At 28.3% G+C, this 60,948-nt stretch overlaps 1 protein-coding gene and 1 long non-coding RNA gene across 2 annotated transcripts; both read left to right on the top strand.

Moving 5' to 3' along the window:
• Positions 1 to 701: 701 nt before the first annotated feature.
• On the top strand, positions 702 to 8,080 carry LOC136092168 (uncharacterized). The gene is made up of 2 exons (XR_010644250.1): positions 702 to 896; positions 5,630 to 8,080. It is a non-coding gene; the product is annotated as an uncharacterized LOC136092168 (long non-coding RNA).
• Positions 8,081 to 24,620: 16,540 nt separating this feature from the next.
• On the top strand, positions 24,621 to 59,968 carry LOC136092221 (RNA-binding protein 28-like). The gene is made up of 8 exons (XM_065819982.1): positions 24,621 to 24,892; positions 40,598 to 40,777; positions 51,001 to 51,774; positions 57,209 to 57,367; positions 57,619 to 57,717; positions 57,797 to 57,844; positions 57,937 to 58,402; positions 59,040 to 59,968. Exons 1-8 carry the CDS (start codon positions 24,751 to 24,753, stop codon positions 59,917 to 59,919), a joined length of 2,748 nt encoding a protein of 915 aa, XP_065676054.1. The 5' UTR covers positions 24,621 to 24,750; the 3' UTR covers positions 59,920 to 59,968.
• Positions 59,969 to 60,948: the final 980 nt, after the last annotated feature.

Below are 60,948 nucleotides of genomic sequence, written 5' to 3'. Positions count from 1 at the left end.
TGATTTTTTTCGCGATTTTTTAAATTCGCTTTTGCACTTTAATTGAAAGTGCAATTGTTATAAATGTTTACAACTACCTTTACAACTACAACGACAAAACTGACATTAGGCTATCCCGCTGGATGTGGTTACGGCGCTCAATAACCTAATGGCTACGCTAACACTCACGCACACGTTCATTCGGAAGCTCCACAATGCACGTCGGATCAGCGCTCGCTGACTATGTGCTCGGATCTAAAATCTCACTCCATAGCACATCATTCCACACCAGCACGGGGCAGTAGCTCTTTTGACTAAGAGCGATGGCTTGTGGCCTATGGTGTATCAATGGTGATCCCCCTCCTCAGGAATGCACTGCGATCACCAAAAAATCATTTTATCAAATATTTGTTCTTTATTATATACTTTTGTTCGTAATCGTTTTTTGACCTTATCCTTGTATATTTTCTTCAGATTTGTGTTATTACGTGTGAATGAGACCGCATATTTGTGAGTAGCAAAAGAGCGCGAAAAATTTTTTTTTTTTTTTTTTTTACAAAATTACGTATTAGCGTATTTTTATAACAAATGTATTCTTGTTTTGTATGTACTGAACTATACCACTAGATAAGTTTAGACATATCACAATCTCATAAGGTTTTTTGGTTTCTTTTTTGTTTCTATCTAGTTTTCTTGATCTGACGTCGCTAAGTTAGTTCGTTGTGGTTTGCACTATACAGTGTTCACTAACGTTCGTTAGGTCGTTTTGTCAACAATATTGTTTTTAAACGTTACGTTTTCTACCATATTTTCAACTAACTACTTTTATACTAACGACAAACATTCTGAGTTTCGATGATTATGAGTGATATTAACTTATTGTATTTATAAGACACATTTCAGCCATAAAAGACACGGTAAGTTACTCATAATTATTAATTTCTATTTTCTATTTGCTTTGTGTTATTTCTATACATTAAATTGTTTATTTTTATACATACGCATACATGCATGTGTACATGCTTGTCTTTTCTTATGTAAGTGTACATGATATTTATATGTATTTACATATTTGCTTATATTCACACCACGCGCATCCCTTACCACCCTCATGAGATCTCTAAGAATGTTGGAGCTGTATTAAAAACTGGGATAGGGATTGGGATTTTCGGCTTTTGTAGTGTAGTCCTGTTATATTGCAATATTGACTAGCATGACGTAGAGTGCAGGCGGTGAGATCTGTTGCAAGGACACGCCCCTGACGAGTGGCGTTAGTGCAGGTCTCGGGCTCTCCGAAACGTCATTGGTGGTCGCAGTGCATTCCTGAGGAGGGGGATCACCATTATGCACTACTTAACTCTGATTGGTTACCATGGCACCAACATTTTTTTACCTCTTACACCCACGTATTATAGCGCTTTGTGAGCTTTATATTATGAATTTGTTACATTAATGACATTTATATACTTTTATCTCACACAGGTGATTATCAGTTTTCAGTTGGTTATCTAGAGTTTAGACCATATATAGTAGCACATTTACTAGCCTATTTTTTCTTTTTATATTGCTCGTACTTATATTTTTTATCATTTTACTTTATATTTTGTTATCTACTTATTTTATTGTTTTTGCATGGTGCGATAATTTTAGCCATGGTTGCCTTTAATGAACCAGCGGATCGATATTGACTTGTTTACTCATAGACCATCGTTTTATCATTTGTTTAGTATGACTAGAGCGTGAGTTATTGTTCACCTAGTCCCTGAGTCCTAAAATTTTCTTCCTCCTACAAAATAGTCTTTACATTCATTTATGATTCTCACCCAATGACATCATCTACAATCTACTTCTATTTTCACATCTCCCAGATCTACGTGACTGGACGGCTCCGTTGGTCACTTTTTGCGACCATTGTGTCGCATAAACAAACAAATTTATTCTTTGTGGCTGGTGAGCCCCGACTTCTTCCAATGTACACTACAACGACAAAACGGACATTAGGCTATCCCGCTGGATGTGGTTACGGCGCTCAATAACCTAATGGCTACGCTAGCACTCACGCACACGTTCATTCGGAAGCTCCACAATGCACGTCGGATCAGCGCTCGCTGACTATGTGCTCGGATCTAAAATCTCACTCCATAGCACATCATTCCACACCAGCACGGGGCAGTAGCTCTTTTGACTAAGAGCGATGGCTTGTGGCCTATGGTGACTAATGTGTGCATTTGATCAATTGAAATCCATTCTGTAGGTCTTACGTCTGGCTCTGATGTGCTAGCCCATAAGCGCAAGGAGTGAGTGTGTTTAGCTTTCTATTCACCCGATTTGAAAGTGAACGAAAACATAACGAGACCATACAAGACGACCAAACGGTACATACTAATGCACTACACCATCACACCTGTAGACATCAACAGTCTCTAAAATCAGTATATCAAATATTTGTTCTTTGTTGCATATGTTCAACACTCAGAGTGACTAGAGCGTTAGTTGTTCCTCCCCATGCCTCCTTATCATATATTCTTCGTTTTTCTACTTCACAAAAGTCTTGCCACACATTTTATATTTTCTTATGATTTTTATTTTTTATTCAATGACACCATCTACAATCTGTTTTTATTTTCACATCTCCCAGGTCTACGTAACTGGACGGCTCCGTTGGTCACTTTTTGCGACCATTGTGTCGCATAAACAAACAAAGTTTTTAACAAATTTTAAATTAAAAAGAGCTCATTTTAGTAGAAATTGTATAAGGATTCTGTGTTTGGATTGTATTTTGGTATTTTTTTCTTTATAAAAAGGCGGATAAAAAAAACAACTGATACTAAAATAAAACTACTTAGGAGGAGGAGCTATGTTTAAAGTTTGTTTTTTTGTTTTTTTTGATGTTTAAAACAAAAGTACTTACGAAAAAAGTGTTAGAGACCCAGTAAACATTGAACAGTTGGTAAAAAGTTGGCCCGACCCTAATAACCAACTATTAGCTACAGTTGGCTATTTAGTTGGTACCGTGAAAAAAACGTTACGCTTTTACCAACACTTAGCCAACTATTTAATAAACTGTTGGTACCATTAACGGCCCAACAGTAATAAAACAGTTGGCTAACAGTTGGTACCATTACTGGCCCAACTATATGATTTTTTTCGCGATTTTTTAAATTCGCTTTTGCACTTTAATTGAAAGTGCAATTGTTATAAATGTTTACAACTACCTTTACAACTTGACGTGATGGTGAAAAATGAGTTGCATATTTGAAATCAAAATGACAAATTGTTTACTCAGCAGCAGAAAAAAATTTTTTTTGTTGACCTGTGTAATAATACAGAAATAATCATTGTAATAATAACAGTAGTAATAACAATAACAACTACAATTATAATAATAACAGTAGAAATTTACAACAGTAGCAATAATAAAACTACCAGTAAGCAACCCTATATAGGGGTTATGAGTAGTTAAATCCTTAATAACAAAAACACATTAATAACTTGATACATTATTTAAAAAATTAAATACAAATTTATCTATAAATAATATTTTAACTTTGACTCCCTATCAGTAATATGATTGCTTATAGTTTACTTATAGTAACGACATAAAGACCGCATTAACATCAGTTAAGTTCTTTTTAAAATCTGTCACAACACAGGTACCAGAAAATGAAAGTCAAGTAAAGCCTGCAAAAACCTAAAAAAAGAAATAAAAAAAAACTTCCAATTTTTAATTAAAAAAGTATTATTTGCATTTCATTGTTAGTAAAATTAGGATAATAATATAACAGAAAAAATAAAGAAAAAAAAAATAGCTATAACAGCCTAGGTCTATCAACACAAAATACAGCAACAATAGCGCATAGCATATAATATTTGTAAGCACACATTACTGTGTCTCCAGAATAATTAAAAAAGTTTTATTAATTCTCCCTCTCATCTAAGAGACAGAGAGAGAGAGAGAGAGAGAGAGAGAGAGAGAGAGAGAGAGAGAGAGAGAGAGAGAGAGAGAGAGAGAGAGAGAGAGAGAGAGAGAGAGAGAGAGAGAGAGAGAGAGAGAGAGAGAGAGAGAGAGAGAGAGAGAGAGAGAGGGAGAGAAAGAATGTGTTTCCAAAGCAGCATGTTAAAAAAAGTAAAAAAACACGCGATAAATAGTAGTAACTGGTTTTATTATGTTACCAGTAAACAAAATTATTTTTACCATTGTTTTAATTTCCAGCATTTCTTAATTAAGCTCCAGCTTCTCTCTAACTGTTGACTAATGATTAATAGAGTAAATTTCACATCAAATTAAATTTACAAAATTAAAACCATGTTTCAACAGTAAGCAAACTAATCAAGTGATGACAAAGGCAACTAAAAAAAAAAAGAACATGATTATGTTTGAAATTGTAAAAAAATCTAAAATCATTTAAATTATTATTAATTGTTACTATAAATAGTAACAATTAATAATAATTCAAATGATTAAAAAAAACTATTATTAATTGTTACTATAAATAGTAAAATTTATATTTTACTTTGTTCTAAATTGTCTAAAGTAAAATCAAATTAACAGACATAAACACTTCTTGACACTTAACTCTTGCAAGTAAGTTTTCTGCTTGCTGAGCATCATTTCTTACATTTCCACAACGATTAATTTTATCTTGCTTAGACCTATCTCTTTGACTTGAATACAACTATTTTCAAGTTGCCTATTAATATCTACATTATTAATTTCTTTGAGTCTAATATTATCCACTTCAACTTCACTATTATCATTAAACATATTGCCAGTAACCAAATACGCCATGGCCTAGGGGCCCCACAAAAAAAGGGGCCCCAAAATAGAATTGCAACAAAATTAAATTTTAATTCTCGGAAAGTGCATACATTTTCATTAGAAAGTAATTGTGTAAAAAATTTTACTTTTTTATTTTTCTAAATATTTTTGTGATTAACAAAAATAAAATATTTTTAGGCAAAAATTAAACAATAAGCATTTTGAAACATTTTGTTCATTAGTATAAATAATAACTTTAAGGAACAATCAACTCAACGATTTTATTTAACATTTGACGTTTTTTAAATAACATTACGTTTTTTTTATTAAAAGATCAACCAAGAACCTTCTTAAATATTATTTTCTAGAATTACTTGGTTCAACTTATCAAACCAAGAAAATAACTATAATTAGAGCTGTTTTACTAATTAATTAAGGTTTATAATAGTAGTAAACATTATTTATTTGCATGACAGCCTGATTTTCCAGATTGATATTAAAAACGGTAGTTAATAAATTTGTTTTTTTATTATTTGTGCATAATGTTTTAAAATATTCGATTTAAAATAAAATGAATGTGTTTTTTTTAAGAAAAATTTTGCACGCTTTTAAGTAAAATATCTTAGTAATTGAAGAAAGTAATTGTTTTAAATTTTAAATTGCATTAAACTTTAAGCGATATTTTGGACGCTTTTAAGTAAAGTAAATGCATTGGGAAAAAAGTAATCATAAATTTTTAATGTTTGTTTTCCTGTTTATTTTTAACAAACTTTCGCTTATTTATGTAGGCTATTTTACTTAACTTTAATAATAAAAAATAGTGGAGTGTTATCTATTAGTAAAATCAGTGTAACAATAGTAATTAAATTAATTAAATGTGTTCATTTTCAGAACCTTTTAACAGATATGGGAAGAAGCTATGAAAGTGGAGCTGCAAAAAGAAAGAAAAAAATAATAATAGAAGAAAACATAAAGAAGCATCGAAAACTTGATAGCTTTTTATTAAAAGCAGAATGTCATGGTAATTCACCAACTTCAGCTAATCTTGCAAACTGTGGCATAAGTAAAGAGGCAAAAATATTGGATTTTGTAGAGGACTCAATTAATGAAACTCAAACTTTAAACGAGCAATCGGAACTCAATAAGGAGAGAGTATGTTCCCCTATCGATTTGCCATTGACAAGGAAAAGTGATCCAGGACTTTGGGAAACTCTTTCAGCTGAGGATATACAATTTTGGATAGAGAACCATCCATTAAAATGTCAAAATGCAGATTATGATTTTAAATCCTTTAAAATTTGTATCAAGATCCCAATCGATATTGCTCAAAAAGCTTATTTATGGGGGAAAAAGTAAATAGTGAAACGTTTAATAGAGAATGGCTCATATATTCCCCAGCATTAGGTTGTGTATTCTGTTTTGTCTGCAAGCTTTTTGAACCCTCAAAATGTGCTTTAGCTTCAACGGGATATAAAGATTGGAAAAATTCAGGGGCATGAACACTCATTAGACCACAGAAAAGCTTTATTAGCATACTTTCACAGAAAAAATAACAAGGTTTTTTTAAATAATCAACTTCTTAACGAAATTTGCAAAGAAAAAAAACTACTGGAGAGAGGTTCTAAGAAAAGTTACAGCTGTAATTTGCACATTGATCGAAAGAAACTTAGCTTTTAGAGGTTCAAATGAAAAATTTGGGTCTGAGAGCAACAGGAATTTTATTGGTCTGCTTGAGTTGATTGCTCCGTTTGATCCTTTATAGGCCAAACACATAAAAAATTATGGTGACAGTGTTTCTGGAAAAACAAACTACCTCTCAAAGAATACATGTAATGAATTAACTGTTTTGATGCAAGAAAAGTTTTGCTATCAATCAGCGACAATGTTTTAAAATTTAAGTATTATGGATTATCAGTAGATTCAACACCTGATGTGAGTCACAAAGATCAACTATGTGTGATCTTGAGGTACATTGATCAAATTTCTAATGAGCCTATCGAAAGATTTATCAACTTCATTCACATCGATAATCATACGGGGAAAATTTAGCAAATGCAACCGTGGACTTTTTAAACGTAAAATTGAACTTGGAAATCAGCAACTGTAGAAGCTTATCTTATGATAACTCAAGTAATATGACAGGAAAATATAAAGGAATGAAAACTAGAATTTTGGAGTTCAATAAGCTGGCAAAATTCTTGCCATGTTCAGGTCATTCTCTTAACTTGGTAAGAGAGGCTGCTGTAGATTGCTGCATCGAGGGAATCAATTTTTTTGGTATTGTTCAAGAACTGTGCAATTTTTTCTCTGCTTCTACAAAGTTGTGGAGTATTTTGGAACAGTTTGCAAGTAGTTCCTTGAAATCACTATCAAATACTCGGTGGAGCGCTCATGCTGACTCGGTCAAAACCATTCACCAGAACTACAATAAATTAATGGAAGGATTGGTCAAAATCAATGAGTGTGAAGGTTTTGAAATAAAAAACAAATTTTGCAACGAATGAATGGTGTTTCCAAATCATTGCAAAGTGCAACTATTACTCTAGATACATGTGCTGAACTTTCTTCATCTCTTGGAGATTATCTTCTTGGATTAACTAACACATTCGATTTAATAGAACAAGATGCAAATTACTGTTTTATTACTGTTACCAGACATAGATTATTTACAAAAGTGACGCCGTAATAAGAAAGCGCTACTAGGTGAAAACCGATCAGAAGAACCTTACTTAAGTCCACGTAAAGAGTTTGACAAACATTTTTTTAAAAACTATCAATAATCTTACTACAAATTTAAAAGAAATAGCTCAATGCTATCAGGAATTGAATGACAAATTTGTATTCTTAATAAACACAAGATTTAACAAAGATAAGCTGAAGACATGCGTTAATCGTCTGGTGGAAGACTACACGGAAGATATTGATGATAATTTATATGCAGAAATTGAACATCTACATCTGTATTTGAAAGAACATTTTAATACTCAAGCTCCTAAATTGTCCCATTTGGTTTTGTACAAACTTATAAAGGAAAAACAAATGGAGGCTACATTTCTAAATACTGAAATCATTCTTAGGATTTTCATATGTTTCATGATATCGAACTGCTCTGGAGAAAGGTCATTTTCAAAATTAAAATTAACAAAAAATGATTTGCGATCAACTGTCACAAAAAACATTAAACAATTTTGCATTATTATCAAGCAACGCAGACAAAATGAAGTCAATTATTATAGATTCATTGATTAAAGATTTAGTTAATGAAAAATACAGAAAAAAGATTATGTAAATTTTAAATAAATATTAAAAAAAAATTGAAATAAAACTTTTAGTTACGTTAAACTAAGATTATATTTTTTTAAACTAACATATTACTTCTAAATACGGGGCCACAGGCTTTTTTTTGGCCTAGGGCCCCTAAAACTGCCAGTAACATACTATTGTTAAAGCTGAATAATAAAAAAATGTAATATAATCGTACAAACTGTGATCTTTTCTAATCTAAGACTACATTTAAACTTAAGATTTATTGAAATCCATTTCTTTTTATGTTTATATACATAAGTCGTTTATTAGAAACATTAAACAATATTTATTTACATCAATTTAACTTAATTTACATCAATTTACATTAATTTAACAAAGAATTTAGACTACAATGCACAAAATTATTCAAGTAAGTAATCAACAAATTACTGACTGTAATTTGATGATCACTTTCATGTCAACAAATTACAGTCAGTTTTCTATGTTAAATACATAAAATATATATCTAATATAAAATAAATCCAATATAAAATAAATAAAAAAATAGTAAACTTAATCAAATCAGTACCAGTTATACTGTGTGAAGTGACTAAAAAACACTTCAGTTCTTTCCAATTGCACTAAAAAATAGCTTTCAGCTCTATCCAATTGCACTAAAAAATAAAACAAAACTTGCTTGGCTAAGTTGCCTAGTTCTTCAGAACCTGAAAAAAAAATAAGTCAAAAACCAAGAACAAACAAACATTTATTTATTAAAACTACTATATTTAAACAAATTAAATTACACAATTAGCAAAATCAATTCTCCTTAGAGGCTAAGAAAATTTTTCAGCTCAAATTTGCTTGCAGACCTTGCTTGTAAAACCATGTAAATAAGAAACACATTTAGAAAAGCCTAGAAACTACTTAAAAATGACATATGCAACATTGAAATTTAGACGTCGACTAGACTAATTATTAGTAGATGTTTTTAAAAAATTCATACAAATTTACAATACTTTGTTCTTCTATATTGCATAAATCCATCATATGATAAATATGAAATGAAAAATGTAACGAATAAGTAAACACAAAGAAAAAGTCATCATATATGAATCGAAAATCAATGCATTGATAGATTATTGTCAATAGCAATAAGGGCATAGAACTTCTATGCCGTTATTGCTATTGACAATAATCTATCAATGCATTGATTTTTGATTCATATATGAATCGAAAATCAATGCATTGATAGATTATTGTCAATAGCAATAAGGGCATATAAGTTCTATGCCCTTATTGCTAATACTGTATATGTTACTGTATATATTATTGCTATTGACATACTTGTATATATTACATATATACAAGTATGAAGAAAATTTAAATAAATGTAGTAGAGATTTCGAAGCTATTCTTGGTTTTCCCCAATGCGTTAGAGCTGTTGATCCCTATTTCAGCCCCTAAAAATCAAGCCATTTCTTATTATAATTATAAAGGGTGGTATTCCATTGTACTTTTTGCCGTTGTAGACTGTAGATGCCGTTTCATTTATACAAGTGTTGGATTGCCTGGTAGAAATAATGACAGCTATATTTTGCAGAATTCTTCTTTGAAAACAATTTTAGAATCAAATCTTTTTGATAAATGTTACAAAGAGCTGGGCGGTTCTCTTGCTCCACTATTTTTGATAAGTGATTCAGCATTTCCTTTAACGCGTCATTTGTTAAAACCGTATCCTGAAAATTTAGAACTTAGTGAAGTTCAAAAAACTACAATAAAATACTTTGCAGAGCTAGAAGAGTAGTTAAAAATGCTTTTGGACGCGTTAAAGCTCGATTCCGTGTCATTTGCAAACGTATGGAATGCGATATTAACTTTGCTACAAGAATTGTTAATGCTTGCGCAACTCTTCACAACATTTGTGAATATTATGACGACATCACGGTGGTTTAGTAATGGACATTTATAATGCGCATGCGTTATATTCTGCTCAAATGTTGGTAAACAATGATGTCCGCAAGTAAACAAAGAATTACTAATAAAGTTGCTAAACTTCAAATTAGATTTATTTGTAGATATTTCTAAATAGTCTATAAGAAATGATATCAAAACAATATTTTAGGTATGGTATGTGTCATCAAAGCTATCATTTAAATAATTTTACAAAGAGAATAGAAGTGGGACTAAAGTGAAACAAAGCTGTTTTTAAGGCGAAGTTTTACTTGTGCTTACATTGTAGTCTATATTCTAAAGTTTTAAATTTTTTAGTGACTACCTTGATTTTTTTTTTTAAATATAAAAGTTCGTGAATTGTTTAAAGCAAAAATCAAAAACCGGTTACTTTTTTTTGTAATAATATAATGCTTTTAAAGATTGGTAAGTTTTCTTTTTATTTGAAGGGTTAAAAATACTGACAGAAATATTATATAGGCTTTAATACTGCCATTTATTTTCTTTAAACCATTTTGCAGTATTGTATCGTATTATTTTTAGTATCTACAATTTTTCTTTTTCTTGGCTGAGCTTTTTTTTGGTATTTTTTTACAGTTGGGTTGTTTTTTATGAAATGCTCATTCATTATGCTTTTTAATCTACGCACTCCTTTCATATAGCAGTAGGTACTCTTCATGCGGTTGATTTCAGCATGAAGACTTTCTCCACCTTGCTCTCCATAAGTACCTAGTCCTACTCCCCATTTTCTAATGAAAGGTAATGCATGGTACTCCAGCAAATGAAGCTTGGGTGTGATTGAAGCGTTTGGCCAGTTTTCACGGAAGTACTTCATGAAATCTTTGATTCGATTTTCTATAACCAATAATATGTATATATATATATATATATATATATATATATATATATATAATATATATATATATATATATATATATATATATATATATATATATATATATATATAACACAATGATTTAAAAAAACAAAGATAAAGATCAAATAACAAAAATAATTTTCTCTATTTATTGTGTTCTGCCAAATTATAACATATGACATACCAAGGTCCTGTTTGTTATCTTCATTGAACTGATTGCAGGAGTTAATAAGCTTGTGACATATTCCAAATTTAGAGAAAAGTACCTTGAAGTTTGTACAAACTTTAATAGTTTCTCTATGTATATCAGTGTCGTTGAACCCAAGTTCAACTACAAGGTTCGGTATAGAGTTGTAAAGTTCAAGGATACTTATCTCCTAATTTAATATATGAAATAATTGTGAAATATGTATTATATGTAGTAACTGTTGTTAATTATGTATCTAGTTATGTCTAATGATGTTAGTATTAGCTATCTATTCCACTTAAACACAGACACACACACATATATACTTATACTGTATTATACATTTAAATTTAAGTAAACTTTGTTTTTGGTAAAGAGTAGATTTTATAAATTTAGGAAATATATATTAGATATTATTTTACCTTTAACATTTTGTTAACATGTTTGAGACATTTTTTGTTTTATTACATGTAGAGCAGCATCTTCAATATTTCTTGGTATAACGCTTGTTGAATCCAATGCAAATATATCTGAAAAGTTTATTTGTGAAGTTGATGACGATGATATTGATAATGTTGTTAAACTTGATATCGGAGTTGTCTGACAAGTTTTTTGATGTTTCTTTTGTTCTGACAGTTGTTTGACTTTAAACAATCTACCACAACCTTGCTTGCATACTTCTTGCAAATTTTCTATCATTTCAATGACATTGGTTGATGAAATTAACCCATCACTTGGAATTGAAAAGGAACATTTAGGGCATTTTGTTTTTGATATTAGTTTGCCAATGATAAGTGGTAATAGACATGGTGCACAGAATGAATGAAGACAGTTTTTTATAATAATTGGTTTATGCATAATTTCGTTGCAAATAGTACACACACAAAGATGCACATGAGGGTTTAAAGTGAAGTTAATATCTTGCAGTTTAAGATTAAATTTTGTTTGAGGTAAAAGTTTAGATTGTATGTTATTTATTTTGTGTCTGGTCCAAATATTTTCACTATAACTAATACTTAAAGGTCTTCCACTTATCTTTTTCTTTTTTTTTTCTTCCTTTATTGGCTTTAAAGCAAACACATTCAGTTACATTGCAATTTTCAGGCCAAGATCGTAATTTTAGTTCAGTGTTTGAACCTTTTTCAATATTTCTTAATATTGAAAAGCATCTATAACACATTTTTTGAGGATGCTTATTTGGGTGGTCCTTATCAATTCGGATAAAAAAACAAAATTCTATCTAACAATATGTTTTGTTAAAAGAACACTATCATTATCTAGACTTTCTCCACATATTCTGCATGATGTTTTTAGTTTTGTTTCATGTGACTCATTTTTACGTGTTTTTTTATTGCTAAAATATAAGATTTGATGTACAAAATTTTTAAACTTAAAAAAGTAACCGGACACTAATTTTTTTTTTATTATAAAGTTAAAACCATCTTTTTTTTAAAAATATATAGCTTTAAATCATAAAAATTCTAATAAATGCTTAATTATTATGTTTTAGTAGTAAGGTTGACCATAAAATTATTTTCGACTTTCCTGCGTATTTTGTCACATAAAAATTAATAAGTTAAGTATTTCAAATAAAATATGTTTTCCTTGGCCACACATTTTATCAGTTTATAGTTTATATCTGATTAATACATCTTCAAAGCAACGATATGACCTTTTTTTATTAGGTTAGGGTAAAAGACCATTACAAAAAAAAAAAATCAAAATTACGATGTTGTTGTTTTTAAAGTAACGCATGCGCATAATAAATGTCCGCAAATGCCTTAAATTAAACCACCGTGACATAATTATAATAGAATGGCTTACGCATGATCATGATGACAGTGTGGCTCAACCCAATACATTTTCTACTGCTGGGAACAATGGACCAGGAAAAAATGTTTGTGACTCAGTTGCTAAATACCTTTATGAAAGGGACAAATAAAGTAGTAATGTTTTTTTATTATTTAAAGCTTTAGTTGTAATATGGTTATGTATTTATTTGAACTAAACTTTCTTTACTTGAGTTTATCAAATGTGTCTAAATAAATAAATTTTAAATATGTATGAACACAAAATGAGAATAGTTTTAAATGGTCGTGGATAGCTTATTAATGTATAATATGTTTATTCAGCACTATACCACTGACGGACTACTATTCTGTGTCATCAAAAGCGACTAAAGGAGATATGACCTATCCATAAAAGCCAAGCTTTATAAGAAACGGGATAACAAAATTCCAACGTCACCTTTTGTATGGCGGGTGTTTTGGGTTGGGTTTCTATTGTCGAAACTTGAGCTAGCTGGATCCTCAGCGTTATTTGCATTTAGTTTTACCTCTCGTAAAATAATAAAGATTAAAAATTAATAAATTATATAAAAAATGTTTATATACAAAACTGTCACTGATTTTTATTCGAGTTTTAGTTAACGTTTGTTTTTCTTTTATGTACCGTCAAGCCAATTTTATATGTGAACGCTACAAGGAACATTATGTAGAACATTTTATTTAAATGTTCTACATAATGTTCCTTGTAGTGAACTTCTTATTTAAATGCACTTCAGTGGTGCTCTGTGTCAAGACCGTTAGGTCTTCTTGGGGCACCTAAATAGCAAAATTATAGAAATAAAATCTACCGTATTTCAAAATGCTTTTAAATTTAATACTTTTTAAATTATGATAATTACGCGTTATTTATCACGCAACCAAAAAAGTTCGTGCGGTTTTGCAGATCCATAAATAAATACACATAAAAACAGTTTTAATAAAGTTTATTCTGAAAAATAGTCTCCTTCAGCAAGAATAACTTTCTCCCATCGTGAAACAAGCTGGTATATTCCATTTTTATAAAAGTCTTGAGTTTGGTAGCTCAAAAATTGAATTAACTCATTTTCGAGATCTCCTTTATTTCGAAACTGTCGATTCCTCGTATGATTATCCAGGGCCAAAAATAGGTGATAGTCGCTTGGCGCAAAGTCTGGTAAATACGGAGGGTGATGTAGAATCTCCCATTGTAAACGTGCTAGTCAACATCCGGTCAAAAAATGGCACTAAATTGTGGCGGGAAAGCATTGAAGAACAAATGGTTAAGCGCTGTAGCTTGTTTGTTTCACTGAATTCATAAGGTACCCATTTGCTCAACTTCCAACGTTTTCCAAGTTGGTGCAAATGTAAACGAATAGTTTCATCATTCACATTAAATCTTTAGGCAAGGTCCTGACATGTTTGACTGGAGTCCTGCTCGATTGTCAGCTTGATATCCTCGTTGTTTACGATGGATGGTCTTCCAGATCTTGGTTCATCTTCAAGGTTTTCATTTCCAGAAGAAAATTTTTTAAACCACTTTTGACCCGTCCGTTCTGCTATGGTACCTTTTCCAAAAGCAGCGCATATCTTACGACAAGTTTCTGCAGCTTTGGTCCAAAGTTTGAACTCATAAAGTAAACAGGCGTGAATTATCGCATCTGACACAGCCATACTCCACTTAAGACTTTTAAATTTAAAACGCACTAATAAAACTTATGAAACACACTGATTGATTCTCCTTAAAACAAGCTTTAATTTATATGCAAAATCATCCCCCTACCACAACCAGAAATCTTAATACATTTCTTAGAAATAGGCAATTAGGATAAACCGCACGAACTTTTTTGGTTGCCTGATATTTGAACATTATATTACACAAAGTAAGGTTGTTCTCCCAAATACATGACTTTTTTCACTTTTTTTTTTCTCGAAAATATCTTTATTAAAGATGTGATATTTTCGTAAGTCTTGTATTTAATTTGATTATCATTATACACTCCATTAAAGCTATTTGAACTCGGGTTGTTCGTCGTAAACAAAAACTTACGAAAATTTCGCGTTTTTATTTTTCCGTATTTCAAGTTGGTATTGCGGAAGTTGTATTTGCGCAAGTTCACCTTCCGTAACGCATTATACGAAAAAAATAGATAATAATTATTCCATAATAACCCTTTACAAAAAAAAACTTGCGAAACAAATCATTTCAGAAAATTTTTTTTTTTTTTAAACATCTTTGCTTCCAACAAGGCTGCAAGCAACCACTAATTAAAGTTGGAAGTTACTGGAGGAGAAAAGATGAAGATTGTAGAGCAAGATAACGATTGACGGACGACTTAAAGGATTACAAGTTATATGAATCAGGAAAGCATGATGAAGGAAGCGAATTCCAAAGAACTGATGTTCGAGGATAAAAGCTAGACGAAGAAGCGTTTTTGGAGCACTTAGGAACAGTCACAGAAAAAGGGTGAGACTTAATTGAATGACGAGTAACACGAGAATAAAATTTAGTAGATGGTAAAAGAGACGCTAGCTCTTTAGAGCAGTGCCCATTATAGTATTTGTAGAAAAGAAAAAGAGAACAACATTATGACATTGTGATAATGGTTGGAGGTTGGCTGCAAGAGCAGCTCCAACAATGTTTACAATGCGTTTTTGCACCTTGTCTAAAAGAGAAAGGGTATCATCCGCCCCAGATATGGCAACAGTATTCCATACAAGGCCGGATTTGAGATTTTTAGAGATAGAGAATAGAATCCAAAATAAAAAAATGTCGAGCTCTATAAAGTGATACAACCTTAGCAGATGCTAATTTTGCAACTGATTTGATATATGGTTTCCAAGAAAGATTTATAAATATAGAAAGATCTAAACTATTGCGATAACGATTGGCTGAAAAAAAATTGAGTCTTATCTGTATTGAAGTTCACCAGCCACTGTGAGCCCCATGCTGTAGCAGAAGTGAGATCCTTTTCAAGGTCAAATGCCCCCTCCAAACAATCAGAGGGTGTTGGTTTCTTATCATGACAAGAATAAATGGTTGAATAATCAGCAAACAATGCCACCTTAGATGTGAGAATATCTGGAAGATCGTTAATGTAAATTAAAAAGAGTATAGGGCCAATACACCATAAGAAGAATGCTTATTGAGAATACCAGCATGCCAAACTTTCAAAAGCTTTTAAAATGTCAAGAGCGATGGTCTTAACCTCTCCACCTTTATCCAATGCACGATAAAACCTATCGGTTATTACTGTTAGCAAATCAGCTGTAGAACGAGAAGCTCGAAATATATATTGATGGTCAGAAAGTAAGTTATTAGATTCAAGATGAGAAATTAAGTGTTTGTTAATTAAAGATTCAAAAACTTTGCTTATAATAGGAAGAAGACTAATGGGACGGTCGCTAGACGAATCAGATCGCTCTCCAGAATTTTTGAAGATAGGGATAACAAATGCTACTTTCCAGCAGGCTGGAAAAAAAAAGACTCTGATAAACACTACTGCAAGGTTATAACAGGAATGTTGTCAGGGCCACAAGCTGTAGAAGAGTCTTGGCAGAAAATCGCTTTAGATACATTTTTAAATTTGTTGAAGAACTTGACTCAAAGTATAGATAGTACTCAGAACACTGTTTAATAGCCTAAGCAATTGCTTCATTACTTTTAATAAACCCTTAGTAATACTTAAAATAATGCCTTAAGAATACTTGCGAAACAGATCCTTACGGAAGGAGCGTTTCGAAATGTGCGCTTACGGAATAGACTCGAAAGCATTCATTAAATTGTTATACAAAAAAATGTTATTATTTATTATTTAAATAAAATAATGTTGTTGAATAATTCTTCAATAGTTTTTACGTATCTATCTATCTATCTATCTATCTATATATATATATATATATATTTATATATATATATATATATATATATATATATATATATATATATATATATATATATATACACAGTATTGGACAAAACATTTGCAACCAACATCGAACTATGCAAAAAAGTGTTCCTAATTTTGCATGTCTTAAAAACAAAACGAACTATACTACTACTGCAAACAGTTCAGGAGTCTGGAGTCATAGCATGCCATGACATGAGCAATCAGCTGACAGGTGAGAGCACACAGGCAGAATTTCGTTGACAAGTGCCATTTTGCAGCGGACAAAACAGGTGCAACTTTTTTGGTTTGTTTCATTTTCTTAAGTCTGGTCCGTTTTAATGTCACGGAAGTTTTTTAATAATTAAAGGAAGTATTCAGAAGTTTCCAGAAGTTTCCAGAAGTATGCAGAAGCTTTCAGAAGTTTCCAGAAGAAGCATCTGGAAGCATCCAGTAGCATCCAGATATATCCAGAAACATTCAGAAGCTTCCGGACGCATCCAGAAGCTTCCAGAAGCATCGAAAAGAAGCATCTAGAATCTTCCAGAACAGGTTCACACAGGTTCATTTTACTATATAAGAGACATGTAAATCGACATGTAATTCAGTCAGAATATGGAAGTCAATCAGTCAGTATTTTCAAGACAGTTTATCGAAGTGAGTTTTATCAAAGTGTTTTATCAAAGAACATCAATACAAGAAGTGAAATACAACAAGTGTTTCATTACATCAATACAGTCCACATCCAACCAAGACGTTGTGTTCCACAGAGCATTATTGTATCATCACAAGGTCAATGTAACACGGTAAGCCTTGAGACGCGTGATTATTTATTTTTATTATTTTTATGACTTCAAGTGCAAAAATGGCTCCCGACAGTCTTGGATTGGAACTAAGAAAGAAAATTATTGGCGATTACGTAAGTGGAATGTCACAAGAAAGTGTTTGTGATAAATATCGCGTGAAAAAATGGACCGTATCAAGACTATGTTCCAAATATTGTTCTACGGGGAAGTTGGCAGCAGATAACAAAGGTGGAAGACCGCGTTCCACCACTTCTAGAGAGGATTCTATGATCGTCAGATCCGTCAAGAAGGATCCCTGGATATCATCAGTTGAGATACAAAAGCAATTAGAGCTGCCTGTATCGGACCGAACAATCAGACGACGTGCTGTTGATCTCGACGCCCAGCAAAGAAACCGCTGATTTCACTAAAAAACCAGAAGAAAAGACTCCTGTTTGCTACATCTCATATTGACTGGAATGTCCAGAAATGGTGAACTGTCCTGTTCAGTGATGAATCGAAGTTCAACATCATTGGGAGCGATGGCATTTGCCGTGTACGTCGACCGGCCCAAAAACGCCTCGATTTACGTTACTGCCATAAGACCGTGAAGCATGGTGGAGGCAATGTAATGGTCTGCGGGTGTTTTTCTGCTAACAGTCTAGGTCCAATACATCGAAACGATGGAATAATGGACCGTTACATGTATAAAAATATCCTGAAAGATGTTATGTTACCTCATGCTGAATGGAATATGCCAATAAAATGGATTTTTCAGCAAGACAACGATCCGAAACACACTGCAAAAGTAGTCAAGCAGTGGTTTCAAGACAACCACCTATCGGTGATGGATTGGTCGTCTTAATCTCCGGATCTCAAACCTATCGAGAACCTGTGGGAGATCGTCAACCGCAGAATTAATCGTGAAGGTGTTCGTAATAAGGATCAACTGTTTGAACAAATCCAAAAGGCCTGGGCAGCGATTCCACAAAGTTTCATTGATCGAATCTATGCCTCGAAGATGCAAGGCTGTGATTGACAACAAGGGATTCGCCACGAAATATTGATAGCGAAATACAGCTTGGTCAACATTTTGTCGAGTTGCACTTGTTTTGTCCAGAAGGAAATCAACTTTTTTAAATACTTTTGATTAATTTATTATTTTTCGTGTACAAATAATGAACTTTGTGATGAATAAAACTTGAAGAACTTTGTCTCAAAACAGTTACATAGTTATTTCTCTAAATTGAAAAAATGCAGCACTTTTATATAAAGAAACTAAATTAGCATTACTTGGTTGCACTCGTTTTGGCCGATACTGTATATATATATATATATACATATATATATATATATATATTTATATATATATATATGTATATATATATATATATATATATATATATATATATATATATATATATATATATGTATATATATATGTATATATATGTGCATATATATTCATATATATATGTATATATATATTTATATATGTATATATATATATATTTATATATATATATATATATATATATATATATATATATATATATATATATATATATATATATATATATATATATATATACAGTGACCTAGAAAGGTTAAGAAAGTGAAGACGGGGGAGACGGTGCTGAAACAGAAATTAAGGGGGTCTAACGCAGCTAAAATTTAAATAGAAAAAACTGAAACTTTGAGTAACTAACTACAGCTCTTACACTTTCAGCGCTTGTATAGTCCTGATGAGCTTCTATGCTAAAATTGTTTCCATGGATAAAGACCCGGGGAAGGGTTGCATTGTACGTGCCCGTATTTTGCTGCGAAACCTTGCAACTAAATTTTTATTGCTCTCCAAAATAGCTAAAGATTTAACACTTTTCAGCAGTTGTATAGTCCCAGTAACGTCGGGATGTTGAAAATTAAAACATTATCAGGGCCAACGACACAAGGGGCAACAAATACCCTTCCCACCCTAACTTTTTTTTTTTTTATATAAAGGAAAATATTTTAGAAAAAATTATTGAAAAGAATGTCTTTAAAGTTTTTTTAAATTTAATTGTTGTTATTGAGGTAATAAAAAGCGAAAACGCATATAACAGAGCACCTCAAAAATAAAAAAATTGAAACTGACTAAACATAAAATTATTCTATTTGAAAACAAGTGAGAGCTATTTTTAAGCATTTTATTACATAATTAAGTTTTAGCATTCATCACTTAAATTAGGTCTTTTTTTTGATTTCAACATAGGCATTGTTTCCCGATTACGCAAATGCATTCGTATGTTAACGTTGTTCAAGCTATCTTCTTGATTTAATTTTTATTCATTAGATGACACTCTAAAAAGTATATTTTATGAAAGTCTTAATTTTTTTATTAAAAGTTTAAAACTGAAACTTATCAATATCATAAAAATAATTAGTATTTTAATTACTTAGTTAATTATACGTATTTGATTCATAAAACGTAATTAAATATATTTATTATGCCGCGTTTCGTTTTTTCCATTAAGAACTGTTTCACAAGTTGCGGTGCGAAAGAGTTTCGTTTCGAAAGAAATTTGGTTTCTTATCATTATTTTTAAAAATAATACCTTAAAATGTTTATATGTTGCAATACTGAAAATAAAATTTCATTTCAAACGTTTTGGTACAAAAAAACTTTATTTTTTACAATTGAAGGGCTTATTGTGAAGCAATGACAATCCACACTTTTTAAAAAAATGAGTTATAATCATTTTTATAACCATAAATAGTATAACGCAATTTTTATTTACTTTTTTTGTCCAATATATAATATCCATTAGTATTTTTATGATGTATAAATTTGAGAGAATGATGGGTAAGCACTGATTTTATAGATTTAAATAAAAGTCATTTTTCTCAAATATTTGTTTTTGTGGCTTGTCATGGTTTCACAATAAGCTCTTCAATTATATCCGTTTGGCCAACAAAATTTTTTTATAGACTTCAAAACGTCGTTTAGCGAAAGAGCTCATTTCGCAAGTGCGACTTCCGTAAGCGCTCCTTTTGTATGTAGCAAAGTAGTTTTATTTCGTAATTCAACTTGCGAAAGGCTACATTTCGTAAGTAGCATTTGCGAAATGAACATCGACGGTTTTTTTGTTTCGTAAAATTTGGTACGAAAAAAAAAATTTCTGATTCTCAATATCCTTCCGAAAGAATTTTATTTTTCCGGAATTGTACGAAATCTTACGGTTAACAACTTTAATTTGAACTATCTTTTTTTCAATATTCTTCTGAATGTATTTCTTAGGAAGAAATCCGAGCTTTATATATATATATATATATATATATATATATATATATATATATATATATATATATATATATATATATATATATATATATATATATATATATATATATATATATATATATATATATATATATATATATATATATATATATATATATATATATAAATTTTTTTTTTTTGCTTTTAGCATATTGAAGATGATTTACGACAGTTTTTAAAACTAGGTTTTTTCATCAACAGTCTTGGAAAAGTTACAGATAATTCGAACCAATTTAAACTCTCATAACTGATTACAGCTAATCTCTACCAAATTATAAGAAATTACTGCAGAATCATATTATACCAATTTGGTTACTTTTGATAAGATTATGTTTTTAGGACAGCGAGTCTGTAAAATTGAATGAAATGTTTCGTTTGGGTGTGACCGTGAAAACATTTTTATAACAAATCATCATCAACTAAACCTCTTAAGGTATCTTTAAAAGAAAAGGAATAAAATAAATTTTTGAGCAAAAATTTATTTAAACCTTTTAGTTTATCTAGTCACCACTCGTACCAGGAATCCCTTGGACATATAAATGACAAATATTATTACAAAATTTGCGCTGTGCCACGATTCTGCCCCTCCAGCATTTTTCGTTGCATAAATGTTGTTGGTATTATTTCTTATTTCAATGCCATTTAATTCTGCATGTAGTAAATTGCGTTATTCATTAAATTTCCATATAAAGAGTTTATCATTCCTTTACAAATTTATACTAGTTTATCGCAAACGTGTACCAAGTCGCTTCTGCACATGCCCAATGCGTTCCAATTTATTGGTTGAATGGTATATTTTTCGTATGAATTAGCTTCTTCAACTGCTATAAAGGATAAAATTACACCGTGCACTTGGTATCGTGATAAATTAAATTGCATTTTTTAATTAATATTTACGCTATAAAAGAAAAACCACATAAACATCTCAAACTTTAATTTTTGTGGAGACAAGGCATCAACACTGATGGATTTATATACAGTATTTCGTAAGGGTTATCTGAAGCCTGTATTAAAATACATTTTATTGACAAAAATATTTCAAAAATTGTATTAAAATAGCTTGAAGGCGGTATAAAAACAATTGTATAAAGAAACTCCAAATAGTCTTAAAGCGTTTAAAAAATCCAGTACTAACCTTCAAAATTAAGTAAGGCAAAATATTTAATAATGATAAGAAATATGTAAAAAATAAACGCGTGAAGGATAATGACGATATATTGTTCTTATTTAGTGATTTCTATCCATCTCAAGAAGCCGCAACACATTAAATAAAGCCAGAAAATTGAAGAGATAATCTCAATTTTTACGTAACAGAGTTTTAAAGTTTAGCACCAACATTGTTTAGAGTTTTACATATAATTCCTTTAATAAGCTCTTTGCATATTTTATATATACTGTACCACAAGACTTTGGCGTTCGGCTGTTGTACTATTAAAATTAGCAAATTCTTTCTTAGTCCATTAAAGACTAAAATTTTAAGATAACTCTTAAAACAATTAAAAAGTGTATGATTTTTTCTTGCAATGGGTTTATAAATTGGTCATACCATTTAGATCTGCGACGGTTTGTATAGGATAGAAAGAGGGTAACTATTATATCATAGATATGTATGTAAGGCTAGTTTCAGAAATCAGGTTTAACTAAGTCCAATTTCAAAGCCATCTCAAAGTCTATGCAACTTTATAACACTATTTTTATCTTGTTGGCTTTACGACTTCTACATTAGATACTAATCAAGTTTGAAACATGCTTAAAAATAATACAAGCCTAAAAGATTATGATGGTGACGTCACACACTATCAGACAGTTCTCTTAAACACCAACTCTAGTTTGAATTTGCTTTAGCTCTTGACCAATGAATAATGTACCTTATGTCTATTATTTTTGCCTTAAATACTAATCCATTACAAGAGTACAGCTTCTAAAAGTTATAACGTTTACTTTAGTTATTGCAGGTAATGGAGTGAAGCAGAGAGGTACAGATAACAAGAAAGCAGGTACAACAAATGGCACTAGAACAAGAGCAACAATAAACAAAATGACAGGCATAATAAAAAACGAAACAACAATTACAGACGCAACGGACAACCACAGAAATAAGCTGAGCGTGGTAGTAATAACCAAAGGAGTTCCTGATGTTGTCTAGCTTGCTTCTAGGTATGCTTATTCTTTGACAGTTGCTAGACCACACAAAAAATACAAAACATGAATCATTAGGCTCATATAGTTTCCTACACTTAGAGCGTACTGACAGAAACCCTAAAAAATCTATAGTAGCATTACGTTGATGTTGAAATTAGGAGCAAACGTGTTCACAATTCTATGTGTTAAATGTTTCAGCTATTGCCAAACTCTAAAACATATTAGGTTCACCTAAACTATGTACTTAAGACTTAATTAATAAGCTGGAGTCTAGCTGTGGTATCTCACTAATTTATTTTCTTTTGTTTTTTAAACCTCTTAGGGTTTACTTGGCATGAATCTTTCACGCAAAGCGAGACCGGAATCATCAGCACCAATTATTTTGGATGCGTGATCTTTATAGCAATATCAAACGGTCTAATCGTAGATGCAGTTTAAATATTTTTGCAGACAAATTATAAATAAAAACAAAAAACAAAAGTTTGATGCTTAAAATAGGGGTTTCTGAATATAACAAAGTAGGCCAAATTCGTTTTACCTCAATTATTAGCGGTAAGCCTTAAATGGTTTAGCGGCTTTTATTTTAAATCTAGAAGTGCTTACAAAGTTCTGCAAAAAGATATCAGACGCAATATTCGCTAAAGCTTCAGCTTCTTTCGAAGAAGAAATAAGCTGGGCTTTGATTAATTATAGCTTCTCAGCCAACATGTTCTAGAATCTCGGTAACAAGTTTCAAATATTTCTCTACATTGTTAACGCAGAAGTCTATAAGACTGTAGTCAACAAATTTGGCAATCATCATATGTTACTCATAGATATAAGGCAATACCTTACTACGGTATATCCTAATATCCAATGCCGGAGCAAAGAGGGTGTGTGTAGGAGGAAGGGGGGGGAATGGAAGGGGAGGAGGGGTTGAGACAGCCTCTCCTCTCCATTAATGAATTTTTCTTTCATTTAATCGGCAAATGTAGACCTTTTAGACAAGTCAGTTGGTGAATGTAGATAGTCAGTCGGCAAGTTTCAAAAAACGAGGATCTTTCTTTTTTTTTTCAGTCAGCAAAAAATGTATTGACACTCCCCTAATGTGAGACATTACACCTACTCACGCCGGCCCTGCTTATATCTGTGACATAGTCTGATATGAGCTAATAGACTTTAGCAGATTATGCTTCAGCATTTATTTTAGGTTTTAAATGAAACAGTAGGCTTATCCCTGCAGTATTGATTTAAGGCTTAAAGGTTTTGAATCGGAGCAAGTAAATAGTTTTTATTTTGATGAAAGCTCTGTAATGAATCTTTATCTTGCCAGTGTTTTTGTAGTCAATATTTATACAAAATAAATTCTTGTATATTAGTTTTACTTGCTACTTATTTCTTATTTAATAATAATTTTTCTTTTGTTTTAAATATCTTATTGCACCAATGCATTTTAAAGTTATTTAAAAATACCTAAAAACTATAAGTTATCAAAAACCCTATAAACTACTTCTTATTTCATCTTAATACTATATTAAAAAGAAAAAAAAAAAAAATTAAACACAAAACGTCTTAAGTTTTTGTACTGGAATATAAAAAAATCAAGACACAATATGTCTTAGGGGTCGTACATAAAATGCGGTGATAATCCGTGAAATAATTTGTGCCAGTGAAAATCCATGATCAAAATTGTGACTGGCAGCCACAATGTTTTTTACGGATTTAATACTGTCTAAGATGACTTCCGGTCTCATGTTCCCGGCATTTTCTGTTACCGTTCACTTATACCTTTTGAAGTATCGCTAGTATGGTATATTAGGAATCGAGATACAAATATGACTGATCGTGATGAAAACGCTCCTCCAAGGACAACGTTATTTGTAAGAAATCTACCATTTGATATAAATGCTCAAAAACTAGAAGAGGAGTTTTCGAAGTTTGGACCTATTAAGAAAGCTTTTGTTGTTAAGGATAAAGGTAGAAAGAATTTAAAATTATATTAGTAAATTTATTTTTCAATACTCAACCTACACAAACAAATTATTTACAATATAGAAAAAAAAAATTATAATGCTATTTTTGCGAATGAAAAATGCAAATAGTATAAAACTAATTCAAAGCTGAGATCTTGAAGCTACTCACCTCTTTTTTTATTGTTTCTAATGGTGAGACAATGGAATTAGGGCAAAATATTGTTAAGCTGAGAAACAAAAAAGTCTCTTTTTTAAATAATTTTATTCCAGTGGATTATTTATAAATAAATTTCTTGAATGTCTGATTCAGATGTTTTTAATTTGAAAAAAAAAATTGCTTTCTTGGATAAAAATATTGTTTGATCAACAAACGGTAAAGGACTCTTTACGTTTTAACTTCTTATGATGACCTGGTTATTTTGCATAAAGCTATAGAAACATACAGCTGCTGCAATGTTATGTATTGATGTATGCTTTTTACATTTGACTGCTTAATCAAAGTTAATTTATCTGGTAAGAATAAAAGAGCAGTAAAATGTTTAACTATTAGAATAATTTTATTTTATTAATAAAATTTTTAATATGTTTCAATAAAAGTTGAATAAGTCAGTATTATTTGCAAATAACTTGACGCCTCTCAAGTTTGTTCTTCGTGAATCCAAGGTTCTTTAAAACCAACCAATTCATGTCTCCTATAAATGATGACAGATTAGAAGTAATTGGATTTTTGTATTGCTTTTGAATATTTGGCTTGCTAATATTTTGTTTAGTGTCAGAGTTAAACATCTTATTAGCAACACTTTCTCTAACTTCTAGCAACAGTTCTTCCTCAGCAATGAAGAAAATAACTGTTCTCTGGTCATGGTAGTATCACGTCAATGCATGCTTGGTCTTTTAATTTTATAATTTTCTATATATCTGATTGGTTGTAAATCTCAGTAGCTGTACATGCAAAAGAAGCTTTTAAAATCCTAAAACTATAAATAACACCAACAAACTCAGAAAAAAACATTAAAAGATAACATTTTTAGAATCAGAATATGTCAACATACCCATAAGTTGCTATCTGTATGTTTGTGTTCTGTCTAAATCTCTGGCGTGGTGTTCATTCACCTGTAAGTTGCTATCTGTATGTTTGTGTCCTGTCTGTTTATGTTTATTTGTATGTCTGAACCTCTGGCACGGTGTTAACTCACTCGTAAGTTACTTCATGTATGTATGTGTTCTGTATAAATGCTTAAATGTTCTGTTTAATTGGTTAAGTATGTTTTGATGCAGTGTGAGCTCATTAACTAACTTAACACTCAAATTATTAAACCTATGCTCACCCTTATCTCTAGTATTTTGTTGGGTGTAATATTTTTCCTAAAGCATTTTTAAAATATCATGCCCGATTTTTTAAGGTGCAGGAAGTAGTTAATTACTCCAAGGCAGCTCAGGTTCAGGATCATCACGATCACCCTGCTACTAGTATTATGTAACCCAGTACTACCTGCCCCAAGCCCTGCTGCCTTATAATGTTTGCTTATTTAGGCAAAGGCTAAGAGAAACAAACTCTGCTTGTAAATCTTCTGCCAGCTACTGTCTTGTAGGAGGCCTCCTAAGCAAAGACTTTAGGGGTAAGCAGAATAATTCAGTTGACCAACCTTGAATTCCTTCTTCATCTATTAGGCTGGCATAGATGTAAACCTGTGTTGCATTGTTTTCTGCCTGGGATGATGAATGCTGGATCTTCTTGACACTTCTCATAGGTTTTTGCCTGTGCCTCCTTGATAGTGGCTATGCAACTCTTCTTGTTATCTCCTAATGAGGGTACAGCTCTAAAACTCAATTTAATGGTTCCGAGACAGGCTAGTAGTAAGGTTTCCCAAACTCTATAGTTGCTCTCAGACAGGCTGATTCCATTAACAGCTACAAAATACCTTAAGGGGTATACATATGCATCAATTCACCTATTTGTCATAAATCAGGTTCCAATCTTTTGACCATTCTTTTATGTGCTTCTGCTTAGCACCTCTTCACTCTATCACCTTTCTCTTTTTTCTTTATTGTTCTCCTTCTTTCTAAGACTAAACTCTTTTAGATACAATTTTTGATCAAATTGACCATGCCCTCTCTCTTTACCCCTCTGCCAATATTTTTGTTACTGGTGACTTAAATGCTCATCACACTGAATGACTTCGCTCTAATGCCACTGACCCTTCTGGCACTAAAGCCATAACTTCTGCATTTCTCAATCTCTTACTCAAATAGTTAACTTTGTGACTCGTTTCCCTGATAACCCTAATCTTTTACCTTCACTCCTTGATTTATGTTTTGTCTCTGATCCTACCTTGTTTTCAGTTTTGTGTTCAGTTTCTCCTTTTCCTCCCTTAAGTGGTTCTGACCATGCAATGATCTCTTTAAATCTTTCATCTCGTCCTTTTCGGACTCACCGTATCATTGCACTACTTACTACTACCCTAAAGCTGATTGGGATTCTTTTCGTGATTTTTTTCATGATGGTCATTGGGCTGATGTCTTTTTGAAAAGAAAAATGTGCCTCCTACATAACCTCCTAGATTCAAGCAGGAATGGAAGCTTATATTCCTTTTTGACGGTTCCAAATAAGCCTCATTCTACTCCTTGGTTTTCACACTCTTGTGCAGCTGCGATCTAATTGTAATCATTTTTTTCATATTTTTCAAAAGAACAACTCTCTAGAGAACAAACATCTCTTTATTATTGCAAGAAATTGATGTAAAAAGGTGCTGTCAGATGCTAAACTACATTATTCTCAGTTCACTAAATCTTGTATTTTATATTAGAAGTTAGGCTCTAAAGACTTTCTGAAAATCTTCAAACGCGTTAATAGTAAAGGTAGGTCTAACATTACATCTCTCATTCATAGGACTGATTTTATAACTTCTCCCAAAGTTTAGGCAGAACTATTTGCAAAGAACTTTTCTTCTAACTCAACTCTTGTATCTTATGGCCATTCTCTTCCTTTCATTCTAATTAAACAGGTTAATCCATTGTTAGACATTCAAATTCCAGTTTTGCTATATTTTAGTTTTTTTAAAAAAGATTGTCTTAGACCTCTGTAAAAAATCGCTTTTTTTTGAAACCCAGGCTGACATACTTTTAAAGAAGTATTTTTATTGACAATATTAGGGATTTTACCCTAAATATTTGGGATTTAAACCCTAATACCTTTAAAAATTAGCGTAATAGAAAAAAAAAGGATTGCATATTTGAAATCAGAGTGAGCAATACTATAAGAAAAACGTTTTGTATGCAAAAAAGCAACAACAAATAAATAAATAGAATTGTTGGCCTGTGTTATTTATAATAAGTAATAACAAGCAAAGACATACATTGAAACACATGGACTGCAAACAAATAGAATAAAGCAGTTAAAACATACATTAAAAATAAACATTTTGAAATCATAATTTGCAGGTTATAATAATAATAAAAAGAAAAAAATAAACAAACAAAAAGTATTGATAATAAATGTAGTAATAACGAAAAGAAAATTAAAAAGAGTATTTTAATAGTAAGGATAGTAATGTCTATATGTTAGAATAAAATAGTTTTCAGAATTTTTTAAAGTTTATTTTGTTTAAAATGGAGTAAAGGATGTAGATTTTTGGACTCATTCAAAATGCATACAAGGCTCCTGTTCTACTCACAGACGCACTGATAACAATAGAATGTTTACCATACTTCTGGGTTTTAAAAGATGGTACACTTAGTTTTCCATTATATATATTTCCAGTAGAGCAGGAATGTTCTAGTGTATTTTCTGTGAACAAGTTTGTAATGGAAGGCAGTAAGTTTTTATTTAAGAAGTCAAAAACAAAATCAAGATTAGCATACTTTACTAGCACCGGAAATGTTGGAATGTTAAGTTTTTTGAAGTCTTTCAAAAAACTTAACATGGAAGTTTATTCGTCTAATAGATTGACTGAGCTGAGACGATAGCAACTTGTTAATGTGATAATGTTTGATAATGATAATGTTTCAATAATTTCAATAATTGATAATGTTTCAACTTGACAACAATAGTTAAGATGAGATGACAGGTGTTTTAAATAAAAAGCGGCTTAGCTCATTAGCTCGTCTTGATTTTAACGTCATAAAATTGTTTTTATTTATTTAAGGACATTAACTTTTTTAACTACCGCTTCATTAGTAAAATAAAACATGTTTATTTTACTAATGAAGAAAAATAAATCTAGAAGTGTTATTTTCTAAATGTACATATTGTGGAATGTCTATTTTGTTTCAATTATTTTTTTGTTTTTTAATATTAAATAATTAAATTTAATATTATACTTTTTATAATCATTTAACATAAATTAATTGCTTTCTTTTTTCTAGATTTGTATAAATGAGTTAAAATAACTTAATATTTTTTTTTATTATTTCTTAAAACTGCAACTTTGCAAATAATGATTTTTTACTTCTAAAAAGTTATTAACAAACAAAAACTATTACTTGTTGCAAAGAAAATAAACTCAAGTTAATTACTTTATCAGCGCTTTTTTTTGTGACAAACAAAGATTTAATTTTCCAAGTACCATTTATTAAAAAATACTGTTGGGCTTTCACTTGCCTTAAGAAAAAAAGTTAAATTTACGCTTTATTAATATTTTTAATGTAGTGCACAGTGGTCCAGAATTCACTTTTACTGGACTAAACTAATAACGCGTCATATAAAAAAGATTTAAGGACCATTTTTGCACTGTTTACTAATTTGAGGATTGCAGTTTCAATGGTGACATTAGTTTTTATTTTGGATTGCTATGGATACCTAAATTGCTTAGCTATCACATTTTATTAACCATAATAAAGATAAACTGGACTAAAGTATTAACTTTATCAGATTACTCCCATAATTACCACATTCAGTATTATTATGCTACAAATGTAGTGGTACTAAGGATTTTTTTTTGTTTTTTATCGTGATACATGAAATACCTGGCAACAGTTGATTTTGCATAGTTACTAGCTAAAATTTCTTAAAACATCAAAGTTATAAACAAGACTAACATTAATGTAGCATTCTGATTGAAAAATATTTTATACATTTAAAAAATTAAAGACATCTTGTACATTTAAAAAAATTAAACACAATTAAACAACCTGTTGCTAATTTTAGGTGTTTTTATGTAGTTTTAGGTCTCTTTTATGTTTCATGAAACTACTACATAATCCATATAAAAAGGAACCTAAAGCTTAAACCTTTTTGTGTATATAATAATATTTTGGTTTAAAGTTTGTAAAGCAGCTTTCTTTAACTTATTTTTCTTTACCTTCTTGGTGCAAACTATGGTCCGGTGCAAACAATAGTTCAGAAGATGAAAAAGATGCAAGCAATGGCACCAATCTTTTTTTTTCTTTTATTACTTGAAGTATCATTCACCTGGGGTCTACCAAACACTACAGTTGAATAAGAGCAGAGTTATCTTTATCAATGGAGGCAGTTAGAAGATTATTCTTTTTATCAATTACAAATTGAACTGATATCAGTTCATTTTGCAGCCATTGTTTGTTATTCTCTTTAAAACGAATTTTAGAGCTTTTGCATATTCTACCTTAGTCAAAGAAGCTTTATGAAATTTGACAAGTTATTATTTGCAGTTAAGTTCATGCCATTTACAACTGCATCCAAAAATTAGGATTAGCAAACTTCAAATTTTCTTGTATTATATATGAATAAATATCAATATTTTAAATGTTTTCATTATATAAAAACATAAATTACACTTACAAATTCGTTTAAATAGATATTTTAAGATGTAATATTATTAAAACAAGTTTGTAAAACTAATCTAGACACACTAAAACCTAATTAATACATAACGAATCAGAATAAAATACATATAATGTTTTTGCCAAATACTATTTGATGTAGATTAAAAACGCATTTAGTTTGCCAATATCTTTTATCTTTTAGAAAATGTAAATTATCTTTTGATGTCGTTAATGTGACGTTTATTCAGAATAAATAAAGTCATAAGTAAAAGCATTTAACCGCAGTTGTAAACTAATAGATTTTTTGTTAAAGAAACAGTTTAGTTTTAGTATTAGTATTAAGAATTGCTGTAACTGGTGTGAGCCAGTGAGTGTGCTATTAACACACTATGACAGCCGATTTGCTTGATTACTGCTCATCCAGCAATCAAAACCTGCTTTAAAACTGTTAACTGATTGTGCTTTTACTAACTCGCTTGGCAAGCTATTCCACAAATTAGCCGATCTATTAAATAAAAAGTTTCACGACAGGCTTGCTTAATGATTTCTTTGACATATTTAAAGCTGTGACCTCTCGTTTGAGTTTGTTAAATACTAATTTTTTTGATTGTTTCTAAATCGTTAAAACCATTGAAGAATTTAAGAAGTTGAATCATATCTCCTCGTTGCCTCCTTTTTGTTAAGGTAGTCAAGTCAAGAGCTTTTAGACGATACTCAGAGTTGATTATTTAAAGTGATGGTTCGAGTTGCACGATGTTGGACTCTTTCTAATAACTCAATTTCTCCCTTTCGAATAGGTGGCCAAACTTGTACTGCAAACTCTAACAGTGGCCGCATAAAAGAAACATAAAGTATTCTCAGCAGTCTAATATCTAAGCAAACGAAGCATTTTCTATTCTGACCCAACATTTGGTTGGCTTTGCCTACTAATTTTACAACATGATTTTTCCATTTCAGATTGCTTGAGAAGATTACTCCAAGATCACCTTCAGATTCTGTTATGTTTAACTTTTGATCATTGATATAAAGGGGTGATTTTTTGTTATTCTGGCCAACGTGCATGACCATACATTTTGAAATATTAAATTTCACAAAGCCAGTCTTGAGTCCACTTAAAAGCTAAATCAAGATCTGATTGCAAAGAAAGAGTTGATGCACAGGAAAGCATTTTATTCAAAATTTTGGCATCATCAGAACACAGCCTGGTTAGGTTTTTTAGAGTTTTAAGCAAATCGTTCAGAAACAGTACCAACAAGAGTGGTCCAATTAATGTTCCTTGTTGCACACCACTGGTAATTTCTGCCCAAGAGGATATATTTTCGCCTACCACAACTCTTTGTTTTCTTTCTTTTAAAAATGCTTCAATTCATTGTATTGTCAGACCAGATATTCCATAAGCTGTAAGTTTAAGCAACAATCTTTTATGAGGCACTGTGTCAAATGCCCTGGAAAAATTCAAAAAGATAACATCAACAGGTTTACCATTCTCTAAGGCGGTTGAAATAAAATCAAGTGTTTCAAGAAGATTCGGTAAGCATGATTTATTTTTAACAAAACTGTGCTGTTGCTTGACTATTAGTTTGAACTTATATAGAAACGTTTCAAGTTTACATCTGATTATACCTTCCATTATTTTACATGCACTTGAGGTGAGTGATACCGGTCGGTAGTTTCTTGCTAAGGTTTTTTCGCCTTTTTTGTACAGAGGAGTAATATTTGCTGATCTAAATTGCATTGGCAGTTTGCTGGTTTTAAATGATTCTTTAAATATATACGTAAGTGGAATAGCAAAGGCTAATGCACAGTTCTTTAAAATAGCTGAATGTAAATTATCAACACCACTTGATTTGTTATCTTTTAAGTTTTTTAATCTTAGATAGACATCTTCATATGTAAAATCTTCATTTGTCATAATGAATGTTTCAGTAGTTCTTAAATCAAAAGAAGACAGTGGACCATCATCTTCTTTCACAAATGCAGCTTGAAAATTTTTGTTTAAGATATCAACAATATCTTTTGAATTTTGAGTGGTTATACCATTTTCTCCCTTTAATGCTTTTATAGTATCTTTGACTGCTTGTTGATTGTTCATGTAGCTGTAAAGAAGCTTTGGATTCTTGATGGCTCTTTTTACCAGATTAAACTCAAAGTTTTGTCTCACTTTTTTAATCTTGTCTGCTACATTTTTGCAAATCATTTTGTATTTAGATTTCAAAACAGGGTCTTTCCATTTACAAGAGCAGTTTTTATATCTTAAATTTTGTTTGCTTCTAATAAGAAACTTTAACCTAGCATTAACCCAGGCTGGTCTAATTTTTAAAAAGTTAAATGTCTTTTTAATTGGAGTGAAATGATTACATGCCACCTCTGTATAAAAAATCAGTTCATCAAAGTCAACATTTGAAATTAGATCAGATATTAGTTCAAAATTGGAATTAGCAAACATAAATCTTTGCTTATTTTTATTGTCACAGATTGTTTTATCAGACAAGATGAAACTGAAACATATTATAAGATGGCCTCTGGTTATATTTCCCAGAACAAATTTTGAATCTATTTCGTTAAGACTCGCTGACTGAGTTGTAAAGATTAAATCTTAGGTGCTCCCAAGTTGTCTCATCTGACAGGTGGAAAGTTGGTATGTTGATATGCTGATAAAGAAAATTATAATTTAAAATATCTGTAAATTTATATTCAATTCCATTCTCATTTGAAATTGCATCAACACAGCCATTTGACCAGTTGATTGATGGGAAATTAAAGTCGCCCATGATAAGTAAGTCTTTGAGCTTATTTTTGTCTATATATTTGCGTGCCAGGCCAAAAACCACATCAAATTCTGCTATATCCAAAAAATCATTTGGCCTGTAGATACATCCAAGTAAATACTTGTCATTATCAAAATAAACAACTGCCCACACTTGTTCTAGTTTACAGGGATTTAGAACAGCATCATTTAGTTCATAGGAGTCTAATGAGTTGTCTATATAAAAACAAACACCACCGCCATTTCGTCCGTCTGATCTGTCTTTTCTGTACAAATGGTAACCTTTAATGTTTACAAATGAATTACTTTTAAACCATGTCTCAGTCACAGAAATTACATTTGGTTTGTATTGTTCAGTTACCACTTTAAACTCATTTAACTTGTTATCGAGAGAGGTAGCATTTAGGTATACCATTACAGCTTTTTGATTTCATTGCAATCTGACACTGAATTATGTATACAATTATTGATCTGATTTCTTTTTGAATTTGATTGTCCGGTCTTGCTTGATTTATCTTATTTCTTCCAGTTCTGAGGTCAAAATCTTGGAGTCTCTGAGCCTCAGTCAAATCTGGACTAAGATAAATATCTTTATGTGCGACATTACTTCTCAATTTTTTAGCTGATGCTAATATTGTGTTGCAAAGAACATCCTCAGCTAATTCAACAAGAATTGGACCTGGTTTATTAGTTTTAGATCTCAGCTGTCTAACAAATTTTGGTATTACATTCTCTTGATTTATGAGCTTAAAAATTTCATTTACTTTTGACTCATCTTCTTTTGATTTCATTTCTATGCTTTCTTTAGTTGATTCCGCCACTCCATAAATAATGACATTTTTTGCTCTTTTTTTTTCTTTCGTCTAACTCATTAATAGCTACATTTGTTACTATCAGCTGCTCTGTAGGCTTCTTTTTTTGTATACCCTGTTTGACAATAAGCGACCAGTCACTGATAGACTTGCTTGACTCAGCTGCTTTATTTATTTCTGTTTTAAGATTTTTAATGTTTTCGTCATTTTCAGTTTTTGTTGTTTCTAGTTTTATCACGCGTTCAAAGAGTTCCAAAAAAGCATTAGAAAACTAGCTACACCAATTATGAATGTCTTTAGTTGTTTGAGAGTGTGAACCGACACCCAATTGTCCTGTTTAAGAAAATCTAAATTCATTCCTTAACTGATATTGTCTATTCTCTTGATTAGAGAGCTACCACCCTGAATAACAGCGGATTACCTCTTGTTGTGAACTTAAAATTAAAATTAAATCTTGTAAACACAGTATTGCACTAAAAATATATGTGTTTCTTTCAGTTTGTTTAATAATTTTTTTGTTGTTGTTAAAAAGTAGTTAAAAAAAATAAAGTGTTTTAATTTTTATCTTATGGAATTAAATATAAAAAATCCCTTTTGAAATATAAAAATTATTTTTTGTTATAATAGTTTAAAAAATGCACGATTTATTTTTATGCTTTTATTAATAAGATATTTTGTTTATTGTTAAATTCAATAACGTAAAGTTTTAACGACGTTCGTTTAATTTATGAAAATAAATTATGATCGCGAATACGTTATCGGTAACAGATAAATAATAAAAAAAAACTCTTTATTGTTTAAAAACATTATTAAAAAGAGTTCACAATATAAATAAGAAAAAATTTATTAACAGTTAATAAAATAACCAAAAACCAACTATAAAGTTATAAGAAAATAAACAAATATTATTTTACGTTTTGTGAAAAAAATATTTTTTTCGAAATAAAATTTAATTCATATTTGAAAAAAATAATAAGAATGTTTCTTTAAATAGGAACTTAGATTTTATTTATAAAATCTAAGTTTCTATTTAAGTTTGTATGATTTTGAATGCGTTAATAAAATAACTTTAATTACAATGCGGTACTTAAAAAGACGCTAGTGACGCAATATAACTTCAAACAATACAAAATATATTTGCTGAGTTGGTTTAAACGGGATGTAAACCAACCAGGATCAGGATAACGAAGATTGATCTTGGTTGGTTTATGTCATGTTTACGCCACGTTATACATTTAAAACTTTTAAAATTTTGTTTCCATGGAGTTATTAGAACTCACGCCACCGTAATTCTAATTTTTAATTTTGTAATATATGGCTGATGATTGCCGTTAGGCATGAAACTTAAAGTTCCATAATAAAAGTTTTTTCTTTTTCGTTTTTGTAATTATAAACCGCTCTGTTTTGAAATTTATATATAATTATAATAAATTTCCTAAATATTGAGGACTTTTCAATGAACAGGAGTTTTTTATTATTTCAATACAACACTACATCAAACGATATATATATGTATATATATATATATATATATATATAAATTTTAGTAGCTTAGTGTAGACTAGAAGTAATTAGCGTAAATAAAAGTAATATTGTAACTTTTTTAACTTTTTTTTTTTTCTTTCAATATCTTTGTTTTCAACAAGGCTGCAAACAACCACTATTAGAGTTGGAAGTTACTGGAAGAGAAATGATGAAGTTTATAGAGCAAGATAACAATTGACAGACGAGTTAAAAGATTGCAAATTATATGAATCAGGAAGAGATGAAGGAAGCAAATTCCAAAGAACTGATGTTTAAGGAAAAAAACTACACGAATAAGAGTTTTTGGAGCACTTAGGAACAGTCCCAGTAAAAGGATGAAACTTAATTGTTTAACAAGTAACACAAAAACAAACTATCGATAACATTCACTTTTCTACTTTTAAATGAAGCACATGCTGATATATACGCCATTAGGTTTTTCACTTGAATTAAGTGCTTATTTTATCAAAAAAGTATGGTTTCTTATAAAAAACAATTTACAAGTTACAAAACTTCAAAGCTTTTTATGTGATGTAATTATTAAAATCTTATTTGTTATTGAGCTTAAAAACTATTGATAATTGAAAGTATTTTAAAGTATCGCGTTGTAATTAAATTTAATTTTAAACCACGATAAAACTTATTTAAATTAATTTAACAAAAGTTATCAATAAAATCCTAATTTGGCATTTGCAAAAGATTATATTTCCTTAAATTTATTTCTTAAAATAATCTTATACTTAACTAGGCAATTCAACATTTAAAAAAAAAAAGTAAAATGAAAACAAAACAAAATACCATAAGTTAGAGCTAAATAATAGAGTTATTCAGCTCTAACTTATAGAGTAGCCATAAGTTAGAGCTGAATACGATAGAGCTAAATATTAACATTTAAAAAAACTTATCACTATATTATTATTAGCTGAAAATTCATGCAAATTTTAAACCAAAAAATTACATGTTTTTTTTTTGTATGACTTTTGACGTTCTCTTTCAATTTAATATTTTTACGAAACGCATTAACATTTCCATCGCATCTGTTCTTTTGCAAAAGTAACAATAAACAAGTCCATTATTATTCAAAATTAAGAATATAATAGTAATAAAAAATAAAGAATTGATAGTTTGGTTTTAGAATGGTTAGGAAACTAACAACCTTTGACAACAGTAATCAAAATCTGTACAGTATGTTTTTAAAAATATTTTATTTACTTGAAATGCAAAAAAGTTTTTACAAAATAATAAACTAGTTTTAAAGATTAAATTTCTGTCTTGAAAAACTGGCAAGTGCTAAAAGAAAAAATTTTATTTTTAAAAGTTAACTTTTTGGTGAGAGACATAATTTTAGTGTGATCAACGCTTACCATTCAAAATTATGCACACTATTAGGGTAATTTAATGCTATAATTGATTTTGCTATTAAATCAAAAAAACACTAAATACTTTCAAAAATATTTGGGTTATAAAATGACCTTAATTTTTGAATCAAATTATCTCTAAAAATAAAAATCTCAAAAAAATATCTTTGTTACTGTTGTTAAGCCATGGTTCTACTTTTTGCAATAAATATGTATTTTTAAGTCATTAATTGAGCGATAGAAGAACATACACCTCAAACTATTTTGTTGCCATAAAGCAACAGATTTTTTTTCTTTAGCCGTGGTTTATCGATTATCGATATTACACTCTCAGATGTTGAAGTGCCTAACTTAACATAAAATTTTGTTTGTTTATTACAATTTATTTAATTTAAATTTTACTTTGCTGTATTTTAAAAATTCAACCTAATGGAAATAAGGCCATATGCCTTAACATAAAAAATGTAAGCGAAAATTTTGACAAACTAAAGGTTTTCTTATTTAAATGACTTAATAAATTTTAATAAAGCTGTCATATTAAAGTATTTTTTTAAAGTTGCTCTTGGTCTTGCGGAAAAAACTGTTATCGATTTGATAACTTACATAAATGTTATAGAAAATCACTCAGGAAGAGTGCCACCAGTTTTTAAAAATTGCCTTTGTTAATTACTTTTAATTAATGAATTCAATACTTTTGCAATTCTTTTGTTATGTAACTTTAAAAAAACAAACTCTTAATAAATATAAAAAATCTACAATAATAACTGCTCGGTAACATAAGTAATTTAATGTAAGTTAAATATTTAGTATCAAAAAACAAGTTTATTATCATTAGCTGGTCACCTATGATAAATTTTTATGTTTTTTAATTTGGTACAGAATTCTCAACATCTTGTGAAAGTTTCCAATGCAAACCACTTTACCGATTTGCAGAAATCTGACCTAAAAGTTGAAGCAATTTTTTTACCTTGTTTTTTATGTAACCTATGTTAGGTGGCATTTTCAGTAATAAGTACCCTCTTTTGGCCAGAATCAAAACTTGCGCATGTAACACAAGTTAAAAATGAAATTGCCCATATATTTATATATGCTAAATGTTTGTGCTGATATATATATATATATATATATATATATATATATATATATATATATATATATATATATATATATAAATGTAAAAAAAATGCTAAATAGTATTTAATTTTTAACAAAACATTTTTAACAATTTCCAAGATCCTCTTGTAACTTTTTAACTTGCTAAAACAACTTTTTAATTGACGACAGTCTATAAAAAACACTATATGTTATACATACGAATGCCAGAATTTTATGGCTTTTACAAAGGAAAACACTTAAAAAAAATTATTACAGGTTTTTAAAATCCGTAAAATTGTAATTTTCGTAAAATCCAGACGTTTGGCAACCCTAATTATATGGAAAGATTTTGAATATTTCAGTTTTTAAATACTTTAGTATTTTATAACTAAAAAGTTTAAAATACTTAAAAAAAATTTTTTAACTTTCTTACATAGATAATAGTATTATTGTTCATCATATTTTATATTACAATTTTTATCATACATTCAAAAGTTATTTAAATCGATAAAAACTTATTTAAATCGATAGCTTTTAAATGAAAGTTAAATTAAAGTTTCTGAAATTTTAATAACTTTTAATTGAAAAACTTGGTTGGCTCGCCGATTTCCCTCAAATATAATGCTACTTTAATTTAAATACTCTGTGTAGTTAAGGCGATTTACAAATTATTTAAGTTTATTTATTTGAAATTAGCATGATTTTATAAGCGTATTATGTCCAAACAAAAGCTTTAGATGTTATATTTTTTTTGCTTCAGGTTTTTTTAATATTTGAAGAAACTTTTCTTTTTTTTATATAATTTTCTAATCCTTTTTACTACCCATAATAGTGAATTTAAAGAATACCATTTTGGAGTCTTTAGATCACTTTCGCTCATCGGCATTAACTGAATTTAGTTAAAAATCTTTTGAAAAAGTGCTTTAATTTACTATAGATCCTAGTTCTAATCGTTTCTGACCTATATTAACTTTATATAGTTGTCAAAATACAATATTTCTATCAATTTTTACAATAATTACAAGAATTCCGACCAAAAAAGAACTTGCAATCAAGAAAAAGCGCCAATAAACGATCGGAACAGATCAAATTTTTATTCTATGATGTTCATTTTACCTAAAAATCATATTTATTTAAAATCTTATTCGAATTAGGACAAGCGAATGGGATTTTAAGAAGATTTAAAAAAAAAAATGTTCTGGGTTTTTTCGCTTCAAACATTTACATTTTATGATAACGCAAAATTTATCATTTTATTTTTTTCGTCTTTTCATGATTCACAGACCTGATCATTTAACGGAAATATGTCGTAGTCAACAAAATATCATACAGACACTATAGTATTTTAAAATGAGGGCATCAACTAAATTTAATCGGCATATTTAAATATCTAGTAAATTAGATATTTAAGTAAAAAAATATATTTAAATACAAAAACTAATTTTTTTTTTTTTTTTTCAATTTACAGATATACATTAAATATCTATGTTAATTTTGTATTTGTAAATTTAAAAAAAAATTAATTTTTGTAATTATTGTAAATATTGTTAATAATTAATATTATTTAATTATCTTCGTTTATGTTTTACGCAAATATAAAATATATAATACGTTTCATTGCAAGTTTTATTTTTGATTTTTTTGTTGTTATTTTTGGTTTACTTCACCAGCCAACTTATTTTACCGAAGTTATTAATAAATTTTCTAATATGAAATTGTTATTAACTTATTTTAAATTATAATATTTATTAATCTGCAAATTTTATTTGTAACTTTCCTAACTTGAGATAAAATGCAAGAATGTAAATAAAGAGTTTTTGAATAACAAAAATAAATTAATGAAATAATTTGTTAGACGTATTGAACAAATTTAACTGGAGAATAACTGACGTCAATTAAAAATTAAAAATAATTTTTTTTTCAACTTTTGAATGAATGAGCTTGTTAATGGCGACACGTTTTTTCACATTAAAAAATCCATCTTAATTCTTAATTCATTAACTTAATTCATTTCCTTGTCGTGCGTACTAATTGCGTTTTTTACTCATCTAGCGCAACACTTTAAATCTGAAAATGATTTAATTTTTTTTTTTACCATGATCTTAAGAACCTTTGGGAATTTTAAACCAATTAGGAAACCGCGTTATACGCGGTGCCATCAGGCTGGCTAACACCCTGATATATATATATATATATATATATATATATATATACATATATATATATATATATATACACACATATACATACTCTTGTTATTAAAGTAAAAATATATAAAATATTTATATTAAAATATTTTTAAGGTTCAATATAAATATATCTTAAAAATGCTTGCAGCAAAAATAAAATTAATGATGGTAAATTAGATAATGAAACTGTTGTTTGATCTATAGTTTTTACTTTGTTTTTAGATAATGCAAGTAGATGTAGAGGATTTGGCTATGTGCAATTTGTTTTGCAAGCAGACACAGATAAAGCTTTGAAAGCAAAGCTGTGTATTGGCAATCGTGATTTAAAGTGCTCTTATGCAAATAAAAAGCCCAAGCATGAAAAACGCAAAAAAATTGAAAATGATAAAAATGATCAAACTGGTAATTTTATTTTGCAAATAATTGTAAAGAATTATATATATATACTTTATATATATATATATATATATATATATATATATATATATATATATATATATATTTTATATAAATACATTTTTTTTGTTTATATATATATATTTATATATATATATTTTATATATATATATATTTTTTATAAAAACTACTAAATGAAATTGCCTTATATTTTGTCAGATGGAATTTAGAATTTGTCAATAAATATAAACTACTCTTACAGGTATTTATAAATATGTGGTAGTGGTGTCGTGGTAGAGCGCTCGCATTAATGCAGAAGACTGCATTATTTCTGAAAAAAAAAACTGTTACTTTATATCTTTTGACCAATAAGTATTATTCAATATGTAAAATAATCTAGAAAATGTTAAATATCAAGATGCACTGAGAAGGGAATCCATGACAAATTGAAAAATGGCCTCCTATTATTTGTTTGGAGAGATACAATTGAAGAAAGAAAATAATATCCAGGAATGAGAGAATGTTTGCAAAAATATTCACAAAAAAAAAAGATTTGCTATGTTCCACAATTACCAGCAAGTTATATGAGGTAAGACTAAATGTAGAAAATCACTGTTCAATGAAGTTTACATAAGTTTGGCATTAGAAGGAGCAGACCAGAAAAAAGGTCAAAACTAACCAATATTTAACCAAAAAAATGTCTGTATTTGACAAAATAGTTATTGTAGTTTCGCTATTAATAGCTGGAAATCAGTTATAATACAATGATGGGAACCTAATATTTCAGTTTTTATACTCTGTGATTTTTCTTCTGTTTTCATAAGCCATGGTTCAGCGGCAAGTCTACCATAGAAATTATGACTCAAAGGACTCAATAAGTCAAAAGGGCTGCCATTTAAAAATTCCATGAAGATTGTATAATTTTGAACTCCTAAAATCATGTTTTGGTTTGTTATAATGAAAAAAGCCTTAATCGCCTGTACTTGAGGATGGAATATTGAAATAGGACCAATACAAAAAAGTTATTAAAACTTTTATCTCAATTGAAGGAATGACCTTAAGATAAGCAAAAAAAATTATTTATGCAAGATAAAGCCTCATGTCGCACTGCAATATTATTAGCTTTTCAAAAAATTCCACTGTTTGATTGGGTAGGAAAATCCTCAGATTTAAATTTCATAGAAAATGTATAGGAGTAATTAAACAGAGAGAAATTAATTATGAAAATTATTTGGCATTTGAGCCGTAATGAAGATTTGAAAAAAATGGCATTAAATCAGGTCTTGTGATAAAACGTCAGACAAAGCATTTTACATAAACGAAGAGCAATTTTACATTATGATTCGCTATTTACATTACTATAAAAACTTGTTTGTTTGGTAATATTTGAATAACTCATCTTGTTTAATAATTTTTAGGCAGTAACAACCAAAATATACAGAAGAAAAACTTGTCTATTGTTTTAATATGATGTAAATCAGTTTTACAGGAAGATGTGTGATCGCACGCAGTTATATGGCCACGCATAAAATACTTTGTTTTGAGGATTTAACCACGGCTTTTGACATGTTTACAAAATTTAAAAATGCATTAAAAAAAACTTAAACTTATCTAAAAAAAAGTTTATTTAAATCATGTTTTTAATTACATTCAGAATGATTTTTGCTTGCTTAATTAATTAATTACATTCGGAATAATTTTTTATCTTTATTAATGTTAAAACATTATTAAACATTAATAAACAAAGAACAATTTACTTTTAATGATTATTTAAAATATACTCATACTTGATTTAAATTATTATAGTGTTTTTTTTTTACTAATTTAAAAATATCAGTTTTCATGCAAATTTAAACAAGTAAATAATTACGCACTAAAAAACCATTTCATTCTTTGTTTTAACATTTGAACTTTGTTTTTTGTTTTTTTTTAAATTGTTTTAAAAGATTAACATTTATTATAAAAAATACATAATTATAAAAATAATAAAAACAACAGTTTTTAATACTTATTATAAAAATTCATTAGAAGTGTTTTGTTACTTCATTAAAAAGCGTTTCGATAATATAAAAGCATTTAAGATCAAACTTATTTAATTGTAACGGCTTTCTAAAACATTTGTCTTTTTTTTTCAACAAAATTTTGTTTACCTTTTTAAATGTATTAACTTTAATTAATCTTATATTAAAATTCTTTAAAGAGAATTTTTTTAAAGTATAATATATAACTAAATTATACTTTAAAAAAAATCATTATTATTAAATTGTTACTTTATTTAAAAGTGTTTCACTAATATAAAAACGTTTGGTATAATTCAAAATATTTTTGAAATAGCCGCAGTCAAATCGTCAAAGCAAAATGTGATTTGCCTAGTCATATAAAGACGCGCGATCTCACATCTTCTTGTGAAAGACTTAATATGAATATTTGTTTAGACATTGTTAGTTTTATAAGTTACATTTGTTCAGGTATTAGAAATACCTGAACTAGTGTAACTGTAACAGCGACAACTGGCAATAAAACATTACTATAAAAAAGTTTACTTTTAACTAACTTTGCTTGGTTTCTATATTTCATTATATACGGTTAAAATAAGCTACCCTATATACAAAATAAGTTTCTCATATTTAACCATATAAAGCTTAGATTTAACCTGATTAATTTTAAAGTGTGACTGTTATTATAGATTAGTCACTAAAAAATTTTTGCTTTTTTCGCCAAATTTATAGTTTAAACTTATAAGATTTTTATGCCCCTTTTTTTTATTTTACTAGAGCTGAAAGGAATCTTATTTCTAGTAAAATAAAACATAAAATAATATGTATATAGCATACCATGTGCAGACCTTGTTTAAAATAAAAAAATGTTTAACACATTAGCCTAATATGAATATAAGTTCATAAAATTCTCTTTTTTATTTTTTTTTTAAAGACATTAACTTTTTTAAACTACTGCAATATTATTAATTAGTTATTTTTTAATTTAATAATTAAGATAAAGATTGTAAAACAAAAGTTTTTATAAAGTTCTAAATAAATGCAAAAAAAGAAAAAAGGAAAAGAAAAAAACAATAACTAAAAAAACTAATTTTTTATTTTAATCCATAATAAAAGTTTTGTTCTAATCCATAATAAAACAAATAAAATAAAAAATGGGAAAATGAATGCTTTATTTAAAATATAACGGAAACAACAAACAGTTTATATGTTTATATATGTTTGCAGTTCATTGATTTGTAGAACTCGGTTTCTAAATTTTGTGCTAACCTGATGCCAACTTAAAACAGTCATAGGTCTGCAATTTTTTTGCTGACCTTAGTTTTTCTATTTCTGAAATTTATATAAATTTTATACAACAAGGTTCATTTTCAACAAGGTTTCAAACAACTACTATTAAGTTGAATTTACTAGAAAACAAAAGATAGGGTTAAAGAGCAAAGTTGATTGAAGACTTGTAATTTGTATTGAAAATTTGTAAGTTGTATGAGTTAAGATAACACAAAGATGGATTAGAGTTTCAAAGCGCTGGTGAGTAAGGAAAATACTAAATAAATTAAATTTTTATAGCATGAATAGACAGATACAGTAAAAAGATGTGACTTTGCTAAATAATGTCTAATGAGAACAAATTTTAGTTGATTTAACTTGAGATAATATCTTGTTTAAGCAGCGACCATGAATGTATTTGTAAATAAGAAAAAGAGATGCAGCTCTACAACAATGGGAGAGTGATTTAAGCTTGGCATATAGAACAGGTCTAACTATATTTCTAATGCTCTTTTTGGATCTTGTCTGAGAGTGAGAGGCTTGTTACTTATCCATATAAAAATGTCAACAATTTACGATAGCTGTTTCCATTAAAAGGATCCCTCAGTGCTGAGACAAGTTGTGTTCATCTTAAAGAAAGTATTTTATAAAGATGTTTGGGTTAAATTTTTTTGATTAGAATTAAAAAATAAATGCATATCAATATAACTAAAATTGTCGTTTTAGTTTATAGTTTGCCTTCTCCATTGTCGTTTTAGTTTAAGCTTCTCATTGTTGTTTTAGTTTAAGCTTGCCTTCTCCATTTTTTCTTGGTTCTCTGAGTCTTTATTATATACGCCACAATCTGCAGACTAGATAATTTATTTTATATGCATTTTGTTCATAAAAATTTCAGTATAAGAGTCATTGTGGAATTTTTTTTAAGATGTAAATTTTTTCTGCTGCAATCATCAAATTGTGTTTATTTGTATATATTTTTACTACATCCCCCAAAAAATTTTGTGATACAATTAAAAATAAAATAATATATTTTTTTTTGAGATTTCAGTAGCGCAACTTGTTTTTAACAACTTGTAAATATAAAACTTTATCTAGACTTTTATATTAATAAGTTAGCATACTTTCACAACTTAACAAAATGTTATTTGTCCATGTAAGAATATATTATATCAAATTTAATTTGTAAAATTCTATTACTTATCTACTTTTATTACTTATCTACTATTACTAGCAATGATTATGGGTGAATATAGAAAGTAGGTTATTAATGTACAATCCCAACGTCGATAAGAACTTTTTTGTTTTACTTGTAGTTACAGTTGGTGTATATACACACAACTGTAACTACTTAAATAAACTATATTTATTTAACAACAATATAATGTAATGTAACTATAAATAAACAATAATATTAGTTAAAAAATATAAAATTATTTTAAATTTAACATTTAAATATTTTATAAAATTTTTTTGTTATATTTTATAAAATATCTTTTATAAAAGATGTATTATTTTAAAATAATTTTGACAATTGACAAACCAAAGATATTGTATTATTTTTAATTGTGTTAAAAATATTTTTTTAAATTTAGTAAAAATTATATACAAATAAGTATGATTTACTGATTGTGACAGAAAACTTCTACTAAAACTTCAAATTTATTTTTATTGAGTTACTATTTATTTATTGTTTAATTTTAATCAAAGAGATTTAACCCAAACTTTTTTTTTAAACATTTTTGATGATATGAGAATAACTTGTCTCGGTACTTACGTATCCCATTAATAACTTAGGTTTTTTGGAGTTAAAAACCACAAGCTTGCAGCGCAAGCCCAAAGCTGTTGCATAAGATCAGATTTAATATTGGTTGCTTGTTTTTAGCAATAAACAAGTGAAGACTTTTTGTGAATTAAGATAATATAACAATACAGAACAATAACAGATAAAAAAAATAGTATTGTAGTACTCCTTATTTTCGTTAGTGAAAATTTTTTGTGAAAAGGAATGATTTGATAACCTCAAAAACTTTATATAATGAAACTAATAAAAAAGAGAAAACTAATCAGAAGATAGTAGAAGTAAAAGAGGTTTCTCAAATTTTCTCTTCACCACAAAATATGTAAATGTTTTAATAAATAAGACAAATTTTTAAATTTTTGTGATAATCGTTTAGCCATCATCAATTAAGGTATATTAAAATGCTTAAATCAAATTGTATATGCTTGAATCAAATTATATATATGTGTGTGTGTGTGTGTGTGTGTGTGTGTGTGTGTGTGTGTGTGTGTGTGTGTGTGTGTGTATGTATATTAGGGGGTTGATTTTTTTACAACTATACATGGGTATAGTGCCAAAATCTGACATTCTACATGAGATTACCAATTACAAAAGTTTAAAAAAACTAAAGTTTCAAAAATGTCCCCCGTAAGTAAAAAAATATAACGTAAAAATCGACAAATTAACAGAAAAATAGCAATTTATTTTTACAAAACTTTCTGTTCATTAATATACAAAGATCAATTGTTTGTGCAATTTAAAAGTTGTTGTGCAGAATAAATCTGAAGTTCATCTTGTCAATATCTTTTGCATAAATTTCTTGCATAATTTTTATGGCTCTTTCCGCACAGATATTAGATCTCTGAATTCCTTGTATGCGACTGGGCTCCTGGGACCAAAATGTTTTCAAGGTTTTCATGGCTGTAGTTGAAGTTATTGCTTGCTCTAAATTGTTAAAATTATGTTCTGAGTATTGCATGTCAAAAAACCATATATCAGACCAGGCTGATGTAATGAAGTCACAAACCATGCGAAGTTGATTATTATTTGACTCATTTAAAATATATGCCAGAAGAGCATAGATTGCTTTTGAATTCCATCTGGCATTGTTCAATGATGGCAGACTTTTGAATTTTATAGCCGGATAGCAACCATTCACCTTCATGTATCGGTAACTTTGTACCAACTCAAACAAAAAGTCCATATCATCTCTCCATTTATTAGTCTTTACTTTACAAATTTTTTCACCTTGCTTAAAGTTTGATTTTAAAATTTCATAGTTTTTTTGCAGGTTTACAATAAATTTGTAATGTATTTCTGGTGATGAGCTTTTTCCTTCATCTATATTTTCATTCATGGAATGCTTCAAAATTGTGTCTAACACATGATGCTGACAACCAATAAATTGAACTGGTTCAAGATTTTTTGTTTCAAATTCTCTTTGAAGTTGGCTTACATTTTTACTTCCAGTATTAACACTTGTGGGATCAGATATTATAACTTTAATACTACTCCATAGTTGAAATTTATCTAGCACTTCAACTATTTCACTGTAAATACTATTAGCTTTACCATCACCCAGTTTCAAAATGGCTAACTTGACCTCCTTTTCTGCATTTTTTAAAATCAAGACTTGATACTCAATCCCGGAAATTCTTTTACCATCAAAATGCAACACCCAATCATCATTTTTTAAATGATTAATCATATGCTTTTCCATTTTTTGAGCTTCAGACATTGTAGCTCTATAAACCCCAGATTTGGATGGTGCTTGCACATTAACACCACATTCAGATAAATTTTTGCAAACTTCTGCTGATCTCTTAATACTTAGTTTTGACTTCTTAACTAAGCAACAGTGGTGTTCTCATATTTTCTCTTTGTTTTTTGGCCTGGCGGATTATAATCAGAATCTTGCTCATCATCTTGTTCATTGTCTCCTTTATTGTCATCACTGACCTCTACTGTACCTGTTTCAGCTATGATAGTTCTTTTCTTGCCAGCTTTAGATGGATGTACTTTAACAATTTTTGATGTGCAATAACCAGCTTGACCATCAGTTTTCACCTGTAATATATAAAATTCTTTATCTTCATTGCTAAGCCAGTTACCATTCACTTTGGTTATATCAAATAAATAATCCCACTTTTCTTCAAAATATTGTTTGGATTTTTGAACAGAATGATATTTCTTAAAAAGAATTTTTACTTTTTTTGTTATAGACCTTTCATTAATTTTTGGTAAACTCAGTTTAAGCGATAAATCAGATAATTCTGCGCCAACCATTTTACATCTGGAATACACTGACTTCTCTAAATTTGATAAGTAGTTATACCAACCAATAACAGAAAAAGCTTTTGGCATTTTATTCATAATGCCAAGTGGCTGCAAAACTTTGTGTATGTGAGATCTTGTTGATTTTAATTTCTCAAAGTGGACTAGATTTTTTGTCCAGGCTTTGATATTTTCAGGTTTTTCAGCTATCTCGGAGCTTATTCTGGACATTCTGAAATATAAAGTAAATTGAAATAATTTTAAGTTACATGCAAAATTAAAATGAAATCTAGTAAACACAAAAAATCACCTTGATTGGAACATGTTTATCTTGACTGCTAATGACAATAAATCAATCTTGTGCTTGAAGATAATATCGGATGCATTCAAACAATGTATACTCAAACTTATATACTTATATGTTTGTTTATTTGTATCACGCTACACCAATGATATTGTAATTATTATAATTACAATATCTTTGTGCTACACATTAAAAATTGTTAAAAAACATTTACAATTTTTTATTTTCATATTACAATTTCATATTTATGGGTGACATTTTTGCAATCAAATGTCTTAAGGTATACATTTTTATAAATAAATATAAAAATGTCAGCTTTTAAAAATATACCCATTGATTTTTACAATAAAAAGTTGAAAAATCAGTTCCCTAATGTATATATATATGTATGTATATATATATGTATATATATATATATATATATATATATGTATATATATATATATATATATATATATATATATATATATATATATATATATATATATATATATATATATATATTTATACATATATATAGAGAGAGAGGCCTCAGCAGGAATAAATAAGTCCATGAGCAATCAACTTTCTAAAACTGATATGGCAGGCATGCGAGTAATAAGCATTTTTGCAAGCTTTTTTGATATTCCGATATAAAAGCTCATGGATATTATAAAATTGATTATGTATTAGTTATAGTTTTTTTAAGTTTTACTCTGTAATGTTTTGTATCATACCATAAATATATCATTTGCCCAAGTTTTTTAAACTCTATTTTAATATATATTTAAATTGGTTTTTCATTAAAAACAATTTATTATTTTATAGATATTATTATGTGTCACATTTCTTTAAAAAAGCAATAAAGAACTTTTAAAAAAAAGTTCTTTAATGTTGTTTTTGTTTTTTTACAGTTTTTTTAATAAGTTAATCCAAAAAATTTTTTCAAATAACTTACACTTGAAACATAAATGTTATGTTTAGGTTTTCTCTTTTGCAATTAATTTTTATGTTGAAGAATGCCTTTATATAAAACCTTTTATAAAATGTAAAACCGAATAAAAATAACACAATCAATAAGTAAATGTTTTAAAAGTTTAACTTATATTTATTTATTTAAAAAAAACAAAACTAATATTAGTGCTATAAATTTTAAATATTGAAAATTTGAAAATTGTACTGAAACACAAGTTCTGCTAATAAAATCTTAGAACCAAAAATACTTTTTTATTTGGATTTAGTAAAAAATAGTGAAAGTACATTTGATTTCACAGTCGAAAACAAAATATTTTAATGAAAATGAAAGCAAAACAAAGTAGAAAAGTGGTTATCTTTGTTTATTTAGAATTTTTTGTTTGTTTGTTAAAAGTCTCTAACTGAACTAAAATGTTTAATGAACACCCTTTTTTTTTAATGTTTAATGTAGCAAGTCTTTTTTTTTTTTAACACTTGGCGTCAAGCGCTTTTAAAATAAAATATAGCTTTAATAAGTGAAACTGTAAATAAAAAAATTATAAAGCTTTAATAGTTTTTAAAAAGCTATTTAAATTTTTTATTTTTTTATTTTTATTTGATAATTTTTTGAAAATGAAATAGTTTAATTTTAAAATAGTTTAAGTTTAACCTACTCAAATTATTTCTAAAAACAAAAGAAATATTTTATATGCAGTAGCTAAGATTTTAACTTAACATGTAAAATATGATTGAAATTAAATCTTTTTTTATAAACTGTTTTAACATTTGTTTGTTTAAATTTAATTTGCGTAATACAAAAACAATTTTAAAAGTATTGGACTCATTCATTTAAGTTTTAATTACAAAAAGTTTTCCTTATAATTACGCTTGGTCTCTATAACTCTCACTTTTCTTATAGTTACTCTTGCTTGGAGGTATTTCAGTGCAATTTTTAAACCTTTAAAATTAGAAAGAAAAAAATTTCACAATGAAGAAGAGTAATAACATAATAAATAAAGAGTAGTAACATAATAAATAAAAAATAAACACTTTATATATGGAAAATTTGAAGAAACTTGTATATAAAATAGTTTTATATCATAATAACATAGTAGTTATATTATATTTATATTTATATAGTTTATATTTAATTGTTGTTATAAAAAAATTTATAAAATAATAAATCATTTCAATAAAATAAAAGTGACCTAAATATATACTAAAATAGAGTTTAAAAAATTTGGTCGAATGCAAAATATCACAATGGTTGAATAAATAAATATTAACAAAAAACAAACAATGTTGTTGGCAATTGTTTCTCTAATGTATTTATGATATGATGCAAAACATTACATTGAAACTAATAAAGGTATTACTAAATTGTAATCAATTATCATAAGCATTTTATTTTCTTTTTTGATAAAAATGCCGCACTATCAGCGCGGGCAGATCACATTGCACGCCTAGTCTGTTATTTTACTCCTGCCGAAGCCTGTATTTTGGTATGTATGTATATATGTATGTGTGTATGTATGTCAATATGTTTATTTTAGTGAGTATTGTCAACCAGAAAGCATTTGAGTATTTTTAGTTGTAAAAATTAAAAAATAAATATAAGTTGAATTATGCAATTTAATTAAATTATTTAATTTAATAGTTTCAAACACTTTTATAGAAAATAAAAATTTGTCAAATGAAGAAAATCAGGAGCAAAAAGCAAGTTTTAGCCAGCCGAATAAGAATATTAAATTCAAAAAAAGTATACCAATCAAGGATGAAAACATCCAAAATGTTAAATCTACCAGTGATGAGAAAACCAAATGTGTAAAAGAAAAGCTTACAACAAGTATAAGTGATCCGAATTTGCAAAATACAGAAAATCAAAAACCAATATCTGATCTACAGCGTACATTGGTTATTTCCGGATTAACTGCCAAGGTAAAAAGAAAAAACATTCGTATACTATGTGAACAATTTGGAGAGATTGAAAATATAGTTTACCCAGTTTCAGATAGAGTAGAAGTAACAGCTTTTGTGCGTTTCAAAGATTTCAAATCTACCATACGTGCAGTTCAAAAAATCAAAGGTCAAAAAGTAAAAAAATCAAATACATTATCTGCTGTTTTGCTTACAAAGGAAGGGAAATTTCCTTCTAAAAAAGTTCAACAGAAGTCTCGACTTATTATTAGAAACTTAAGTTTTAAATGTGAGGAACAAGATATTCGTGATTCTTTTTCAGTCTTTGGTAAAGTTATTGACATTAAAATTCCAACCAAAACTGTTAATAATAAGTCACTTAAAATTGGATGCGCTTTTGTTCAGTTTGACAACGAAATTAATGCAAAAATAGCGATGGAAAAGATGAATTTAAAGGAAATTAAAGGAAGACCTGTTGTTGTTGATTGGGCCATAGAAAAAGATGAATATCAATCACAGAAAAAAGAGAAAGGTAATTATTTTTTCGATTTTTTTTAAAAAAGGTGTAAGTGATTAGTGTAAAACTTGGTTTTTCAAAAATGCTTGATTTTGCATAAGTTGAATTTTTGATGTTTGATAAGTTACATATTAAAAAAAAATCATGGAACAGAAATATAAAAAAATATAACAAGCTCTATAATGATTTAGCTAAAATTTTATTTATATTTGAAACTCTTTAATGGTTTAGCTGGAATTGTATTTGTCATTTGTACTATAAGCAAATAAATTGCATCTGCCATAATCCTTGCTTTGTGGCAATTTCCTATCTAATGAAATTTTATAGCAGGAACCTGTCCACCAAAATAGTAAACATGAAGCTAACAGAGAGTCTTGTCTCTTAAAAATAGTTTAGTTAATGAAGTTTATTCAAACTTTAATGCTGTTTTAGCTATATTGTGCCTAGACATAATTCTATCCCGTTTGACCCATGTGGGTGCATAAACTAAAAGTTCTATAAGTTATAAATTCCTATGTTATTTTTACTTTTTTTTTTTTTAAAAAAAGAAAAGTAAATTAACATGTAAAAGAAGTTGTCATTTTTATTCACCGTACATTATGTTTTTGAACTATAATTATAGTGGTAAGCTTTATCAATGTTGCTTACTTATATTTACATGAAGAAATGATTTTTATATCATTAAAAGTTAAATTGCTTGGGTATCGTATTTTAACCCAGTTGGCACAAGATATGTTTAAGTTGTCTAAGACAGGTCTTGTGCCCACTGTGGAAGTACATTTTAAGTATATTTAATTTTAAAATACGTTACAGACTTTTAAACAATAGCTATAAGAAAAGTTACTTGATACATAACATAATCTTTTATTTATTTTATCACAATTCATTTTTTTTTTTTTTTTTACGTATTTAATGAACTATTTTGAATGATTGTAAACAATTTGTAGGTATATTGTATCAGTTGTCAATAAAGTAATTGTAAACAATCTGTAGGTATATTGTATCAGTTGTCAATAAAGTAATAGTAAACAATATGTAGGTATATTGTCTCCTTTACTAATAAAATATTTGTAAACATAGGTTGTTTTCATAAATAAAACTTATGGCATACAAACAAGATTTTGAATTAATAAGAAATAAAAAGTTTTAATTCCATTATTGAAAAATAGTCTCTTAAACAAAAGCACTTCTTCTTTCTTAAAATAAAAAATGAATTTTTATTTATTTGCTCTTTTTATCACCTAAATTACAGGTAAAAAAAAAAGTGTATAAAACTAACAGTTTATGCAATTAGTCTTAAGTCTAGTTAAGCTAAGCAACCAATCGGTTGCTAAGCAACTAGTCGGTTACTTACTTTGTTGATTGAGTGGTTATTCTTATTCAACTTTGATATTTGTGTTAAAATCAAAAACTTGCTAAGTAATCTGATTTTTTTCAAATGAGTTTATGGTTATGGTTGCTTTTACACATTTAAATCTACGATGATGACTTTAGAAAAATCTTGACATTTTTATGTTATAGTTTAGTTCCTAAATATAAGAGAAATAGTTACTTATTTAATATAAGAGAAATAGTTACTTATTTAAAAAGCCTAAAACCATTTTACATTTCTTCAAAGTTTAATAAAATTGAAAAAAAAATTTTTCTTTTGTTATTTACCTCCTCAAGGCCAAGAAGGCCACTACAGATGAGGAGGCTACTTAATAGTGGTTATATTTAGAATTTAAAATCATATTTAATTTAAAATTTTTTAATTAAAAAAAGTTATTTAACTGTTTTTTTAATCAAAAATTAAATTGTTTCACAAAAGCGGCTTCAATGTCTTTTACAATAGTTAATTTAATTTTAAAAAATGCCACATAAGCAATATCAAAAAAAAAAATGTCGATGGACAAAAACTTGTATATGTATATGTGTATACAATACTTGTATTGTAAATGTGTTGGCAAAACGTTTCTTTGCTAAACTTAATTATGCACTAACAAGCACAAGATGTGTTTAAAACATCTTAAGTATGTAGTTTAAATGTTTTAAACGCGTCTTGTGAACATTGGGTAAAAAAAGCTGTACAGGTATGTTTTGTCTCAAACATTTCAAGTTGCTCAACAAAAAATGAAAAAGAATCTTCAAAGTAATAAATAGTTTTGATATAAATAAATCTGCTTAAAAAAATGAAAGATGATAAATAATTTTTTCAAGTAGTTTTGATGTAAATAAATATGCTTATTAAAATCCTATTGAATTTTTTCAAGATAAACTTCAATTTGTGGAAATTCAAATAAAAAGTGTAAGACCGGAAACAATTTTAAATTTACAGACATCAGTATATCAATCTTAAAAGATGAAAATTTATTTTCTTATGTTATCATGATAGTAACTAAACTTGAATCAACTCATATTTCAAATTACATTTTATGTTACAATTATGATATTTTGTTTGTCAACTTACTGATCATTTAATGATTTAATTACAGTTGTTAAGTTAAAGTTTGTTTTTTAAATGTTTTTATTAAACTTTACTGTTTTTATTAATTCACAGGAAAGCGAGAAAACTAATTGCTATTTATTCGTAAAAATATTTTTTAATTTTTTAACAAGTTTTTCTTGTAAAAACAAAGTCTTTAATACTAATATTCAAATATCAAATATTTGGTTGTTTTCACTACCCCCATTGAGTCTGCACTTTCGTTGGAATTTTCTAAATTGTGCATTTAAACCCAATAATTTATTTCCTGATGAACTATTGTTATTGATGATCTCCAAAAGCTTGTGGACTAGTGCTTTGTAATATACTGCACTTTTTTAACGACATTTTTGTGAGTCTATTTAAAACTTTTTTATAAGTTTTTAAATACATTTTTTTAAACAGCAATCATTATGTTCATTATCACCAGTATTTTATTTTAGTTTTGGAAATTGGGTAATATAAAGGAAATAATTTCAGAAAGCATCAAATGTGTTAAATACATTTATAAAAGAGACCATGCAATTCTTTTATTTAATTTTTTCCACCATTACAAAATTTATTAATCATATATATTTTAAAAATAAATAGCAAACAAATAAATTTATTATCTTATTTTCATATTATATAAGTATTGAGAAAAAATGTCAAATATAGCAAAAACATTTTTAAAAGTGAAAAGACGTGAAAACAAATAAACGTAAGAAAAAAAAACATACATAGCAAATTGCAAATTAGTTTCTTAATTATACGGCTGATAAAAATCGTAAATCAGTTGCATGTCAAAACTTTCAATTGTTATTAAATTGTTATCAAATATGTTTTTTTGCTCAACTTGTATCGAAGTCGGTAACTAAAAACAACAATCAGCCTAAAAAAGAATACAAAAGTTGTATAAAAATTTTATAAATTTTTTTTTTTTTCTTTTTTTAAATTATAAAATTTTTCTAGCTTATTTAATTAAATTTTGATATTTCATTGCAAATTTGTTTCAATCTTTAAAACTGTTTTTTATACTCGGTAGATAAGTTTAACTTTATGTGGTGAATGTTTGAAATGCTTAAAAAGTCAAAAGATGCGAACTGCCGTGTCTAAAAAAATTACTTTAAACATGGACAAACAAGTCGAACCGCACGCGCTCCCATATAAGGCTTGTTATAAAATTGTTATATATGTGTTTAAAATTTTTTAATTATCCTTATTCAATTTTTGATTTTGACAAATATATTTTTATAACATCTCATTATATATTGGCAAATTCCTTTGACAAAAATACCTTATGCTCAAATAGTCTCCAGGTATACAAAAATACTATTTTATGTTGCAATGGGGGAAAATATTTTTGTAAAATTTTTAGATCATTGACTTATTTACATTTATTACAGACCTAATTTTTACAGTATTTATGAATTTTTTTTTCTTTTTCATGATATTTATGCTTAATACAGTATTTATGTATCATGTTATGTTTGTTATTACTGATTAAGTCATTTTAAATAATATTTGTATTTGTGTGTTGTCTTTATAGTTTAATGTGTTGATATTAATTAGTTTATTTTATAAAATATTGTATACAATCTATAAGTAAAATTTTAAATAAGTAAAACCTTTAAAGAAGTCCAGCTAAACCAAACCAGATTATCTGATGATCTATCTTGTCAACAATTTTTCACTGAACCTCTGTTTCAAGAGTCACTGAGAAGAGAAACTTATTTGTTTGCACAAATAAGTTTCTCTTCTCAGTGACTCTTGATACCATTAAGTGCAGCAAATGCTTCATAGTGATCATATAACATGCGTTAATTTTATATAAAAGCAATTTAAACATGGTGGTGACATAAGCACCATATGTGACTAGTATTGAGGTTAGTTTATAGGATTGCAACTGCTCTAAGAAATTTTTTCAGTGTTGGTTGCAGTTGTGTTGCACTATGTCATGAAAAAAACCTCTACATTCCAAATCTGGACTGGTTACACTAACTGCAAGCAATGCTATTACTCTCAATCTAGAACTCTACTTGCTTTTAAATCCAGTTTATTTCAGCTTTGTCCACCTTTGTTGTCCAGCTTTGTTGAAACTCCAGTTTAGTTTATTTCATGCTTTCATTTTGTTATAATTTTCTGTGAATGTAAGGATCTTTTCGCTAAAAAATTACAAAGCTGTAGTTACTTAATAGAAAATCTGAAAAGAATATTGTAAAAGTATTTTTTTTAAAAATTTTTGCTGACAATGTTGTTTTTAAACCCAGCTCTTATTCTTATATAATGATTGCTGAAGTTGCACACCTATTCTCTTGCATGTTTTATCCTGGAAAACTAGAATTCCTGTTTTTGTAAGATATTCTTTGATTAAAACTTTTGATTGAGCGATAAATAAATAAATTACATAAAAACCTGATGTTCAATTTATGTTGAAATTTTATTCTAAATTTTATCTAATTTTTATGTAATTTTAAAGCTATAATTAATGTTATCATTAATTCATGTATATTATACAAAATTTTAGAATCTATAAGTACAGTAATCAATAAAATAGCAGTAATCCCTAAACAGTGTAATGTATAATTAAATGCATATAAAAAATTACTTTCAATTATTTTTTTAAAGAACAAACACCAAGTTGTGCTTATGTCTTACGTGTCTCAAAATAAAATGCCGTTCAAGTTTTACATTTCAATTGTATGCAAGTTTGTGAAATTTTTTATTGACATGTCATGTTTGTCAACTTTGAAAAAAAAATTTATTAAATTTGTTCTTAAACATCCGACATAAAGTTTCTGAGAAACTTTTTTGTTAGTTTAATATGTTCTTGAACTTAAAAATGAACATAACTCGTCTTTAATTATTTAAATGTTTTATAATTATATTAAGTATTATCATACCCAGGCTCCGGTCAAATATTGACCTCGGTTGTTTACTAATTGTGTTCATAACAAAAAGATGTTATTTAAGTTGAGTTATTTAAGATTTATTTAAATATTCTAGAAGTACTACCAAACAAAAATGGAAATATTTCTCTAAATCAAGAAATTGAAGAAAAACCTAATAAAGGTATAAAATCTAGCGAGAAATTCATAGAAGATTTCGAAGATAGTGTCGAAAAAGAAGAAAACCAGGAGGATGATAATTCTACGCAGGATGATGGTAGTTTTAATTCATAAATGACTTGTTAAAGTTCTTTATTTTGTACAACAACAAAATAATATTCTAATAATATTTTATTAGTCATACATTATTAGCCAGACTATCAATAATATAATATAGTAATAATATATTACAATATTAACATAAAATTAATTTTCACTGATAAAAAGTTATTTTGATAAAAAAAATTGTGAAACAATATTTTATTTTGAAATTTTTGGAATAAAAACATCTTCATATTTTTATTATAGATGAAGGATCTCATGATGATTCAAATAATGAAGGCTTTCATGATGATTCAAACAATGAAGATAGTGATGATTTATACAAGGATGAAGATGATGACAAATGTATTTTAAAGAAGTTTTTTTTTTATTTATTTATTTTTTATTTTCACACGTTTACGATATCAAAAGTTATATATTTTAGTTGAAGAAAAAATCTTACCTAAAAAACAGCTCAAGGATGCAAAAGAAGGTTTATCTAATCATTGTTTTTTCTTTAAATTAAATAAAAAAGAGGTATAACTAACTTCATAAATGAGGCTTTTTTTTTTTTTTCAATTTTAGGCAAAACTGTTTTCATACGTAATTTATCATACAACACAAGTGAAGAAGAAATTGAAGAAGAATTTAAGAAGTTTGGTGAAATTGAATATTGCAAACTTGTTGTTGACCAACAAACCGGAAGTTCTAGAGGATCAGCATTTGTAAAATTTAAAGAAGTTGAATCAGCAGAAGCGTGTGTAAAACAGACAAGTGGTGAAAACCAAAATAGCGTTTCTATTGACGGACGTGCTCTTGTTGTATCACTAGCTGTTACAAAAGGTAAAGTAAACGAGATTGTTCGAGAGAAAATGGATGCAAAGAAAGAAACAGATAAAAGGAACTTGTACTTAGCTTATGAAGGTATGATTACAAGAAACTCACCGGCAGCCGAAGGTCTTTCGGATGCTGATTTAAAGAAAAGAGAGAAAGCTTTGATTGAAAAGAAAGCAAAATTAAAAAATCCAAACTATTTTGTTTCTAGAACTAGGTTAGTTAATATCAGAGTCAAGGTGGGAGAATAGTGGTCACTTAAAATGCTTGTGGTGAGGTCTTGGTGCAAAGCTAAACTTCGGTTCGGTTTAATTAGGTTTAATGTGAAAAGCAAATAAATTTAATGTGAAAAGAGTAAATATTTCTATGTTTCTCATTATACATCATTTACTTTTGCACAGCGGTTGCATGCACATGAACGAGCAACGACGATCACTTATGAGGTCAATCAGTCTTGAACAAATAAATTTTATTCCCAAACTAACCTGATCAAATAAATCATTAAAAAATAAATATATAAACATCTTTTGATTTTTATATATATTTAAAAAAAAACTAAAATTAAAGCGTTAATTATTATTAAAGTTTGTCAAGTAATTAGACATTTAAAAGTGATCAATACCCGACACAAAACACCCGACAGCAATTCTCCCATCTTTATTATTTTGATTTACTAGTAGGCTTTCGATTTGAATATTTAAAAAACGTGTTTGTTTATTTGATTTTTGACTTTGCAAATTATTGCAGAAAATAGTTGAAAACAACTTTTAACAAAAATATATTATATCTTTTATTTATTATTTGATATATATTAATTAAATTATATCTTTTCGTATTTTTTAAATTGTGTTTAGGTTAAGTGTACGAAACCTACCTCTGAACATTAACTCAATAGAACTTAAAGATGTTTTTCTTAAAGCTGTAAAAAATGATGACATCAAGATAACTAATGTAAAAATTATGACAAGTAAAGACCGTAAAGACAGTAAAGGAATGCCTCGATCACTTGGATTTGGATTCCTAGAAGTCGGTGTTCATGAACACGCTCTTGCAATTCTTCGAGCGGCAAATAATAATCCGGATTTGTTTGGCAAAAATCGTCGCCCGATAGTCGAATTTGCTATTGAGAATGCAAAAGCTTTAAAAATCCAAGAGTTTAAACAGAAAAAAATAGCGGAAACGTTAAGTAGAACAGAAAATACTCAAATAAATAAAAAATCTGAACGCCAAAAGCAGCGCGAAAAAAAATACAAACGCATTGAAAGGTATCACCGTAAAAGAGAAGCAAAACGTTTAGAGAAAATGAAAAGTGAAAGTAAATCAACTTTACCAGAAAACGTTGAAAAAGCAGTTACAAAATCTAATGCTAGCTTACCTAAGAAAGATGTAGCGGACTTACTAAATGATAAAAACGACAAAAAGATTAAGCAAAGAAAAAAAAATATTAGCAAAATTAAAAATGAAGCGAATATCGTGTTACATAAAAATCCACCTCACAAAGAACAGGAAAAGTTTGATGTTGAAAAACCGGAACGACGAAGTGAAAAACGTCGGAACGACGAAAAAAATTTAAAACTCGATTTTAAAAAACCTCGTCAAAACATAAAAGAAAAGGTTGTAAAAAAAACTCATCAGACCGACGAAGATAAGTTTAATGCTCTTGTTAATAAATACAAGAATAAAATAATCCTTAATGATAGCGAGCAAAGTACAAAAAAAAAATGGTTTGAATGATTGTTTTAAAATGTAATACCGATATAGAAAAAAAATTAGTAAAAATCTATATTTTTTATATTTATTTTTTAAAAAATTTATATTTTGGCAGGTGGCGTTATAAATGCCACATTAGGAGTAATCTCTTTGCGTCATATTTCATGAAACTTGAAATTTGTTGATCAATATGAATTTAGATAAAAATAGTAAAGAAAATCTTTTATAAACTTGTTGCTCCCACGTTTAGGGCTGGATGGGCCCAAAAATTAGGGTTTTTTTGTTCCCAAGCTCTAATCACCCCCAATTCTTTGCAAAACAATCTTTTTTGATATAAGCATAAACATAAAAAAGTTTGGAGTTTGCACAATGCCTGTAAGTGTCAAAACTCAAACAACTAAAAATCCAGTGTACACCACTGTATATATATATATATATATATATATATATATATATATATATATATATATATATATATATATATATATATATATATATATATATATATATATATATAAGGAGAGTTGTGCCTTGGGGGCTCAGTTGCAAATTTAGGGGCCCTTTTTTTATTTAGTATTATCTATTGTAAAAATTTTGAAGAATTTTGGGGCCCTTTTGAAGTAGGGGGAGTTGGATCTAGTAGCCACTGTACTTTTATATAAGGTTTCTGATGAGTCTTAATTGAAATGAAACCTTAGCATAAAAAGTTTTGCTCCATTTTAAAAATTGCATTTAAAAACTATTAACTCCCGGCAGCAGGCTATTTCAGTATGTTTCACACTGCTCACTTAAATCAGCAGTATAAGATTATATTCAACATATTCAATATAAATATAAAATTATATTTATAGAATAGTTTTTTATTATTTATTTATCAGTAAAGGACTAATGTTATCAATTTATTACTAATTTATTATTATCAGTAACAAAAGGACTAATGTTATCACAAGCATGTGCTTATTTATTATAAGTACATTTTAAAACGTTTAAATTAATGTCGATTATAAATTTAAAGATTATATTTTCTTACCTACGATAGCGAAAATTACATTT

This window comes from Hydra vulgaris, chromosome 15 (genome assembly GCF_038396675.1).
Source record: "Hydra vulgaris chromosome 15, alternate assembly HydraT2T_AEP".
In the NCBI taxonomy this organism is placed as follows: Eukaryota; Metazoa; Cnidaria; class Hydrozoa; order Anthoathecata; family Hydridae; genus Hydra; species Hydra vulgaris.
Note: the sequence above shows the minus strand (reverse complement) of the source record. Positions and strands in the feature narration are given on the sequence as shown.

What these genes read in the sequence shown, in the direction of transcription:
- LOC136092221 (XM_065819982.1), top strand. Translation starts at nt 24,751, where the DNA reads ATGACTGATCGTGATGAAAACGCTCCTCCAAGGACAACGTTATTTGTA. An exon ending in TGATAAAAATGATCAAACTG is followed by an intron (nt 40,778 to 51,000) that starts GTAATTTTATTT and finishes ACACTTTTATAG; the next exon opens with AAAATAAAAATTTGTCAAAT. An exon ending in GGATGAAGATGATGACAAAT is followed by an intron (nt 57,718 to 57,796) that starts GTATTTTAAAGA and finishes TATATATTTTAG; the next exon opens with TTGAAGAAAAAATCTTACCT.